At 35.1% G+C, this 66763-nt stretch overlaps 5 protein-coding genes and 1 long non-coding RNA gene across 6 annotated transcripts; 1 reads left to right on the top strand and 5 right to left on the bottom strand.

The window, feature by feature from the left end:
- Nucleotides 1-20026: 20026 nt before the first annotated feature.
- On the bottom strand, nucleotides 20027-21967 carry LOC123468199 (the record flags this gene model as incomplete). Its single annotated transcript, XM_045167831.1, has 3 exons — nucleotides 21635-21967; nucleotides 20919-21376; nucleotides 20027-20816 (listed from the first exon to the last, which is right to left on the bottom strand). Coding segments are annotated over exons 1-3 (1581 nt in total), but the record flags the coding sequence as incomplete, so codon positions are not given.
- Nucleotides 21968-25530: 3563 nt separating this feature from the next.
- Nucleotides 25531-27697, bottom strand: LOC116933574 (the record flags this gene model as incomplete). Its single annotated transcript, XM_045167832.1, is given in 4 exon segments — nucleotides 25531-26514; nucleotides 26809-26904; nucleotides 26965-27444; nucleotides 27446-27697. Coding segments are annotated over 4 exon segments (1812 nt in total), but the record flags the coding sequence as incomplete, so codon positions are not given.
- A 3493-nt stretch (nucleotides 27698-31190) lies between these two features.
- On the top strand, nucleotides 31191-32042 carry LOC123468200. The gene is made up of 3 exons (XM_045167833.1): nucleotides 31191-31230; nucleotides 31513-31750; nucleotides 31815-32042. Exons 1-3 carry the CDS (start codon nucleotides 31191-31193, stop codon nucleotides 32032-32034), a joined length of 498 nt encoding a protein of 165 aa, XP_045023768.1. The 3' UTR covers nucleotides 32035-32042.
- A 4193-nt stretch (nucleotides 32043-36235) lies between these two features.
- LOC123468201 lies at nucleotides 36236-38743 on the bottom strand. The gene is made up of 4 exons (XM_045167834.1): nucleotides 38601-38743; nucleotides 38088-38348; nucleotides 36817-37862; nucleotides 36236-36768 (listed from the first exon to the last, which is right to left on the bottom strand). The coding sequence occupies exons 1-4, from the start codon at nucleotides 38741-38743 to the stop codon at nucleotides 36236-36238; spliced, it is 1983 nt and encodes a 660-aa protein (XP_045023769.1).
- A 1893-nt stretch (nucleotides 38744-40636) lies between these two features.
- LOC123468198 lies at nucleotides 40637-40987 on the bottom strand. Its single transcript, XR_006642105.1, has 3 exons — nucleotides 40888-40987; nucleotides 40748-40826; nucleotides 40637-40683 (listed from the first exon to the last, which is right to left on the bottom strand). It is a non-coding gene; the product is annotated as an uncharacterized LOC123468198 (long non-coding RNA).
- A 134-nt stretch (nucleotides 40988-41121) lies between these two features.
- LOC116935293 lies at nucleotides 41122-47222 on the bottom strand. Its single transcript, XM_045167835.1, has 4 exons — nucleotides 47123-47222; nucleotides 46983-47061; nucleotides 44310-46918; nucleotides 41122-44258 (listed from the first exon to the last, which is right to left on the bottom strand). Exons 3-4 carry the CDS (start codon nucleotides 46810-46812, stop codon nucleotides 41122-41124), a joined length of 5640 nt encoding a protein of 1879 aa, XP_045023770.1. The 5' UTR covers nucleotides 46813-46918; nucleotides 46983-47061; nucleotides 47123-47222.
- Between the last annotated feature and the right edge of the window lie 19541 nt (nucleotides 47223-66763).

Consider the following 66763-nt stretch of genomic DNA (forward strand, 5'->3'; position numbering starts at 1 on the left):
AAGTATCAATCTACTTGTATTCAATGTGAATACACTGTTATACCATGAGTTTTTTACTTCTATACGTAAACTGCATGGAATATACTTGTATTCAATGTAAATACACTGTTATACCATGAGTTTTTACTTCTATATGTAAACTGCATGAAATATACTTGTATTCAATGTGAATACACTGTTATACCATGAGTTTTTACTTCTATATGTAAACAGCATCAAATATACTTGTATTCAATGTTAATACAATGTTATACCATGAGTTTTTACTTCTATACGTAAACTGCATGGAATATACTTGTATTCAATGTGAATACACTGTTATACCATGAGTTTTTACTTCTATATGTAAACTGCATGGAATATACTTGTATTCAATGTGAATACACTGTTATACCATGAGTTTTTACTTCTATATAAAAACAGCATCAAATATACTTGTATTCAATGTGAATACACTGTTATACCATGAGTTTTTACTTCTATACGTAAACTGCATGAAATATACTTGTATTCAATGTGAATACACTGTTATACCATGAGCTTTTACTTCTATATGTAAACTGCATGGAATATACTTGTATTCAATGTGAATACACTGTTATACCATGAGTTTTTACTTCTATATGTAAACTGCATGGAATAAACTTGTATTCAATGTGAATACACTGTTATACCATGAGTTTTTACTTCTATATGTATACTGCATGGAATATACTTGTATTCAATGTGAATACACTGTTATACCATGAGTTTTTACTTCTATATGTAAGCAGCATCAAATATACTTGTATTCAATGTGGATACACTGTTATACCATGAGTTTTTACTTCTATATGTAAACAGCATCAAATATACTTGTATTCAATGTTAATACAATGTTATACCATGAGTTTTTACTTCTATACGTAAACTGCATGGAATATACTTGTATTCAATGTGAATACACTGTTATACCATGATTTTTTTTTTCTATATGTATACTGCATGGAATATACTTGTATTCAATGTGAATACACTGTTATACCATGAGTTTTTACTTCTATATGTAAACAGCATCAAATATACTTGTATTCAATGTGAATACACTGTTATACCATGAGTTTTTACTTCTATATGCAAACAGCATCAAATCTACTTGTATTCAATGTGAATACACTGTTATACCATGAGTTTTTACTTCTATACGTAAACTGCATTGAATATACTTGTATTCAATGTGAATACACTGTTATACCATGAGTTTTTACTTCTATATGTAAACAGCATCACATATACTTGTATTCAATGTGAATACACTGTTATACCATGAGTTTTTACTTCTATATGTAAACAGCATCAAATATACTTGTATTCAATGTGAATACACTGTTATACCATGAGTTTTTACTTCTATATGTATAGTGCATGGAATATACTTGTATTCAATGTGAATACACTGTTATACCATGAGTTTTTACTTCTATATGTAAACTGCATGGAATATACTTGTATTCAATGGGAATACACTGTTATACCATGAGTTTTTACTTCTATATGTAAACAGCATCAAATATACTTGTATTCAATGTGAATACACTGTTATACAATGAGTTTTTACTTCTATATGCAAACAGCATCAAATCTACTTGTATTCAATGTGAATACACTGTTATACCATGAGTTTTTACTTCTATATGTAAACAGCATCAAATATACTTGTATTCAATGTTAATACAATGTTATACCATGAGTTTTTACTTCTATATGTAAACTGCATGGAATATACTTGTATTCAATGTGAATACACTGTTATACCATGAGTTTTTACTTCTATATGTAAACTGCATGGAATATACTTGTATTCAATGTGAATACACTGTTATACCATGAGTTTTTACTTCTATATGTGAACTGCATGGAATATACTTGTATTCAATGTGTATACTCTGTTATACCATGAGTTTTTACTTCTATATGTATACTGCATGGAATATACTTGTATTCAATGTGAATACACTGTTATACCATGAGTTTTTACTTCTATATGTAAACAGCATCAAATATACTTGTATTCAATGTTAATACAATGTTATACCATGAGTTTTTACATCTATACGTAAACTGCATGGAATATACTTGTATTCAATGTGAATACACTGTTATACCATGATTTTTTACTTCTATATGTATACTGCATGGAATATACTTGTATTCAATGTGAATACACTGTTATACCATGAGTTTTTACTTCTATATGTAAACAGCATCAAATATACTTGTATTCAATGTGAATACACTGTTATACCATGAGTTTTTACTTCTATATGCAAACAGCATCAAATCTACTTGTATTCAATGTGAATACACTGTTATACCATGAGTTTTTACTTCTATACGTAAACTGCATGGAATATACTTGTATTCAATGTAAATACACTGTTATACCATGAGTTTTTACTTCTATATGTAAACTGCATGAAATATACTTGTAATCAATGTAAATACACTGTTATACCATGAGTTTTTACTTCTATATGTAAACAGCATCAAATATACTTGTATTCAATGTTAATACAATGTTATACCATGAGTTTTTACTTCTATACGTAAACTGCATGGAATATACTTGTATTCAATGTGAATACACTGTTATATCATGAGTTTTTACTTCTATATGTAAACTGCATGGAATAAACTTGTATTCAATGTGAATACACTGTTATACCATGAGTTTTTACTTCTATATGTATACTGCATGGAATATACTTGTATTCAATGTGAATACACTGTTATACCATGAGTTTTTACTTCTATATGTAAACTGCATGGAATATACTTGTATTCAATGGGAATACACTGTTATACCATGAGTTTTTACTTCTATATGTACACTGAATGGAATATACTTGTATTCAATGTGAATACACTGTTATACCATGAGTTTTTACTCTTATATGTAAACTGCATGGAATATACTTGTATTCAATGTGAATACACTGTTAAACCATGAGTTTTTACTTCTACATGTAAACTGCATGGAATATACTTGTATTCAATGTGAATACACTGTTATACCATGAGTTTTTACTTCTATACGTAAACTGCATGGAATATACTTGTATTCAATGTGAATACACTGTTATACCATGAGGTTTTACTTCTATATGTATACTGCATGGAATATACTTGTATTCAATGTGAATACACTGTTATACCATGAGTTTTTACTCCTATATGTAAACAGCATGGAATATACTTGTATTCAATGTGAATACACTGTTATACCATGAGTTTTTACTTCTATATGAAAACAGCATCAAATATACTTGTATTCAATGTGAATACACTGTTATACCATGAGTTTTTACTTCTATACGTAAACTGCATGTAATATACTTGTATTCAATGTGAATACACTGTTATACCATGAGTTTTTACTTCTATATGTAAACTGCATGGAATATACTTGTATTCAATGTGAATACACTGTTATACCATGAGTTTTTACTTCTATATGTAAACTGCATGGAATATACTTGTATTCAATGTGAATACACTGTTATACCATGAGTTTTTACTTCTATATGTATAGTGCATGGAATATACTTGTATTCAATGTGAATACACTGTTATACCATGAGTTTTTACTTCTATATGTAAACAGCATCCAATATACTTGTATTCAATGTAAATACACTGTTATACCATGAGTTTTTACTTCTATATGTAAACAGCATCAAATATACTTGTATTCAATGTGAATACACTGTTATACCATGAGTTTTTACTTCTATATGTAAACAGCATCAAATATACTTGTATTCAATTTGAATACACTGTTATACCATGAGTTTTTACTTCTATACGTAAACTGCATGGAATATACTTGTATTCAATGTGAATACACTGTTATACCGTGAGTTTTTACTTCTATATGTAAACTGCATGGAATATACTTGTATTCAATGTGAATACACTGTTATACCATGAGTTTTTACTTCTATATGTAAACAGCATCAAATATACTTGTATTCAATGTGAATACACTGTGCTATACCATGAGTTTTTACTTCTATATGTAAACTGCATGGAATATACTTGTATTCAATATGAATACACTGTTATACCATGAGTTTTTACTTCTATATGTAAACTGCATGGAATATACTTGTATTCAATGTGAATACACTGCTATACCATGAGTTTTTACTTCTATATGTAAACTGCATGGAATATACTTGTATTCAATGTTAATACACTGTTATACCATGAGTTTTTACTTCTATATGTAAACAGCATCAAATATACTTTGTATTCAATGTGAATACACTGTTATACCATGAGTTTTTACTTCTATATGTAAACTGCATGGAATATACTTGTATTCAATGTGAATACACTGTTATACCATGAGTTTTTACTTCTATATGTATACTGCATGGAATATACTTGTATTCAATGTGAATACACTGTTATACCATGAGTTTTTACTTCTATATGTAAACAGCATAAAATATACTTGTATTCAATGTGAATACACTGTTATACCATGAGTTTTTACTTCTATATGTAAACAGCATCAAATATACTTGTATTCAATGTGAATACACTGTTATACCATGAGTTTTTTTACTTCTATACGTAAACTGCATGGAATATACTTGTATTCAATGTGAATACACTGTTATACCATGAGTTTTTACTTCTATATGTAAACAGCATCAAATATACTTGTATTCAATGTGAATACACTGTTTTACCATGAGTTTTTACTTCTAATGTATACTGCATCAAATATACTTGGATTCAATGTGAATACACTGTTATACCACGAGTTTTTACTTCTATATGTATACTGCATCAAATATACATGTATTCAATGTGAAAACACTGTGATACCATGAATTTTTACTTCTATATGTAAACAGCATCAAATATACTTGTATTCAAGGTGAATAAACTGTTATACCATGAGTTTTTACTTCTATATGTATACTGCATCAAATATACTTGAATTCAATGTGAATACACTGTTATACCATGAGTTTTTACTTCTATATGTATACTGCATCAAATATACTTGTTTTCAATGTGAATACACTGTTATACCATGAGTTTTTACTTCTATATGTATACTGAATCAAATATACTTGTATTCAATGTGAAAACACTGTGATACCATGAGTTTTTACTTCTATATGTAAACAGCATCAAATATACTTGTATTCGAGGTGAATACACTGTTATACCATGAGTTTTTACTTCTATATGTCTACTGCATAAAATATACTTGTATTCAATGTGAATACACTGTTATACCATGAGTTTTTACTTCTATATGTATACTGCATCAAATATACGTGTATTCAATGTGAATACACTGTTATATCATGAGTTTTTACTTCTATATGTAAACAGCATCAAATATACTTGTATTCAATTTGAATACACTGTTATACCATGAGTTTTTACTTCTATATGTATACTAAATCAAATATACTCATATTCAATGTGAATACACTGTTATACCATGAGTTTTTACTTCTAAATGTAAACAGCATCAAATATACTTGTATTCAATGTGAATACACTGTTATACCATGAGTTTTTACTTATATATGTAAACAGCATCAAATATACTTGTATTCAATGTGAATACACTGTTATACCATGAGTTTTTCCTTCTATATGTAAAAAGCATCAAATATACTTGTATTCAATGTGAATACACTGTTATACCATGAATTTTACTTCTATATGTAAACAGCATCAAATATACTTGTATTCAATGTGAATACACTGTTATACCATGAGTTTTTACTTCTATATGTATACTAAATCAAATATACTTGTATTCAATGTGAATACACTGTTATACCATGAGTTTTTACTTCTAAATATGTAAACAGCATCAAATATACTTGTATTCAATGTGAATACACTGTTATACCATGAGTTTTTTTTTACTTATATATGTAAACAGCATCAAATATACTTGTTTTCAATGTGAATACACTGTTATACCATGAGTTTTTACTTCTATATGTATACTAAATCAAATATACTTGTATTTAATGTGAATACACTGTTATACAATGAGTTTTTACTTCTATATGTAAACAGCATCAAATATACTTGTATTCAATGTGAATACACTGTTATACCATGAGTTTTTACTTCTATATGTAAGCAGCATCAAATATACTTGTATTCAATGTGAATACACTGTTATACCATGAGTTTTTACTTCTATATGTAAACAGCATCAAATATACTTGTATTCAATGTGAATACACTAATATACCATGAGTTTCTTACTTTTATAAAAAAACAGCATCAAATATACTTGTATTCAATGTGAATACAATGTTTATATACCATGAGTTTTTACTTCTATATGTAAACTGCTTCAAATATACTTGTATTCAATGTGAATAAACTGTTATACCCTAAGTTTTTACTTCTATATGTAAACAGCATCAAATATACTTGTATTCAATGTGAATACACTGTAATACCACGAGTTTTTACTTCTACAGTACCCGCAAAAAGTGTCCGAACGCGGGCCTTGTTTTGGACTTTTTTACATTGAGTCTTACGGCGGGTACCTAGCGGACCGGAAATCGGGCCAATATGTCAGCAAAGCAATTAACTTATACAGTTTTGCTGACAAAATAACAAGCTATAGGGTACTAATTTTTTAATTTTTTTCTAATAGGATTTTTGTTGTTAAAGCCTGCTGGTAGCACCATGCCCTATTTATAGATATTTATTTCGTATGTAAGGAATCATTATGTACATAATACAATTATTCCGTTACATAAAGAACTCTTTCGTTAATATTCTATGTTAATGGCTATAGTGTAATATCAATATTTAATTAAGGAGAATTTTTTTGAACAGGGAAGGTCATATCTTGTTACCCGACCAAACTAGTTTAATTTTTTTCCACCAGGGGCGCTGGTTTTACAAACGAAAAGGTGTTTTTGTTTACTATATACTATTTAAAATGAATACCTGAATCTGTTTGACAAAAGGAGAAACACTTTTCAAAAACTCGACAAGGATTTGTCTACAAAAAATAGCGACTGCTGTCACCACAGATAGTTAGCTGTCAAAAACTACTGGGCGAATACATCGCCCCTGGTGGAAAAAAATTAAACTAGTTTTGTCGGGTAACAAGATATGACCTTCCCTGTTTAAAAAAATTCTCCTTAATTAAATATTGATATTACTACTATAGCCATTAACATAGAATATTAACGAAAGAGTTCTTTATGTAACGGAATAATTGTATTATGTACATAATGATTCCCTTACATACGAAATAAATATCTATAAATAGGGCATGGTGCCATAAGACGTTATAGAAATTAGGGCAGTGTTCGTTTATTTGTTGACCAGCATGCTGGTCAACAAATCCTATTAGAAAAAAATTAAAAAATTAGTACCCTATAGCTTGTTATTTTGTCAGCAAAACTGTAAAATTTAATTGCTTTGCTGACATATTTGAGCCCGATTTCCCGGTCCGCGCTAGGTACCCGCCGCCGTAAGACTCAATGTAAAAAAGTCCAAAACAAGGCCCGCGTTCGGACACTTTTTGCGGGTACTGTATATTAAAACAGTATCAAATATACTTGTATTCAATGTGAATACACTGTGATACCATGAGTTTTTATTTCTATATGTAAACAGGATTAAATATATTTGTATTCAATGTGAATACGCCGTTATATTATCAGTTTATACGTCTACCTGTAAACAACATCAAATATACTTTTATTCAATGTGAATACACTGTTATACCATGAGTTTTTACTTCTATATGTAAACAGAATCAAATATACTTGTATTCAATGTGAATACACTGTTATATTATGAGTTTTTACTTCTATATGTATACTAAATCAAAAAAACTTGTATTCAATGTGAATAAACTGTTATACCATAAGTTTTTACTTCTATATGTAAACAGCATCAAATATACTTGTATTCAATGTGAATACACTGTTATACCATGAGTTTTTACTTCTATATGTAAACAGCATCAAATATACTTGTATTCAATGTGAATACACTGTTATACCATGAGTTTTTTGACTTCTATATGTAAACAGCATCAAATATACTTGTATTCAATGTGAATACACTGTAATACCACGAGTTTTTACTTCTATATTAAAACAGTATAAAATATACTTGTATTCAATGTGAATACACTGTTATACGATGAGTTTTTACTTCTATATGTCTACTAAATCAAATATACTTGTATTCAATGTGAATACACTGTTATACCATGAGTTTTTACTTCTATATGTAAACAGAATCAAATATACTTGTATTCAATGTGAATACACTTTTATACCATGAGTTTTTACTTCTATTTGTATACTAAATCAAATATACTTGTATTCAATGTGAATAAACTGTTATACCATAAGTTTTTACTTCTATATGTAAACAGCATCAAATATACTTGTATTCAATGTGAATACACTGTTATACCATGAGTTTTTACTTCTATATGTAAACAGCATCAAATATAATTGTATTCAATGTGAATACACTGTTATATTATGAGTTTATACTTCTACATGTAAACAGAATGAAATATACTTGTATTAAATGTGAATACAATGTTATATTATGAGTTTATACTTCTACATGTAAACAGAATCAAATATATTTGTATTCAATGTGAATACACTGTGATACCATGAATCTTAACTTCTATATGTAAACAGGATCAAATATACTTGTATTCAATGTGAATACACTGTGATACCATGAGTTTTTATTTCTATATGTAAACAGGATTAAATATACTTGTATTCAATGTGAATACACTGTTATATTATGAGTTTATACGTCTACCTGTAAACAACATTAGAATGAAGTTCGAAAGTGGCAAGATTTGAAGAGCTATGCGAGGTGTATTCGCTCGTCTGAAGTGTCGGGACCAACTGGCCCTATGAACTGAGGGAGGGGAGGGGGCGACGTTGCCGAGTCATAGCATGTCTTTTTCCCCGTACATAAACGGATAAAAAAATAAACAAAATTCTGAATTAGAGAGAGGAACACCCACGTTAAGTAAACAATCCCCGGTCCCAAAACGCGGGGAGCACATAGATAAGGGGACGATTAGCTGAATTAGGATAAGAGTGGGCAACAGAGCCGAAGTAAGAGGCGATGGACACACAGAGGAACGAACGAGAGAGAGAAAACAAACAAACGGAAAAAATAAATATATAATTAAGAAGCGGTCTTGGCGGCAAGGCGACGGTAACGACGGAGAGTGGATGAGGGCGCTGCCAGAGGGGGCGGAGCAGGAAGCTGGAATGTGACCGATGTCGTTGGGGCGATCGCTGGAGGATGCGGCTGCAAAATCTGAGGGGCAATGACACGAAGAAAACGTCTATTGCGGTGGAACAACCGCCCAGCTGGTGTTTTCACGAGGTAATCCCGGAACGGCCCCACCTCAACAATGACACCAGGGGTGGACCAACGCTTTGTCTTATGGTCTTGGATGACCACGTTGTCGCCGATCGCCATGGGTGGAAGGGGGCGCGCAGAACAGTTGAAGTGTTGAGCTTGAAGATCCTTTGCATGTCGGGCACGCTTCTCCAATAACTTAGCGGCCTGCTGCCATTCAGGAGCAAATGAGCGCCTGTGTACGGGAAGAAGATCGCGCGTCGGGCGGCTGAAGACGATTTGCGACGGGGATGCTCCACCCGACATAGGCGCGTTGCGGAAGAGAATCAAAGCCTTGCCGAACTTGTCCGGGTCGAACGACCCCGACGACCAAGAGCCCGCGATGAGCTTCTTCATCGATTTGACAGCTGATTCCGCGTAGCCATTGGACTGGGGATGGTGGGGCGACGAACGGCCGATGCTAATATCCCAGTCGCGAAGGAACGAGATAAATTCGTCAGACTTGAACTGCGGGCCCCCATCCGACCACAATTTCACCGGGGCTCCTGCTCCACATGTGAAAAACGAACGGAGGGCGTCAATGACCCGCCGCGTAGACGTGTTGACGTCCGGGAACGGGTAGACCTGAGGCCAACCGCTGAACTGATCTGCCACAATTAAAAAATCGCGATCGCGGTATGCGCCGAGATCGACGAATATAAACTCAAACGGGCGGGAAGCTGGAGCATGGGGAAGGAGAGGCTCCGCCGGATGAGATGGGAGACGCTCTGTACAAGATGGGCAGGATTTTGCGGCCACGACTATATCGTTGTCCATTGAGGGCCAGTAGACCGAGAGACGGGCGCGCTGACGGAGTTTAGTGGCTCCTTGGTGCATTTGAAGTAAGCGCCGTATGATCTCCTTACGCAAGGAAGACGGAATGACTACTCGGGGGCCTACGAGGATGAGGCCCTCCGCATCGTCGACTGACAGCTGGCCCCGCACCTGCCAGAATGGACGGAGCTCCATGGGGAGATTACACTTGTCGTTCGGGAATCCCTCAAGGATTGTTTGGCGGAGGGACAGCATAACCGGATCGGCCGAGGAAGCCGCTGCAACGGAGGCCAGCAAAATGTCGGGATTGGCATCACTGGATCCCTCCATCGTATCCAAAAAACTGATACGGGCAGCAAATGACTGCGGGCCCTCCGCGATCTCGTCGGAAGCGGAAGGATAATCCACAGGGGAGCGCGACAGGGCATCAGCCATCACGTTGTTCTTCCCAGGCACCCAGACAGCGACGAAAGAGTACCGCTGCATGGATAGGCGAAGACGTAAAATTTTTGGATTATCCAGCTTATCCAGGTGGTAATCGTTGAGGATTGGAATCAAAGGGCGATGATCGGTGACGAGCTGGAAGGAGGGCAGGCCTTCGAGAAACTGGCGGCATTTACGCATTGCCCAAGCCGCCGCCAGGCATTCCAGCTCGATCATTGCGTAACGGGATTCTGCATCAGACAGGAAGCGGGATCCTGCCTGCACGACATTCCAGCTTCCATTGGCGTTTTGTTGACGGAGGATGAAACCGAGGCCTCGGAGGCGGGACGCATCGACGTGAAGCGAGGTTGGGGAAGCCGGGTCGTAAAACGATAATTCGGAAAATGAAGATAGGGCCTCACGGGCTGCTTCGAAGTCCTTCTCGTGTTGCATCGTCCACTCCCATACAAAGTCCTTTCGGAGTAGAGGCGCCAAAGGGCGGAGAGAAGGGGGCCAAGGCGTCTGAAAAATTTCCCACCTGTTGGCAGAGTCCATGGAAAGCACGCATTTCCGACACACAAGAGGGAGCCGGGAATTCACGGATGGCCTTCAGTAGATCCGGGCTGGGACGGAAACCGTTTTCGCCTACTACATAACCCCCGAACAGCACTGAAGGTTTAGCAAAGACCACCTTGCGGACGTTGATGGCGATTTGGTGATCAGAGGCGAGGTGAAAAAGGCGACGGACGAGATCCACATGTTCCTCCCAAGTGGCGGAGAAGACCATGATATCCTCTACCACGCGGCGACAGTTCGGGAAATCGTCGAAAATGTTCGCGAGACGCCTACCGTAGTCATCGCCCGCTAACGAAACGCCAAAAGGGAGTCGGTTGTACTTGTAGCGGCCAAACGGAGTGGAGAACGTCGTAATGGCACTTGACTCCTCATCTAGCTCCACCTGGTGATAGCCCTTCAGGGCGTCAATCACGGTGAAGAATTTCATCCCCACTGGGATGGTCCGAACCGCCTGGAACGGAGTTGGGGAATCAAAAGTGGGCCGAACAATGCAGCGGTTGAGCGACGTAAAGTCTCCGCAAATGCGGATTCCGCCATCGTCCTTTGGGACAATCACGATCGGGTGGACCCACAACGTCGGCTCGGGCACTTTGCTGATGATGCCTTGGTCTTCCAGCGAGTCCAGCTCCTGTTTAACCCTTGGCATTAGAGGGACAGCAATGGGACGGGATCCACGAATAGCAGAAGGGACCGCGCCCTCCTTTAGTTGAAAGTGGCATGGGGGACCTCGCATTGGACGGCACACGCCATCGAAAATCAAAGGGCATTCAGTCATAAGATCGTCCAACGTGGGCTTCACGTCGTGCACTGGGAGTGGAGCTGTCAAATGCGGAGACGTAATTGCAGCTAGCCCGCAGAAATGCGGGTATTGAGCCGGTAGCATGCCAAATAGTTTTTGCGACGCCTTTGAGAGCACCGGCTGTTGAAGGTCCCGGAGGACATGGATAGAAGTGGTCACGGGGTGAATTGATCCGCTGGACCATGACAACGTGGCTGGGAAGTGGCCCAGTGAAGAGATCGCCACCCCAGTGGCCGTGACTGCGTTCGGTCCCCCATCGATCAGCGGAACGTGCTTGAAGTGGCTCCAGAACATGGCGGCCGGGATGGCGTCAATGGACGCACCGGAGTCAGGAAGCACACGGATGAAAATAGTAGAGTTGCTGGAAGCCGGAGAGACGCCAAGCTGGACCATGTCATCAGGAACGATGGAATGGATCGTGATGCTGCCCGCCATCTCAGGTTTCGTGGTTGAACTGCTGCCTTGGGTGCACACGGCCTGGAAGTGGCCCATTTTGTGGCAACCCTGACACTCTTTGCCAAAGGCAGGGCAATCCTCCTTAGCGTGACGATTGGTTGATCCACAGTTCCAACACCCATACGGCTTAGTTCCAGGCGGATGCCAACGAGCTGCTGGCCGACCGCGCTGCTCATCCCGGTGTTGAAAGACAGGCTTGCCCATGGGTAATTTTGCCGCAGGCGTTTTTAGCTGGTGGATGAGGGGCGCGCCGCCCTGTTTGATGGTGGACGCCTGAAGCCGGGAGGCCTCGGATGTACGGAGCGTTGTTAGCGCCATATCAAGGGTTAAAGTGGCGCCCTGTTCAAGGAGCTTACGGCGTACCTCGTCGTCGAAAACGCCAAAGACGACTTGGCCCAAAACGCGCGTGTTCTGGCAGGCTGCACAGCAATCTTTTTCGAATTCACACTTGCGTGCGAGATCACGCAAGTCACTGAGCCAAGAATCGGCCGATTCGGCGTCACGCTGAACGCGGGAAGAGAACTTCTGGCGCCACACATGGCAATTGCGACCAGCATTGCACCTCTCTTGCAGCTTCCCAATAATGATGTCTGCGTCTTTTAATTCAGCGGCCGCCAAACCCATGGTGAGCACCGCCTTCAGCGTGGCATTGGAGAGGCAGGACAGCAAGATGTTGGCAATATACTCCGGTCGCTCTCCTTGCGGAAGCGCAGTGTTGATAGTCGACAGAGCAAGAAATATTTGCCACTGCTGGTGCCAGATCTCGAAGGAGTTTTTGAATTCCTCGATGTCTAGGGGAGGTGGAACACCATACGGCTTGAATGGCTTAGGAGGCATGGCGGAACACCGATGGTTGCGAGGGGTGGACGGCACGAGAGAGACACTGATCACTGCACGAGGGACGGGACCGGCAAAGTATTATTACGACAGCAGAATGGATGGAGGAATGAATAAATGCTGTATGAGAGAATTGAAACACGCTGATACCAAATGATGAGCCAAGAAGAAGACCAAGAATGAATTGAATGGAGTAGCGTGTGAAAATGAATTGTCAATGAGTGGTCGACACAAGGGTGTGAATAAGAAAAAAACAAAAAAACAAACTATATCACACTAGACACAAAAAGGGGTGGCAAGGCGCGAACCTCTGATAATGGGGGGGCTAAACCGTAGGAAAGCGGTTAATGAAACTAACCCGTGGGACGAAATCCGCATGGAAAGCATCGAGGCGAACGAACAAAAGCAACAGCAAAAAACAAATGGCGGATGCGCAACATGTGGGTCCTCTGTAAGACAGAAATATGTGGAGTGAAGGATATAAGAAAGATGGCGGGCACGCAACATGTGGGCCCTCTTCAATATATACCAGCCAAAGGACCGCACGAAAAAAAAAAATAACACCAACTGAAACGGTGGGGACAGTTGAAGAAAAAAAAAACAAATAAATATGCGAACCAGTGGAAGAGTGTGTGCAAAATCCCAACTTGATCGATAGAATTGCTAACTCGCACACACAAAAGGGAGCGTACAACAAAAAAACAAAAAAAAACACGAGACGAAGCAATCCAATATGGCGGCCCCCACAAACAACGCTGGTTGCTGGGCTGGTTGCTTTAAGCGACAATGGCACACCACTAATCTGGGAAAATCCACACGAGACTAAAGAAAACAGTGTGAAATCACGGTGGGGAGAAGCAATGGGGGCAGGAATACGAAACGACACGAACGAAAAAAAATAAAACAAAAAACCAACTGCGCCATAGAATGAAGTTCGAAAGTGGCAAGATTTGAAGAGCTATACGAGGTGTATTCGCTCGTCTGAAGTGTCGGGACCAACTGGCCCTACGAACTGAGGGAGGGGAGGGGGCGACGTTGCCGAGTCATAGCAAACATCAAATATACTTTTATTCAATGTGAATACACTGTTATACCATGAGTTTTTACTTCTATATGTAAACAGAATCAAATATACTTGTATTCAATGTGAATACACTGTTATACCATGAGTTTTTACTTCTATATGTAAACAGCATCAAATATACTTGTATTCAATGTGAATACACTGTTATACCATGAGTTTTTGTTTCTATATGTAAACAGCATCAAATATACTTGTATTCAATGTGAATACACTGTTATACCATGAGTTTTTACTTCTATATTAAAACAGCATCAAATATACTTGTATTCAATGTGAATACACTGTTATACCATGAGTTTTTACTTCTATATGTAAACGCGCATCAAATATACTTGTATTCAATGTGAATACACTGTTATACCATGAGTTTTTACTTCTATATGTAAACTGCATCAAATATACTTGTATTCAATGTGAATACACTGTTATACCATGAGTTTTTACTTCTATATGTAAACAGCATCAAATATACTTGTATTCAATGTGAATACACTGTTATACCATGAGTTTTTACTTCTATATTTAAACAGCATCAAATATACTTGTATTCAATGTGAATACACTGTTATACCATGAGTTTTTACTTCTATATGTAAACTGCATCAAATATACTTGTATTCAATGTGAATACACTGTTATACCATGAGTTTTTACTTCTATATGTAAACAGCATCAAATATACTTGTATTCAATGTGAATACACTGTTATACCATGAGTTTTTACTTCTATATGTAAACAGCATCAAATATACTTGTATTCAATGTGAATACACTGTTATACCATGAGTTTTTACTTCTATATGTAAACTGCATCAAATATACTTGTATTCAATGTGAATACACTGTTATACCATGAGTTTTTACTTCTATATGTAAACAGCATCAAATATACTTGTATTCAATGTGAATACACTGTTATACCATGAGTTTTTACTTCTATATGTAAACAGCATCAAATATACTTGTATTCAATGTGAATACACTGTTATACCATGAGTTTTTACTTCTATATGTAAACTGCATCAAATATACTTGTATTCAATGTGAATACACTGTTATACCATGAGTTTTTACTTCTATATGTAAACAGCATCAAATATACTTGTATTCAATGTGAATACACTGTTATACCATGAGTTTTTACTTCTATATGTAAACAGCATCAAATATACTTGTATTCAATGTGAATACACTGTTATACCATGAGTTTTTACTTCTATATGTAAACAGCATCAAATATACTTGTATTCAATGTGAATACACTGTTATACCATGAGTTTTTACTTCTATATGTAAACAGCATCAAATATACTTGTATTCAATGTGAATACACTGTTATACCATGAGTTTTTACTTCTATATGTAAACAGCATGAAATATACTTGTATTCAATGTGAATACACTGTTATACCATGAGTTTTTCTTCTATATGTAAACAGCATCAAATATACTTGTATTCAATGTGAATACACTGTTATACCATGAGTTTTTACTTCTATATGTAAACAGCATCAAATATACTTGTATTCAATGTGAATACACTGTTATACCATGAGTTTTTACTTCTATATGTAAACAGCATCAAATATACTTGTATTCAATGTGAATACACTGTTATACCATGAGTTTTTACTTCTATATGTAAACTGCATCAAATATACTTGTATTCAATGTGAATACACTGTTATACCATGAGTTTTTACTTCTATATGTAAACTGCATCAAATATACTTGTATTCAATGTGAATACACTGTTATACCATGAGTTTTTACTTCTATATGTAAACAGCATCAAATATACTTGTATTCAATGTGAATACACTGTTATACCATGAGTTTTTACTTCTATATGTAAACTGCATCAAATATACTTGTATTCAATGTGAATACACTGTTATACCATGAGTTTTTACTTCTATATGTAAACAGCATCAAATATACTTGTATTCAATGTGAATACACTGTTATACCATGAGTTTTTACTTCTATATTTAAACAGCATCAAATATACTTGTATTCAATGTGAATACACTGTTATACCATGAGTTTTTACTTCTATATGTAAACTGCATCAAATATACTTGTATTCAATGTGAATACACTGTTATACCATGAGTTTTTACTTCTATATGTAAACAGCATCAAATATACTTGTATTCAATGTGAATACACTGTTATACCATGAGTTTTTACTTCTATATGTAAACAGCATCAAATATACTTGTATTCAATGTGAATACACTGTTATACCATGAGTTTTTACTTCTATATGTAAACTGCATCAAATATACTTGTATTCAATGTGAATACACTGTTATACCATGAGTTTTTACTTCTATATGTAAACAGCATCAAATATACTTGTATTCAATGTGAATACACTGTTATACCATGAGTTTTTACTTCTATATGTAAACAGCATCAAATATACTTGTATTCAATGTGAATACACTGTTATACCATGAGTTTTTACTTCTATATGTAAACAGCATCGAATATACTTGTATTCAATGTGAATACACTGTTATACCATGAGTTTTTACTTCTATATGTAAACAGCATCAAATATACTTGTATTCAATGTGAATACACTGTTATACCATGAGTTTTTACTTCTATATGTAAACTGCATCAAATATACTTGTATTCAATGTGAATACACTGTTATACCATGAGTTTTTACTTCTATATGTAAACAGCATCAAATATACTTGTATTCAATGTGAATACACTGTTATACCATGAGTTTTTACTTCTATATGTAAACAGCATCAAATATACTTGTATTCAATGTGAATACACTGTTATACCATGAGTTTTTACTTCTATATGTAAACAGCATCAAATATACTTGTATTCAATGTGAATACACTGTTATACCATGAGTTTTTACTTCTATATGTAAACAGCATCAAATATACTTGTATTCAATGTGAATACACTGTTATACCATGAGTTTTTACTTCTATATGTAAACTGCATGAAATATACTTGTATTCAATGTGAATACACTGTTATACCATGAGTTTTTTTTTCTATATGTAAACAGCATCAAATATACTTGTATTCAATGTGAATACACTGTTATACCATGAGTTTTTACTTCTATATGTAAACAGCATCAAATATACTTGTATTCAATGTGAATACACTGTTATACCATGAGTTTTTACTTCTATATGTAAACAGCATCAAATATACTTGTATTCAATGTGAATACACTGTTATACCATGAGTTTTTACTTCTATATGTAAACTGCATCAAATATACTTGTATTCAATGTGAATACACTGTTATACCATGAGTTTTTACTTCTATATGTAAACAGCATCAAATATACTTGTATTCAATGTGAATACACTGTTATACCATGAGTTTTTACTTCTATATGTAAACAGCATCAAATATACTTGTATTCAATGTGAATACACTGTTATACCATGAGTTTTTACTTCTATATGTAAACTGCATCGAATATACTTGTATTCAATGTGAATACACTGTTATACCATGAGTTTTTACTTCTATATGTAAACAGCATCAAATATACTTGTATTCAATGTGAATACACTGTTATACCATGAGTTTTTACTTCTATATGTAAACTGCATGGAATATACTTGTATTCAATGTGAATACACTGTTATACCATGAGTTTTTACTTCTATATGTAAACTGCATGGAATATACTTGTATTCAATGTGAATACACTGTTATACCATGAGTTTTTACTTCTATATGTAAACTGCATCGAATATACTTGTATTCAATGTGAATACACTGTTATACCATGAGTTTTTACTTCTATATGTAAACAGCATCAAATATACTTGTATTCAATGTGAATACACTGTTATACCATGAGTTTTTACTTCTATATGTAAACTGCATCAAATATACTTGTATTCAATGTGAATACACTGTTATACCATGAGTTTTTACTTCTATATGTAAACTGCATGGAATATACTTGTATTCAATGTGAATACACTGTTATACCATGAGTTTTTACTTCTATATGTAAACAGCATCAAATATACTTGTATTCAATGTGAATACACTGTTATACCATGAGTTTTTACTTCTATATGTAAACTGCATGCAATTATACTTGTATTCAATGTGAATACACTGTTATACCATGAGTTTTTACTTCTATATGTAAACAGCATCAAATATACTTGTATTCAATGTGAATACACTGTTATACCATGAGTTTTTACTTCTATATGTAAACAGCATCAAATATACTTGTATTCAATGTGAATACACTGTTATACCATGAGTTTTTACTTCTATATGTAAACAGCATCAAATATACTTGTATTCAATGTGAATACACTGTTATACCATGAGTTTTTACTTCTATATGTAAACAGCATCAAATATACTTGTATTCAATGTGAATACACTGTTATACCATGAGTTTTTACTTCTATATGTAAACAGCATCAAATATACTTGTATTCAATGTGAATACACTGTTATACCATGAGTTTTTACTTCTATATGTAAACTGCATGGAATATACTTGTATTCAATGTGAATACACTGTTATACCATGAGTTTTTACTTCTATATGTAAACTGCATGGAATATACTTGTATTCAATGTGAATACACTGTTATACCATGAGTTTTTACTTCTATATGTAAACAGCATCAAATATACTTGTATTCAATGTGAATACACTGTTATACCATGAGTTTTTACTTCTATATTGTAAGTTATTTATATTTTAACTTACTTTTTCATTGTCGTTTCTAGTAAAGTTTATTTCAGTAGCACAAAAAATTGGGGAACAACTCTTTTAGGAACTGATTTGTGAAAAGTGACTCTCGCTATTTTCTATAGAACAAAAGTTTTTATACGGGTTTCATGAAGGTCGAACTACAAGAAAATTAAGTTGAAACGTTTGAAGGGTAAATCAGTCTGTAAAACGTCTAAGGAAGAAATTACATAGAAAAGAGGGGCGTATAGAAAATTAATGTTACGTAAGAATAAAGGGTAGGAAAAATAATGAAAATAATAAAGAATAAATTGTTTTGGTTCTTTACATAGCTATCCGGTTCCAAAAGATTGCGTCTCGCAATCAATCAAGGTCAAATTTGGAACGGAATAGAAAGTGAGACAAAACAAAACAAGAAAACAACATTAATTAATTCAACAGAACAGCTGCTTCTCGATGCGCTTGTCTTAGTGCGTCCCGGTGGAATTTGTTCCGTGGAGGCTCTCTTTGTAGAAAAGGGGCTGATGGGGCAAAAAGTTCCGGGGCGGGTTGTTGAACAGAGGCGGGTAAGTTTACAATAGTAATGGGCGGGGATGGATTTGAGGGGTTTAATAACGCGGGGTGGCCTACTTCTATATCATTATCAGATGTTTTGGTGAAGCAAGTGAAAGGGTTACAAGTACTTAGAAAAGAACAACAAGGTATGTATCTTGCAATAAGGGAACCTACTCCACAAAAATGAAAGAAAAAGAATCCGATAAATCCCATCCCTAGAAGACTACAAATGCTACTTGACCAACTAAGAATCTTAGACGACAGGGAAACGTTCTTTTCTTTTTGGAGTGAGGAAAGAAGAGTGCTCATGTGAAAAGGATTTCCAAGGTCGATGCTATGTTCTTCTTTAGCAGCAGCAATTATCTCGGCGATTGCAGCTGCGGTGCTCATCGGGTGGGGGGTTAGCGCGGGGTGTAAACTTAGTGCGAGTAGCTTATCAACTTCATACGGCAAAGTGTTGATCAAACTATGTCCTTGGATTATTACACCGGGGACGATTGGATGCCAAGAACTGTTTTTGTAGAAATGTGCTCGACCGTTGATGTTGACGAAATTTTTGTGCCAGTAACAGGGGGTGTAAGGCGTCAGTTCCCATCCTTCAGTGTCTAAAGTGTAGTCGCCGAGTTTAGGTTGAGGACCACAGCTTGTGATTTCAGTGGTGATCGTTGAATTTTTCGGGGAGCATTGATAGACGCTGATCGATTCACCAGTGGCTATCAATTTGCTACATGTGGGTAAATTAAGGTAACTGGCAGCAAGCCATCCACTGTGTTGTGCGGTGGCGATAGCAGTTTTGTGTGCCAGCACTCGATTTTCACATTGCAGAGCTCGAATTTCTCGAGCCACTCCATTTATTCCATCGGTAGTTCGGTCTCGTGCGTATTGAGAATGTGCTGCTCCGCTGATCTCAGCCCGGATAATGTCAGCAATTTTTTCGATGTCTTCTTCCAGTGGTTTACTCGGATGAGCGTTGGTATCAGTTAAAGAATGTAAACGTAAAATAACTTTGTCCATTCCGATTACTTGTTTGTAACTTTTTTCGGATGAATTACAATATTCTTTGTTAGTTGTATTGTAAACAAAGTCAAGTTGTTGTTCGACGTCACGAATTCTTTCTATTTCACTGTTGTTAGTCAGGTAACGTTGAGCGATACCTGTTTCCACAAGCCTTAGTTTGCACTGTTGAACTTCTCTTAACGATTCTTTCCAGACAATGGTCACTAGGTTGTGAGAAACGGATCCGTTGATCCCTCCCGGTATATCGCCAATGGGTGAACTTATCGTACAGTTAGCGCACTCAGTTTCTAAAGTAACTTCTTCTAATCGACAGTTGATCAGCTGATCACCTGTGACTTGAAGCCAGCTACCCTGCACGTTTGGAATACGTTCGAACGACCACTTATTGTTTCCTAAGTAGTCCATGCTTTTGCCATGGCACAATCGGGAATCACGCATTTTTTCACATTCATGTGCATTGACTTCTATTGGCACTCTTGATTGACTTGGAGTTTGCCAACCCCAGAAGTCAGTATAGATGTGTTTCTTTTCCAGCCATATGGTACACGAATGGCCAACAAAACGGGTAATTTGGGGAAGAGTAGAATAGACATCATAATATACTGGAATAGCGGGAAGGGGGCTTATTTGATAATCACAGTCATCGCTAGTGAATTTTAGGAACCCTTTTGGCTGAGCAGCCGTACAATTACAAATAGTGATGTTAAGAGCATGGAGGCGACAGAAAAACGGTATGATGAGGAGGGGTAGAAGACATAATCTATGAGAAAAGTAATTTAAAAATCAATTTCAGGGATCCATTCTATGAATTATTAAGATAACTAATACAAAGTTTTTAGAATTTAAACACGGTTTTAAAGCTAGTTAAAGTGATTCGAACGTAATTAACAAAAAAAAAATTACAGCAATACAATTTCATAATTTGACAACTGGTTTTAAAAGATTTCGAGGACGTAACCCGAGGCGACGCTCTGGTTGTATGAGTAAGGTTGACGTCTCTGGAATCGGTTTGGAAGGTAAGGAAATTGTTGGTGAACTTATCATTACATTTGGAGTAGGAGGAATTGTGGGTGGGGGTCTTATCAAATTTTGAGTAGGAGTTTCTTTTTCACAAGGAATTTGTTCTAACTCAGATTGAAGGTTTGTTTCTAGGGGTAGAGGAAAAGTTTCGAGTTCATCTACGGTTTCTTGTACGAATTTTTCGGCTTGTTTCTCAATTCTTACATCAAAAAAGTCGACACCTGGTTCGTCTTTCCAGATCATTGACTCAAATAGGGGTTTTATTCGATTCACATGTACAAGCTGAGTTTGTTTTCCTACGTCTTGTTGTATTTCCACAGTACTATTGTTGCTTACTTTCAAAATTCTAAAAGGGCCTATAAAACGTGGAATGAGTTTTTTACTAATTCCCGCCAAGGGCGTTCGCATATCTAGTAAAACTTTATCTCCTACGTTAAATTTTTGCTCTTTTACGCGTTTATCGTACTGGGCTTTTTGTTGTTCACGAGCTTGGGAAAGATTGATTTTTACAAGCTGAAAGGCTTCGTGTAAGCGTTTCATAATTTGACTTTTATAGTCTGAGGGAGTAACTATTACTGGGGGAAGAGGACGGAGGAATTGATCAATCGGCATGACTGGATCACGACCGTGATTTAGAAAATATGGAGTCTCAAGTGTTGACGAGTGGACAGAATTATTATAAGCGAAAACAACGGGGCCTAAAATATCCTCCCACCGCTCGAATCCATTCTCCAAATATTTCCTTATCATTTCAACAACAGTTTTGTTGAATCGCTCTGTTTGCCCATTAGTTTGAGGGTGATACGCAGTTGTTTTCATGCGTTTAATGTTTAAAGCTCTACAAAGCGCAGAAAATAATTCAGAAGTAAAATTACTGCCTCGATCTGTAATTATTGCTTTCGGGGGACCATGATGTAAAATAATTCGTTCTACTAAGGCTTTACTAGTACTGAGGGCGGTACAGTTGGTAAGAGGAATGACTTCTATCCATTTAGAAAAGTAATCCGTGATTACTAATATATAATTGTTTCCTTGAAGTGAATGCGGTTTGATTGGACCTAGGAAATCTAAGCCCAATACTTCAAAAGGTCTTGTAGCGAGGTCTAACGGGTTGAGATAGGCTTTCGTACTGTGCACTCGACGTCCCAGCGCACAAGGTTCACAAGAAGTGCAATATTCCTTAACATCCCGTAACATGGTAGGCCAATAGTATTTGTCCCTTAGACGAAAGAATGTTCGCCTAGTTGCCATATGTCCTGACAATGGGGAATCATGATATTCTTGTAAAAGTTGCTTTCTCAGAGAAAGTGGAACAACCACTTGACACTGTTCAAAGTTTCTTCTTTTCACTGACGTAGGTTCGTAGTGTTTACATAAAAGACCATTTTCTACAAAGAAATAATCTATTTCACCGACCCAAGAAGGCATCGGGCCATCTTCTTTTTCCAAGGTTCATTTTGTTCCAAAAACGTAACGATTGCTTTGCACAGAGAATCTTTCTGCTGTTCTTGACACATTACGTTGTTGTCTGCAGGAATGGCAGATATTAGATTCATCGGTATTCTAGAAAGAAAATCAGCATTTTCGTGTACTCGACCTGGTCGGTACTTAACACTGAACTTCATATTAGATAACAAGATCGCCCATCTACCTAGTCGCCCTGTTTCGTCTTTAAAAGTCTGCAACCACTGAAGAGGCCTGTGATCACTTACAATAACAAAAGGTTGATCTTGTAAGTAATGTCGGAAACGTTTTATCCCAAACACTACTGCTGCAGCCTCTTTTTCTATTGTCGAATACTTGATTTCCCCTTTATTAAGATGTTTGCTTGCATAGGCTATAGGTTGGTCCTTTCCGTCTTTCATCTGAGAAAGGACGGCTCCTAAGCCATAGTTACTTGCGTCCGTGTAAATCAGAAATTCCTTTGAAAAATCCGGATATATCAAGATAGGTTCTGATATTAAACATTGTCGCAAGTACTCAAAAGCTGCAATTTCATCTGTTTTCCAAGTTACACTATCAGTAGGTTTTCCTTTGGTCTGTGATAACAAGGGGTGGGCGACGGTAGAGAAATTTTTTACAAATCGTCTGTAGTAACTGGCTAGTCCCAAAAAGATTGTAATTCTTTTACTGTACCAGGTCTTTTGTAATTAACAAGGATTTCAATTTTAGCAGGGTCTGGTTTTATTCCTTCAGCCGTGATTACGTGTCCAAGATAGGAAACGGATTGCGCTAAAAATTCACATTTTGACAATTTCATTTTTAGGTGCGCGTTTTCTAAGAGGAAAAAACAGTCTTCAAATTGCTAAAATGCTCTTCAATTGTTCTTGAAAAAATTATTATGTCGTCAAGATAAACGAGACAAATTTTTCCAATAACTCTTCGTAAAACTGAATTCATCAGTCTTTGAAACGTTCCCGGGGCGTTGGTTAAACCAAACGCCAAACGATTCCATTCGTACAAATTGTCATCGACTATGAAGGCTGTTTTTTCTTTGGATTCCTCCTCGAGCTCAATTTGCCAATATCCGGAGGCAAGATCTAATGTGGAAAAATACCTCTGTCCCACAAGTAAATCTAAAACGTCGTCAATACGAGGTAAAGGGAAAGAATCTTTTTTTGTAATTGCATTTAATTTTCTAAAATCTATACACAAACGGACATCTCCTGTTTTCTTACTTACTAATACTATCGGGGCTGCCCACGGAGACATCGAATAACGAATTATTTTATTTTTCATCAGTTCATCAATGATATTTTTAGCTATCTCTTTTTGTTTTGGAGACGTGCGATATGCCCTTTGACGAATAGGACCTTGTCCTTGTGTGTCAATGACATGTTTTACTAAAGTAGTATGGCCTAACTCACTTGTTTTAAAAGCAAAACTGTTATAATTATTTATTATTAATCTACGCAAATTCTCTTTGTTTTCCTCATCTATGTCTGGAAGAGCCGACTCAACGGCTGCTGTGTTGATTGGACCTGAAGCTACGCTAATTGAAGCCATTGTTTCAACTGGCTTTCTTGAAGGTCTGGAAATATGAAGGGTTCCTAACACTGTAAGGCGAGGTAGAAATATGGTTTTATCTGTTCCATTAACAGCCACCACACGGAGCGAACGATTTGGTGTCGTAGAGATGTAGGGTTCCAAGCTAAGCCCGGAGGGAATATTACAGCATCTAACAAAATGACAAGTATTGAGAGGGTTGAAAGGGTGAGTTTCCTCTTCTCTAGTCTCTAGGAGACTAGTGGAATTTGGAGGAATTCTCAAAGATTTGCTAATCACAAAGGGATTTTCTGTTTCCTGGAAGTGATCAATTTCCGGAACTCGGTAGATGGACTGTTGTTTTCCGTTATAGATAAACTGATGTTTCCAAAGTGCATCGCGCCCTAGAACGCAATCTTCAACAATTCCATTTACGACTATGAATTTCTGCCTAAGTGCTTGGCGTGGCGTTTCTTCTGCCACAAAAAAGTTAACGGTAATTGTGCCTTCCGTGACGAGGCGCCTGTCATTTATGCTGAAAAGATCCACATCTACCTCTTTAGTGAAATTAATTAATTCCTTTCCTTCTTTAAGCTTATGAAAAAATGTGCTGCTAATAACGCTTCTCTCGGCTCCAGTGTCAAACAGCGCTTTTACAACAGAATTTCCTATTTTTATTCTTATCCTAGGAACTGTAGATTTTACTGCTAAACTATTTATATGATGTCGGGGCTTTTTCTTAGTTCCACCGAGGGGCCCAACGCTTACATCGGTAGTTTTTAGTTTCCCCTTTCTTCAAACAAAGGAAGTTTTTTTCCATTTCCGTCATAACCCTCTGGAGGAGTGGGTTTCAAATTTTTTATCTGGGGACAAAAGTTTGCTCGGTGTCCAATTTCTTTACAACGAAAACATTTATCATTAGCTTGACTCTCCCTTGTTTTACAATTGTTTATTGAGTGATAGCCCCAATCGTTGTGAAAATCACAAAAATATAAATCCCCTGTTTTATTGATTGGAGGGTTTAACTGTGGTGAGCGCTGTGAAAAACTCACGTTTCTCCTGGTGGATAATTGTCTTTGCATTTTCTCCATGTTTTCTTCTAAATGTTTTTGGTGAGTGTTTGATTCCACCTGGGAACTAAGGCGATCTAAAGCTTCCTTTACTTTAGTAAATTCTCTATTAGGTTCGACGTATTTGGCCTGAAAAGCATTTAGTCTGGATCTAACTTGGGCTTCTTCTACTGCCATGGCCGTCATTTCAGCTTTTTCTATGAGTTTTTCAAAAGTTGCGAATTCTTTATACTTAAGTCTGGTCTGGACGTCGAAAGACAGCCCTTCCAGAAATCTGTCCATCATAATTTGTTCTCTGGAAAAAGCTGTTGCTTTATCTATCGTGGATTTTATAGGATACGCTAAGTGGAAGGCCTTGCGTATACGATTCGCATAACGTCTCATATTCTCTTCGGGTTCCCGTTGCATATTATGAAATTCAACGCTTTGTTTAGATCTGGTCTCTGTAGAGTGGAAAAGTTTAATTAAACGCTCCTTTACTCTGTCGTAAATTTGCGCGCTAATTGGGTTTTCAAGTTTAAAGTTATCAAACTCATCAGCCGCTTCACCATACAATTTGGAGCGTAGTAAGATAATTTTTCTTGACTCCTCAAAATCGCCTAAAACCAGTACTGATTCTAGATGTGCAAGCCAGTCATCAAAGCGACCGGAGCGTTCACGGTCTACGTAAATTCCGACGTTACTAAATAACGTCATTGCTTGGCTTTGTTGTAACTTTTTATTTTTATCGATGGCGTTAGAAATAAAATTGTTTGTGTTTCCTATACTGTTTACTTTTGACGGACACATTACTAAGGGATTCATTTTAGGAATGGAGCTGGTAACTGAGTACTTTGGAGTTGCTCCGTTATTACTTTGCTTATTGTACATGCTTGGGATTTTTACACTTTGTCCACTTAACGCAAGTGGTTGTGTATGCAAAGGGGTTGAGGTAAGATATGAAGGCTGAGAGCTAGTTCTAAAAACAGGCTGTCCATTAGGCTTCGTTTTCTGAGAGGAATTAATGCAACGTTTAGTATTCGTTAGAACGTGTTGCACAATACAATCAGCTGCTTTAGAAGCATCCTCATAATCCATTCCGGATTCCATCAAACGGCTCAATTCTTTTACGTATATTTTAATGGGCATGTCTTGGTTTGTTTCTTCTGAAGGTTTATTTTGCGTGATTTTGTTTGACTGCTCAACGATCGACGCTGGAGTAAAGGAGACTTTCCGACTTTGTAGTCCTTGATACGGTAAATAGTTACACGGAGTGGACGCTAACTGTGATTGAGGAATTTGAGTATTCATACTTGACTGTGAATGAGTAACCGTCGGACAAGTGATTGTTGTGGTACTAGGGGTCGATTTAGGACAATCTAAAGGAATCTGATCGCCTTGCGTGTGGATTTCCGCTCTTACAATTTTGATAGGTACGCTGTTTTTAGAACTTTCTTCCTCAGTTTCGAGTGTTACTAAAGATTGGGGCACTAAGTCTGATTCTGACCTATTTTGTTGTTCTCCTGAATGCACTGATTCATACTCTGAATCAGTACTTTCGTAGTATGTTTTTAGACCACAGTGCTTAAAGAGTTCTATTGGTGTCAAAATTGTGGGTTCGGTTAAGAGTAATGCTCTTAAGGCTGTTCCTACTTCTTTGTTTGTTAACTCTATTTTTTTTTTCACTTCGAAGTAAATACTGCAATTCAAAAATAAGATCGTCAACAGGAATTTCCGTTATTCTCGTATTTCCGTATTGCTGATAAAACCATGCCCGATCTTGGTTCTCTTCATTTACTAGTTCTAGGTTTTGGAAATCTATAGAGATATCTTCTGTGTTTTCTACCCTATCTGTTGTTTTTTCAAGGTCCGTAATTGCCCGAGCCTGTTCTAGAAGTTGATTATATGATAACAATTCTCTTGTCTCCTCGCCTATCAGGGGTTCGACTACGGTTTCGTCTTGTGATGATACTTGCATATTAAGTACTTCGTTCCACTGATCATCATTTCTCAATTCTTTAATTTCATTGGAATCAAGAAGATCAATATCGGATTGATGTGGGCTATCACTATCTAGTTCGACACCTAGATTTTCGTTATTTCTCAAAATTGACGTCGACCCGCCTCCTGATCGTAAGGGAGTGAACCTTTCACGTACTGATCGAACAAATCTTTGTATTAGTGGCCCTTTTCTTACAGATCTTCTTTCTAAAGTGGTTTCTAAACCGCTATCCTCATTTGCCCTCATCTTTTATAACGAACTAATTCCTAACAAAGCATGTTCTTTTATAACTATGAAAAGTTATCCAGAAATTCAACCAAATAGGAAGCCAAAAAACGGAGAGAAGGTAATAAGTAACACTTATTACCATAAAAATTTAAAACAAACAAAAAAAAACACACGCTATTCAGCTTAACACTAAAGCCGAGTTCGACTCCGCTGCCACCAAATGTAAGTTATTTATATTTTAACTTACTTTTTCATTGTCGTTTCTAGTAAAGTTTATTTCAGTAGCACAAAAAATTGGGGAACAACTCTTTTAGGAACTGATTTGTGAAAAGTGACTCTCGCTATTTTCTATAGAACAAAAGTTTTTATACGGGTTTCATGAAGGTCGAACTACAAGAAAATTAAGTTGAAACGTTTGAAGGGTAAATCAGTCTGTAAAACGTCTAAGGAAGAAATTACATAGAAAAGAGGGGCGTATAGAAAATTAATGTTACGTAAGAATAAAGGGTAGGAAAAATAATGAAAATAATAAAGAATAAATTGTTTTGGTTCTTTACAATATGTAAACAGCATCAAATATACTTGTATTCAATGTGAATACACTGTTATACCATGAGTTTTTACTTCTATATGTAAACAGCATCAAATATACTTGTATTCAATGTGAATACACTGTTATACCATGAGTTTTTACTTCTATATGTAAACTGCATCGAATATACTTGTATTCAATGTGAATACACTGTTATACCATGAGTTTTTACTTCTATATGTAAACAGCATCAAATATACTTGTATTCAATGTGAATACACTGTTATACCATGAGTTTTTACTTCTATATGTAAACTGCATGGAATATACTTGTATTCAATGTGAATACACTGTTATACCATGAGTTTTTACTTCTATATGTAAACTGCATCGAATATACTTGTATTCAATGTGAATACACTGTTATACCATGAGTTTTTACTTCTATATGTAAACTGCATCGAATATACTTGTATTCAATGTGAATACACTGTTATACCATGAGTTTTTACTTCTATATGTAAACTGCATGGAATATACTTGTATTCAATGTGAATACACTGTTATACCATGAGTTTTTACTTCTATATGTAAACTGCATGGAATATACTTGTATTCAATGTGAATACACTGTTATACCATGAGTTTTTACTTCTATATGTAAACAGCATCAAATATACTTGTATTCAATGTGAATACACTGTTATACCATGAGTTTTTACTTCTATATGTAAACAGCATCAAATATACTTGTATTCAATGTGAATACACTGTTATACCATGAGTTTTTACTTCTATATGTAAACTGCATCGAATATACTTGTATTCAATGTGAATACACTGTTATACCATGAGTTTTACTTCTACATGTAAGTTTTTTCTATATGTAAACAGCATCAAATATACTTGTATTCAATGTGAATACACTGTTATACCATGAGTTTTTACTTCTATATGTAAACAGCATCAAATATACTTGTATTCAATGTGAATACACTGTTATACCATGAGTTTTTACTTCTATATGTAAACAGCATCAAATATACTTGTATTCAATGTGAATACACTGTTATACCATGAGTTTTTACTTCTATATGTAAACAGCATCAAATATACTTGTATTCAATGTGAATACACTGTTATACCATGAGTTTTTACTTCTATATGTAAACTGCATCGAATATACTTGTATTCAATGTGAATACACTGTTATACCATGAGTTTTTACTTCTATATGTAAACAGCATGGAATATACTTGTATTCAATGTGAATACACTGTTATACCATGAGTTTTTACTTCTATATGTAAACTGCATGGAATATACTTGTATTCAATGTGAATACACTGTTATACCATGAGTTTTTACTTCTATATGTAAACAGCATCAAATATACTTGTATTCAATGTGAATACACTGTTATACCATGAGTTTTTACTTCTATATGTAAACAGCATCAAATATACTTGTATTCAATGTGAATACACTGTTATACCATGAGTTTTTACTTCTATATGTAAACAGCATCGAATATACTTGTATTCAATGTGAATACACTGTTATACCATGAGTTTTTACTTCTATATGTAAACAGCATCAAATATACTTGTATTCAATGTGAATACACTGTTATACCATGAGTTTTTACTTCTATATGTAAACTGCATGGAATATACTTGTATTCAATGTGAATACACTGTTATACCATGAGTTTTTACTTCTATATGTAAACAGCATCAAATATACTTGTATTCAATGTGAATACACTGTTATACCATGAGTTTTTACTTCTATATGTAAACAGCATCAAATATACTTGTATTCAATGTGAATACACTGTTATACCATGAGTTTTTACTTCTATATGTAAACAGCATGAAATATACTTGTATTCAATGTGAATACACTGTTATACCATGAGTTTTTACTTCTATATGTAAACTGCATGGAATATACTTGTATTCAATGTGAATACACTGTTATACCATGAGTTTTTACTTCTATATGTAAACTGCATGGAATATACTTGTATTCAATGTGAATACACTGTTATACCATGAGTTTTTACTTCTATATGTAAACTGCATGGAATATACTTGTATTCAATGTGAATACACTGTTATACCATGAGTTTTTACTTCTATATGTAAACTGCATGGAATATACTTGTATTCAATGTGAATACACTGTTATACCATGAGTTTTTACTTCTATATGTAAACTGCATCGAATATACTTGTATTCAATGTGAATACACTGTTATACCATGAGTTTTTACTTCTATATGTAAACTGCATGGAATATACTTGTATTCAATGTGAATACACTGTTATACCATGAGTTTTTACTTCTATATGTAAACTGCATGGAATATACTTGTATTCAATGTGAATACACTGTTATACCATGAGTTTTAACTTCTATATTGTCGCACGAGTTGTATTTGGACAGGAATAAACGAATACAACAAGTGATGACTTAAATTCTAGACAATTATTCACTTTTAACTAATAACAATAAGGGATGACCATACCAAACTCGGAGAGCGTCTGAAGACTCCAGGGAACTACACTTTAACTGAATTTTACGCTGGTATTTATACCGAAATACAATATACGCCCTTTTCCGGAGCGCATGTCTCCGTATCTTCTTTAGTACAGATAACTGAAGATGAATCATTCCCACGCTCGCAACATAGTCCAACGAGCGGGTGAATCATCTGTGTTAGGAGATAATGTTTACCCCTTTTCACCCGCGACAGGTCCCCCTTCTTCAAGACAGGCGACCCGACTGTACTAATCTACCCGTGATAACGGCTGGAAGGTCACTCTTGTTAACGCTAACTATAACCCCGATAAAAATTGAAAGGGAAAAAAAAAAATTTTTGGAACTGATAGGTAATAATTTGATCCGTGAAGGTTATTGAAACTGAATAAAACTCGGGTGCATCCTTCTGCCGGCACAGTAGTTTTTTGGTCTTTGCTGAATACAGGTCCTCCAAGATGTTCACCTTTTCTGAAATTCTGGAGAACCGGAGGTATTTCGACGTTGCCGTTGTGCGGTTCGCCGAAATTGTTGTTTTGCGACCCTGTGAGCCGTCACTGCCGACTGGATGTGTTAGACCAGAAGCTTTTCGAGGCGCTTCTAATCGATGCCAAGGAAACGGATGCCTGTTTGGACTTCATTCCCTTTGCTGGAGAAGTTTGGGAGCTAGGTGACTTTTACTACAGGTAAGTTTGTTATTTGCTTTGGACACATTTTTTTTCTTTTTATTTTCTTTTTCTCCCCATCTAGCACGTATCCTGGCTACGCCCGTTATCGTGATCTCTATTCCCACAACTACGCGCGGCTTCTGTGGTGGATGGAGTCGGGTGAGGATGTTTACCATCCTCATCCGCGACGTTCGGATTTTTACCCCGAGATCCTGTACTCTAGCGTGGAATCCCGACTGGAGGCTCGCTTGGGGGCGCTGGAGGCGCTGAATTCCTTGCGGTCGGAAGACGCCACTAACTAATTCTGTGTATCCTGGTATTTTACATGAACTCTTTAATACATTTTGTTTTTTGAAAGAACTTTTTCTACTTTTGTTTTTTCTACTAGGCAATAAGCTAATTATACCCTAGACAATTAATAGGTTGAAAGGACGAGTTTTTTATAGGTTTTGCATCTCTAGTTCTTCCCTCCCGCGGTCTCCGGGTGGTAGACTGACCACATCGAGCTGTTCGTGAGCGGCTAAGCGTTCACTCAGTAAGTGATATTTATAACTCAAAAATACTATTCCTATACTTAGTACTAACATTACTATTATCATTTCATAGGGATATCGGGCAAAAGATGCATCAGTGTGTTTGTCCACTTCAGCCACGAGGTTATGGATCTGTTCTCCCGTCATTTCCGCTGCCAACCTGGCGCGGTCGTTACGTTGGAGTAATTCGCTTATCATGTCGATGGAGCTTGTATTCCCCCGCGGAATCTCGATGACGATGTGCCGCCTACTGCTGTTGCTCGTCGGATCCTGGGAGAAGACATTGACCGATGGTAGAACCGCAGCTTGTAAATTTGGCGCTTCGATATTTCCCTCCATGCTGGCTGGAAATACCCAGTCCTCCGTTCTCGCTGTACATCCCAAAGGTACCTCAAAGATTCCAACTGCTGGTAATTTAACTGTTCGTAGGGGCGGTTGTCCGACATTGGCTGGGCATGAGAAGACGATGTCGTGTGATTTCGTCGCCGAGAATGCCCATTGGTTCGCTCCAATGTACACCGCTTCGGGTCCTCGCCAGTCTGCAAATTTCTTCCGGCACTGCGTCTTGATTCGTGGGACGTCGTTCATGAAGACCGCTATGGCGCAAGACTTGCGGGCGTTCCTTTTGCTGATGCCCGTATGGAATTTACACAACGGCCGGCCGATCTTGCTGCACTCCCGGACATCATCTTTGGACAGCTCCAGAAATGTCTCGAGGTCGGCGGCCACTGCAAGAAAGCCGGGTAAGTTGCTGAAGCTCACGCTATGCGTTCCATTATCTGCAGCTCCTGGCAGGCTTATAACTTGAAATAGTTTGTATTGTTGAGCGTGATCGAAGATAGGAACTTGGATAAATATTCTGAATTGATGTTCCAGTGCTGCTACCGTGACTGTGGCTTCTCGATAAGCGACCCAAAACTCATCGCTGGAAATGGACCATCCTCTAGGTAACTGTCTGTTAACATTTTTTATAACTGCATTGAATCTTGCTGGAGCGATGATTTGTGGTGCTAAATGTCCATTTGCTAATAGGCTGAATCCAATATTGAGGCTGTCAGCGAGTTGGTGTAACCATTGTAGGATCTGGTACATTGCCTCAAAGGTGTCATCTAGCTGGAAGAAGTACTCAAAATGGTCTAAGTCAAGTTCTTCCAATTTTGAATTCCATTCTAAAATTTGCGCCGTAACCGTTTGCAGGTTTGCGAACTGTCCTCGGAGTTCCTTGATCAACTGAGCATTGGCTCTGGATTCCCACAGTGATTCATTCAGCACAGTAGCTTGTTTTTCATAATGTGTATCATTTCCTTTTGGTTTAGTTTAACCCGTTGCACTTGACCATTTAATTCTTCTAGGTCTTGCTGCGTTGAAACACCAAAAAGCCACTTTAGAGCTGACCCGCCTCCGTCGATGAGACTACGTCGGTTTCTCGGGTTGGTGTTTAGGGCTTCTTTCACGGTCGTTAATTGTTCAGTCACGCTTTCCAGGTCCTTTGTGAAGCTTCTTAACTTGCTGAACATCCTTTTGCTGCTATTTTCTGAGGTCGAGATCCAGTCAGCCTCCATTTTTCTGCCACTGCTTGCTGTTGGAGAATTTTCTGCTGCAAATAAGCCATTGCTGCTCCGGCCGGTCCTAAATCGAGGTCCGTAACAATTGTCCATGCTGATTCACTGAAAGCGACATCTACATGTTCCTTGAAGTTGTATTTTCCGCAGGATAAGGGCCATGGCCATTGGCGGGCTAGTAATTGTTACCAGGAGCATCAGGAATGGGACCAAGCAAGTTAGGTACCTAGCCGGTGGTCTTCTATTACGGATGGGTCTTGTGCCGGCGTTTCTCCGGCCGGGACAGGAGGTACTACCGTAACGCCGTCTGCTGTGGGATGTGCGGGAAGTGTTCCTCGTCGTCTGCTATTGTTTGGGGATTGGCCACAACAGGTACATCTTCTGATTCGGCTCTTTATCTTTTTGTTCTTTTCAGCGTTTTCTCTGATTGCTGGGAGGAATCTCTTGTGGTCGTTGCCACTCTATGGGAATTTCGAAAATGGCTTCATACGGATGACGTGCACAATATCCGTTTTTCCTCGTCCCGTTGCTGATATTACTTCATAATTCACCGGTGTGGTTTTCCTTAACACTTTAAAGGTCCTAACCATCGATGGAGAAGTTTTTCGGATTTTCCACTTTTCTGAATGGCTTGTAGACTAGCACTAAATCTCCTGCTCGGAAGGATAACTCCCGGTGAAAGAGTCATACCTTTCTTTCTGCTTATTTTTTACTTCTTCCATTCTAATTTTCACTATTTTCTTGCTGTCGATAATTCAACCAATAGGCGATCAGCGTAGTCTAGAGTGGCGTCATCTTCGGACGGTAATGGATTTGCATCAGCACCCAGCTCCAAGTCGATTGGCAATTTCGGCTCGCGTCCATACAGGAGAAAGAATGGGAGTATCCGGTTGATTCCTGCCTAGCTGTGTTGTACGCGAAGCACACGTACTGCAGGGTCTCGTCCCAATCACGCTGGTCTGTACTAACATACATAGAAATCATCGCTGCTAACGTATGATTCATTCTTTCCACAGCCCCATTCGCTTGAGGATGATAACTGGATGTCGTTTTGTGGTTGGTGTGTAACTTCTTGACCACCGCTTGGGTTAATTCAGCCACGAAGCATTTTCCTCGGTCGGTGATGATTTGTTCTGGGCTCCATGGCGTAGGAAAATTTGGTTAACGAAGAATTCAGCGACGTCATCTGCTTTGCCGGTTGGCATAGCCTTTAATTCGACCCACTTAGTAAGGTAATCCACTGCAACAATTATCATTTTGTTACCCTTATGAGACAAAGGGAATGGACCTAGCAGATCCATACCCAATTTCTCAAAAGGTCTTTCTACTTTTATGCATTGCAGGAATCCTGGAGGTCGGTCTGGAACTCCTTTTCTTCCTTGACAGCTCACGCAACTCTGAACGTAGCGGGTTATGTCAAGATTCATTTTGGGCCAAAAGATCTATTGCCAATTTTCTGGAGAGTTCGTTTGATGCCTAAATGGCCGGAAACAATGTCATCGTGAAAAGCTTGCAAAATTTTTTCGCGAAAATCCGCGGGTACACATAATCTTCTGTAATTTTTTCCACCCTTAAACGTTTCTTTGTAAAGTTTTCCGTTGCACAGCACAAAGTTTTTCCTCTTTTCTTGCCTTCCTGGAGATTCAAGATTTTTTCGTTCCACTCACGATTTGCTCTCTGTTTGCTGACGACTGAATCATCGTCTTCGGAGAAAGGATGTCCGATGCCTCCGATCCGACAGCTGCCACGATAAAGCAACGGTCATCTTCCATTTCTTCCACCTGCTGAAGTGGGTTTCGTGATAGGCAGTCGGCGTTGTCGTGAACCTTTCCACTACGATATACGATAGTTATATCGTACTCCTGCGTGAAAGACTCCAACGTGCTAGACGTCCAGCGAGGTCCCGTTTGCTCATTAGCCAACACAATGCTTGATGATCAGTGATCACTTTCCTTGGCAGCCCCACACAAAACATCTGAACTTGGTAAGACACACACTAATGCAAGACACTTTTTCCGTGATTGAATAATTCGTTTCTGATTTAGATAGCAATCGGCTTGCGTATGCCACTGGTCTTTCGACTCCATCGATGCGTTGGGCTAACACACCTCCTATTCCAAAACCACAGGCATCTGGTAGAATTTCCATTGGCAACTCGTAGTTTGGATGAGCGAGCACTGGAGCCGATGTAAGTGCTATTTTTAGAGCGTTGAAACTTTTAACTTGATCTACTCCCCAAATGAATGGAATGTCTTTCTTTGTTAGCGATGTGAGCGGGCGTGCAATGGCTGCAAAATCTTGGATGTGACGTCGATAATAGGAGCACAATCCTAGAAAACTTTGCACTCGTTTGATTTTGTTTGCTGTCGAGTGACCGTCTGCCGGGCATGGGAACTTTTCCACTGCCTTTAATTTTTCAGGGTCCGGGGCTCCGGGCCAACACCTTCCTGGGTAACGACGTGTCCTAATACTTTTAGGTTATTCTCGGCAAATGAACATTTTGACCATTTCAGTTTCAGATTGGCTTTTGCAAGGCAATTCATCACTGATTGAAGTCGTTCCAAATGTTGTTCAAACGTTGCTGAGTAGACGATGACGTCATCTAGGTACACCAAACACGTCGTCCATCGAAGTCCAGCCAAAATAATATCCATTGCCCGCTGAAAGGTGCCCGGGGCATTGGTCAATCCAAATGGAAGAGCGCGGAACTGATACAATCCATCCGCCGTTATGAACGCTGTCTTCTGTCTATCTCTGCTGGTAACCGGAACCTGATGATATCCGGCTTGAAGATCCATGCTGGAGAAAATTGTAGCGCCCTCCAGGCGGCTCAATGTATCAGCTATCCGAGGCAGTGGATAGGAATCTTTTACGGTAACCGCATTAAGTTTGCGGTAATCCACACAAAAACGCCAAGTTCCATCTTTCTTCTTTACTAGGACTACAGGCGAAGACCAAGGGCTGTCCTAGTGTTCAATTATTCCCTGACGTAGCATTCCCTCCACCTGTGTCTGGATCACTGCTCGTTCTTTCCAGGCACTCTTATAAGGGAGCTGGTGAATTGGAGGGTTAACTCCAGTGTTAATGTCATGCTCCACCAACGTACAGTGTCCCAAATCATCTTCATCAAAGGCAAAACAACTGATGGAATTTCTAAGGATTTTCAACACCTCACTTTTCTGGTTTTCATCCAGGTTTTTTCCGATTTTGCTTTTCAAATTATCCAATAATTTTTCTTCTTTTTGACTTACTTTCTCCACCGTAACTTCTCCTGAAGCTTCATTAGATTCTTCGGCGTTTTCCCCCTCTTGGAATTCTTCTAATGTACCAAGCGTTACACCTTTTTCCAGCCATACTGATTTGGGGGACAGGTTTGCTACGGGAATATTTTCCAGGTCATTCTGCACGATGGCGTGTCCCGTAGACAGACTTGTTGTGGCCATAAGCGAATTCGAAGGTTTCAAGACACAAGCACCTTCCATTTTGCTCGACACTTTTGCTGGAACTGGTTTAATTGAATACGCAGGAATTTCCTGACGTTCATTAGACACTAACACGGTGGCTTCAGATTCTTCCTCGGCTGGAAGAGAGATAGCCGCAAGCGGAAAATCACCCATGGTGAGAAGAGGTTTCTCTGCCTGGTAATTAATCCGTATCGATCCAAATTGTGCGAGGAAATCATTTCCCATTAACAGTTCCATTCCTGACATTGCCATAACTATTGCTTTTCCTTTCACAGATCTGTTTTTGTGCGTCACGAGAATTTCGGCTGCTCCAAGGGGCATTACTCGTGATCCATTTGCGAGGATAATTCCAGAACCATCCCATGGCTGCTGAATGAATTGTGTTTTCTTCAATAAATCGGGAGAGATCACTGTCACAGCAGCACCAGTGTCAATTACTGCCGTTGCCTTTACCTCACCACAAAACACAGGTTCTTTAATCAAGTTTGTTCCATCGAAATTTAATAGGTGCTTTTCTTCCTGCTCGTTAGGATCTTGAGTCGCCAGGTTAACTGCTGCGTTCGCCGTTGGCGTCGCTGCCGATGCTCCATCCAGTTTCGGAGCTTTGTAATTTGGAGATTCCGGATTTTTAAAACAGTGCCGGGCGATATGTCCGGACTTCTTGCAATAGAAGCAGTTCGGTTTACCATCAATGGTACGTCCCTTAGTGTTAAAGGATACTTTTGCTTTTCCTTGCTCGTTTTTCTCCTTTGCCATTAATTTCTCACAGGTTTCTTGGATTAATTCGCGCATTGATTTCATAAATTCTGCCTGCTGGTCTGGATAGACGACGGAAAGGTTCGGTAACTGCTCAGGGGGTCTCTGTGATTCCATTGCTGCGTCTTTCCATCCTCTTGCTTCGGACATGAGCGATGCTTCTGTATATGATTTTGCCAGTGTCAAAAATTCTTCACATGTTTTTGGTTTCATCGGATAGATTTTTCTAAGAAGAGCCGGTCGAAGTCCTCGAAAAAGATGTTCCAATCGGTGTGCTTCCGTCATATTTGGATCGACCATTCTGCAAAGGTTGAGGATTTCGTAATAGTACCTAACGGCTGGTTCGTCCATTCCTTGTGTTCTGCTCCTTAGCCTTGTCTCTTGAAAAAGACCGTAGTTATCAGGTTGAAACTCTTTTAAAAACATCGAACGAAGACCGGTAACTGCAGGCGTGGCAGGGTTTCCTCCTGCCGCAGGTTGAGCCGCAACGTCGTTCCAGTCGTTCGGGACTCTTGCGCACAGGAACCAGTTCCTTGCCGTGTCATCCAAGTACATGCTGAAATTGTTACGTTTTTCAGCATCGCCCCATCCGTTGTGGGAAGAAATCGTCTCATAACGCTCCATCCATTGGCGCGCATCTTCATCGGGACCACCTCGAAATATAGGCGGGCTGATGAATTTCCTGACAGCTGTCATAGCTTGTCTTTGCTGCTGTATAATATGCCCTGTTGGCAGTATAACTTGTTGTCCGCCTACTGGAACAACTGGATTTGCGGCTCTCAACACGACCTCGGTTTCTGGATCCGAGTTTAAATCTTCAGCCTCGGTTGATTCGCCCTGGCTGTCAGCTTCTTCAATTAGGGGCTCTCTTGAAATGGTCCCTTCAAGAGTTTGGGCTTCACCAACAACGGAAGTTCCACTCTCCGATGATGAGTCTGGGGTGAGTAAAGCCTCTTCGGGAGCGCTTGACAGTTCTTGAAGTGGGTGTAATCGTCGGCTGGGGTCTCTTGGGCAACTGGGTAGTCGTGGGTTTTTCTTCGTCGGCATCAGCTAACCACAACTGCCGCACGACTTCGTCACTTACTGGTAACGAGCTGCGTTCTTAACAATTGCCACTTAAAGCACGATTTTGTTACTCACGGGTAACGGACTGTATCTCCACCAATTGTCGCACGAGTTGTATTTGGACAGGAATAAACGAATACAACAAGTGATGACTTAAATTCTAGACAATTATTCACTTTTAACTAATAACAATAAGGGATGACCATACCAAACTCGGAGAGCGTCTGAAGACTCCAGGGAACTACACTTTAACTGAATTTTACGCTGGTATTTATACCGAAATACAATATACGCCCTTTTCCGGAGCGCATGTCTCCGTATCTTCTTTAGTACAGATAACTGAAGATGAATCATTCCCACGCTCGCAACATAGTCCAACGAGCGGGTGAATCATCTGTGTTAGGAGATAATGTTTACCCCTTTTCACCCGCGACAATATGTAAACTGCATGGAATATACTTGTATTCAATGTTAATACAATGTTATACCATGAGTTTTTACTTCTATATGTATACTGCATCAAATATACTTGTATTCAATGTGAATACACTGTTATAACATGAATTTTTACTTCTATACGTAAATTGCATGGAATATTCTTGTATTCAATGTGAATACACTGTTATACCATGAGTTTTTACTTCTATATGTAAACTGCATTGAATATACTTGTATTCAATGTGAATACACTGTTATACCATGAGTATAATGTGAATACACTGTTATACCATGAGTTTTTACTTCTATATGTAAACTGTATGGAATATACTTGTATTCAATGTGAATACACTGTTATACTATGAGTTTTTATTTCTATATGTAAACTGCATGGAATATACTTGTATTCAATGTGAATACACTGTTATACCATGAGTTTTTACTTCTATTTGTAAACTGCATGGAATATACTTGTATTCAATTTGAATACACTGTTATACCATGAGTTTTTACTTCTATATGTAAACAGCATCAAATATACTTGTATTCAATGTGAATACACTGTTATACCATGAGTTTTTACTTCTATATAAAAACAGCATCAAATATACTTGTATTCAATGTGAATACACTGTTATACCATGAGTTTTTACTTCTATATGTAAACAGCATCAAATATACTTGTATTCAATGTGAATACACTGTTATACCATGAGTTTTTACTTCTATACGTAAACTGCATGGAATATACTTGTATTCAATGTGAATACACTGTTATACCATGAGTTTTCACTTCTATATGTAAACAGCATCAAATATACTTGTATTCAATGTGAATACACTGTTTTACCATGAGTTTTTACTTCTATATTTAAACTGCATGGAATATACTTGTATTCAATGTGAATACACTGTTATACCATGAGTTTTTACTTCTATATGTATACTGCATCAAATATACTTGTATTCAATGTAAATACACTGTTATACCATGAGTTTTTACTTCTATATGTAAACAGCATCAAATATACTTGTATTCAATATGAATACACTTTTATACCATGAGTGAAACCAAGAAATACAATGCTAGGGCCAACGAGTAATACAATTATATTACACCTTTCAACTGGTGCCTAAATAGATATACATAATAATTACATTCAAGCAAGACACATCAGCAATAATATAATAAATTACCCAGGGTCCACAATTAGGAGTGGGCTATGACCAGAAATACCAGGGGTGACTCAATAGAGATCACGCATTAATTAACACACTCTAAACACAAATACACAATACATTAATTTACGTCATAAAATAACATTTCAATCAAGTACCTGAATGCAGAGCAGAATCAAGTGGACACACACAATAAACGACACCAATAGCGTACCAGATTAAGAGCTTTCAGAATAAGAAACTTACTAGGCAAAAAATGGCCTCTTACGACTCGAAACGAAATCAGACAGAAGCAAACAACTGATCAGCTGATAGCTACGCCCTCTGATTATTCGACGTGACATCTACCGTTACAATTACAAACATAATCAGATAAACAGCAGCCGAATAAATTAAGCGTCGATTTTCGCTGGAACATTCTCCCCCGAGGTCAGCGGAACGCTGGCCGAACCTTGTTCCAATAATACTAGTCGATGGATTGCTCGTAAATAATCACCGCTACCAGTCTTCACTTTGACTACTCGGACGAGACCGTCGGATCCAGGGAAGACTTCGATCACGCGCCCCATTTTCCATTGGCTGGGCGGTAGATTGCTCTCTGACACCATCACGGCGTCTCCGACGACAAAATTCCTTTCCTCCGTCGTCCATTTTCGTCGAGGAATTAAAGTGGGAAGATAAAATTTTGTCCACAAATCCCAAACGAGATTAGCCATCTTCTTGACATATCTCACATGGTCCCGAGGGAGAGCATTTTTGACGATTCCAGCAGGTAAATCGGAAGTTGGCGGCAAATTTAAGAAATCTCTTGGGGTAATTGGTCGAAAATCTTCCGGGTCGTTACTCGCGAGCGTCAAGGGACGGCTGTTTAGCTGGCCTGATACCTCCTTCAGCAGAGTTCTCAGCATCTCATCCGTCGGATATCTTAAGCTGGCCTTTTCCGTATCCAATGCTCGGTAGAGCGCTCTTTTCACGGATTTCACCAACGATTCATGAGATCCGCCGAAATGTGGAGCACTGGGCGGCTGGAATTTCCAAACAATCGACTTCGTTTGAACGAATTCTTGAAATTTGTCGTCCATCTGTAGCTCACGAACGGCTGCCACCATTTCCTTTTCTGCGCCGACGAAATTCGTGCCATTATCACTGAAGACTTCAGATGGTTTTGCATACTCCCCGACGAAGCGACGAAAACAATAAAGAAAATCCGGCGTCGAAAATGATTGGGCCAGGTCTAGATAAACATAGCGCGTTACACAACAGGATAAAAGTAAGCCATATCGCTTGGTAATCCTCCCCCTGTACGCCGAAGTTTCTATCGGCCCAAAATAATCAAGCGTGACATGGGTAAATGGGGCGGAGTATGAATCCAAACGGGCAGCTGGAAGATCTCCCATCTTCTGAGTTGCTAACTTGGCTCTTGTCTTAATACAAGTTGAACATTTGAAGCGAATTTTCTTTGCCAGCTCCTTCCCTTGTAGAATCCAGAAGTGTTGCCGAGCCTTTGAATGTAGAAAATCCGTGCCGACGTGATGCTCCTCGTTATGGATCGCTATGATGATCGCCTCTGCAAGAACATGCTTTCCTGGCAGGATTGGAGGATGCAGGATGTCATAGGGTAAACGGGCTCGACGGATGCGGCCTCCAAGTCGTAGAATTCCGTCGCTATCTAAAAACGGACTTAATTGTTGAAGTCTCGATGTTCGGCTGAGCGGTCTATTTCGGCGGAGCTGCTGGATCTCTTCATTAAATTCTTCTTCTTGACACCGACGCACCAACTCTTGGTAGGGGCCTTCCATCTTGAGACAGCTGGAAAGATTAGATGAATCAATTTTCAATTTTGACCAATCATGCTCGAACCGTGTTTTCGTCAAATGTTGAGAATGGGCAGCACTTCGCTCGGCGGAAACAGCCATCCAGGGTAAATCTTTTGGCCACAGGTCAACCGGTTGTTTCAAGAAATCAGGACCTTCTAGCCAGCCAGGTGGAATTGGTTCTTCATCGACGAGAAGCGACCGCGTAGCGACATCTGCGATATTTTGTTTTCCAGGCACAAATCTCCATTCGCTCGGATCGGTGACAGATTGAATTTCTCCAATTCTATGGCTGACAAATGGCGTATAGTGAGCGGCAACAGCTCGTAGCCAATTCCGTGTGGTACTTGAATCCGTCCAGAACAGTCGGGTGAGACCAGGAAGGTTTAGCGCCTCTTCCACGTACCTGGAAAGTCTTGCGCCAAGCAGAGCGGCATTAAGTTCCAATTTAGGAATTGAAATAGTTTTACGAGGAGCCAATTTTGTTTTCGCCATCACCAATCGGCAACTAGAGGAACCGTCTTCGTAGGAGGTATTCAAATACACTGCATCTGCAACGGCCTCTTCGGATGCATCACAAAACGTTAAGAGTTGACTGCTCTTGATATTTCTTTTGTTCGGCTGAAGATTCCTTGGCATCCGGATGCTGTTTAATTGTTTCAGCGTGCTGAACCAGCGTTGCCACCATGCCTTATCTTCTCCGGTCACGACGTCCTTCCAATTCAGGCCCTTGATGCCTAATTCGCGTAGTTTAATCTTCGCTTTGACAATCAGAGGAGCTGCACGACCTAATGGATCATAAACGGCGGCCACTTTGCTGAGTAATCCAGCACGTGTCCACTCCACCTCATCCGCACCGGTTACTCGGAAGGTTAGATCGTCGGTACTAGGCTCGTAAAATATTCCCAGCAACTTTTCGGCTTCATCAGAAGCTAAACTGCATGTTGAATCAACGGTAGAGCTTTCAATTGGTTGAAGAGCTGCGACAAGTTTTGGTGAGTTTGAGATCCAATTGGTAAGATGAAAATCTCCTTCTGCCAATCCGTCCCGAATATTCTTCGCGTTGTCAATGGCTAATTCTTCACTATCGGCAGCTTTTAATAAATCGTCCATGTACATGTTATTCTCGACCGCTTCAATGCAATCCTTCTTCCCCGTCTTTGCATCGGCAGCAGCTCGCTGCACTGTCTTGAGAGCAATAAACGAAGAACAATTTAGTCCGAAGGGCAGACGGTCCATCTGATACGTTAAAATCTTTTCTGATCCAGGTTCCTGCCATAGGAATCGATGAAATCGGGCATCACTTGGCTTCAGTCGAATTCGGCTGTACATGGCTGTGATATCTGCTGAAAAGGCGATTTCTCCCTGTTGAAATCGAATAAGAACTTTAGCTAAATCATTTTGAAGTTTCGGACCAGGCCGCATTCCATCGTTCAAACTCTTCCGTTTCCAGCAAGAAGCTCCATCAAACACGACTCGCAATTTTCGCTCTTTCTTCCCGTAGACCTTTTTGTAGACTCCGTGATGGGGAAGATAAAACTGGTCGTTGGAGTAGAGATTTTCATCTTCAACTAGCGACGCATATTCTTCGTCGATATATTTCTTTATGGCTTTTCGGTAATCTTCTTCAAGCTTAGGGTCCTTCTTGAAGCGTTGTCGTACATCTTGAAGACGATGTTGTGCGAGCTTTCGATAATTTTCAAATGCTGGTTCACCTTCAATCCAAGTCAGCGGAGCTTCATAGCCAACTTATAATTTTCGCAAACCTTCATTGACGATTTTCTCGGCCTTCTGCTCTGACTCCGACAAACCTTCGCCTCGAAACTCCGTTCCAAAGTTTTCTGTTTCGCAAAAGGCTCTAAATTCGGCATCTAAGGAGTCTTGAACAGCCGGACCTTCTTCTCTTGACGTTGCAGTGAGATGATAAGAGCGTGCAGTCATCGGACCAATGTCTCCTCCAAGCAAGCCACGAACAATCCATCCCAATCGGGTTCGAGAGGCAAAAGGTTCATCATCTCCACCTACTCTCGATTCTAACACTGCAATCAAATGAGAATGATCAAGACCCAACAATACGTCGATCTTTCCTCCACTCTTCATAACGGGCACGTCGGCAAGATGGGGCCAACGTTGCTTCAGTTCATCCCAATTAACAATTGGAGTAGGGCGAGCGACTTGCGGTATCGTCAGTCCGGCGATAATCGTTTCTTCGCCGTCAGGTAGTCGAAATCGCACGTCAGCACGTTGGGAATCGTAACGTTCGGCACCTGTTACACCAACAAGATCCAGCTTTTGTTTCTTCCCTATTATCTTCAGACGCCGGAGGAAATCTTCTCGAAACAGTGTAGTGTCGCTGCCTTCATCGATCATCATCGACACCGGAATAACTGTACCATCCATAGCGTAGGCTTCGGTCCGAATTACTCCCAGCGCCACCTTCATTTGATCCGCTCGGGCTGAAAGAGAAGTGTGATGACTGTCGCCTTTTACAGTCGGAATATTCCCTGCATCATGGAGTAAGCTGTGATGTTCATAAGGGCAATCCTTCACTCCACATCCTTTTCCAAACGTACAATCTTTGGCTGAATGCTTCGCCCCAAAACATTTGAGACACAACCGCCTTCTAATGCAGAATCGGATCTTCTCCTTGGTCGGCATTGCCTTGAACGTTGGGCAAGATAAAACACGGTGCTCTTCATTGCAACAATAACAGCGACTTTTGTAGGGCTTGTCGGAACGATCTGGTTCGAAGCTAGTGTGATGAGCACGAGCGGTGGTCGGACGATGTCGTGAACTGCCAAACCCATTTCCAGATGATTGTTCTGCTGCAATATTGTACGCGTTTTGATAAGCCGAAGCTCTTACACAGAGCCACTCCCCAAATTCGTTGAGACTTCTACGCTCCAATCCAGTTCCTCTTCTGGAATTCCACTCGAGTCGATCTGCTGGAGGAAGTTTCCGGCATAAACGTTCAATGATGTCAGAGCTTGAAGTTTCTCCAATCCGCGTCAAATCGAAGAAATGAGTCCGCGCCTTTTCTGCAAACCGACGTAATGCCGTTGGATCACGTCCGAGATCCATTCGATCGAGTTCACTGAGATGGGCAACTCGCATGACATCCCGGCGTCCAGCTGCCTGCTTGAGACGAGAAAGCGCTGACTTGTACGCGGGTTCTCCTCCTCCTAAACCTTGAACAATGTCCAGTTGCTCACCGCTTAAACGACTCTTCAAAATTGCTAACTTCTCGCCAGCTGAAATTCTTTGATCATGCACCATTGAACGATACAGATCAATCCACCAGAACCAGTCTAAAGCTTTACCAGAAAATACCGGAAGTTCGCTTTTCAATGACGGGGCCTTGTGAGAATAAAACCAGGTCGGATCTTCCAAACCGGAGCAATGTCGGTCAATCCAGCAATCAGGCTCGCCTTCCTCTTCGGTTTCTCGAGACCTTGGTTCAATGAGGGGTTTCCGACGCCAATCGTTGATAGCAGCTTCTTTGTCTCCCCAGTCGTGTTGTCCATTACTGATGACTGTATTTGCAGATTTTCTTTTCTCCATAGCACCTGTTAAATTTTCCACCTCTTTGTTTGCTTCTTCCGCTTTCCTATTCGCGTTGACTGACTCCTTCTGCAACTTTTCTGCGTTTCGTTGAGCTTCTTCAGCTTTCTGTTTCGCATCAGCTAGGGCTTGAGAAGTCGTTTGAGTCCAGTTTCTCAATACCTCGCTTCGAATAGAAAGAGGCTGAAAGGAAGCAATGGAAGAAGCTTCGTCTGCACGAGAATTGATGAATTCATCTACGTCTTCCTTTGCTGTCTCAATTTGGGTGAACAGTGCAATTTGGATGGCTGCTTGTCTTCCAAACTCTTCTGTATGATTCGGCATGACAGCCAACAAGTTAAGACGTTCGGTGTCTGCATACATGGAGTCGAGCTTGTCAACTAATCCGCGACATGCTCGGCGGGAACCATTTTCTGCTATCAGCTTGTTGATCATCTGGCATGCTAAATCAATTTTGGAACGCACAGCATCACGTTCAACAGCATCTTGAGCTCTACTGTGTTGAGATGTGGTTTCACTTTTTGCATTTGGGGTCTGAAGGTTGAGTCCTTGTCCATCATCGTTGACTGACTGTGCTGGAGACTTGCCCAGATCTTCTGCTTGTCTTTGATAAATGGACTGGACGTTTCGATTCTTCCTTCTTCCTGCAATTGTGTCTTCGTCAGGTTCAGGATGAGCTTGAGCAGCCTTCTTCTTGCCCTTTGTCATTGTCTTTCTTCTTGCAGCGTGTCCTGCTACGATCACCAATGAAACCAAGAAATACAATGCTAGGGCCAACGAGTAATACAATTATATTACACTTTTCAACTGGTGCCTAAATAGATATACATAATAATTACATTCAAGCAAGACACATCAGCAATAATATAATAAATTACCCAGGGTCCACAATTAGGAGTGGGCTATGACCAGAAATACCAGGGGTGACTCAATAGAGATCACGCATTAATTAACACACTCTAAACACAAATACACAATACATTAATTTACGTCATAAAATAACATTTCAATCAAGTACCTGAATGCAGAGCAGAATCAAGTGGACACACACAATAAACGACACCAATAGCGTACCAGATAAAGAGCTTTCAGAATCAGAAACTTACTAGGCAAAAAATGGCCTCTTACGACTCGAAACGACCGTTACAATTACAAACATAATCATATAAACAGCAGCCGAATAAATTAAGCGTCGATTTTTGCTGGAACAATGAGTTTTTACTTCTATATGTAAACTGCATGGAATAAACTTGTATTCAATGTGAATACACTGTTATACCATGAGTTTTTACTTCTATATGTAAACTGCATGGAATAAACTTGTATTCAATGTGAATACACTGTTATACCATGAGTTTTTACTTCTTTATGTATACAGCATCAAATATACTTGTATTCAATGTGGATACACTGTTATACCATGAGTTTTTACTTCTATATGTAAACAGCATCAAATATACTTGTATTCAATGTGAATACACTGTTATACCATGAGTTTTTACTTCTATATGTAAACAGCATCAAATATACTTGTATTCAATGTGGATACACTGTTATACCATGAGTTTTTACTTCTATATGTAAACTGCATGGAATATACTTGTATTCAATGTGAATACACTGTTATACCATGAGTTTTTACTTCTATATGTAAACAGCATCAAATATACTTGTATTCAATGTGAATACACTGTTATACCATGAGTTTTTAATTCTATATGTAAACAGCATCAAATATACTTGTATTCAATGTGAATACACTGTTATAGCATGAGTTTTTACTTCTATACGTAAACTGCATGGAATATACTTGTATTCAATGTGAATACACTGTTATACCATGAGTTTTTACTTCTATATGTAAACTGCATGGAATATACTTGTATTCAATGTGAATACACTGTTATACCATGAGTTTTTACTTCTATATGTAAACTGCATGGAATATACTTGTATTCAATTTGAATACACTGTTATACCATGAGTTTTTACTTCTATATGTAAACTGCATGGAATATACTTGTATTCAATGTGAATACACTGTTATACCATGAGTTTTTACTTCTATATGTAAACTGCATGGAATATACTTGTATTCAATGTGAATACACTGTTATACCATGAGTTTTTACTTCTATATGTAAACTGCATGGAATATACTTGTATTCAATGTGAATACACTGTTATACCATGAGTTTTTACTTCTATATGTAAACTGCATGGAATATACTTGTATTCAATGTGAATACACTGTTATACCATGAGTTTTTACTTCTATACGTAAACTGCATGTAATATACTTGTATTAAATGTGAATACACTGTTATACCATGAGTTTTTACTTCTATATGTAAACTGCATGGAATATACTTGTATTCAATGTGAATACACTGTTATACCATGAGTTTTTACTTCTATATGTAAACAGCATCAAATATACTTGTATTCAATGTGAATACACTGTTATATCATGAGTTTTTACTTCTATATGTAAACAGCATTAAATATACTTGTATTCAATGTGAATACACTGTTATACCATGAGTTTTTACTTCTATATGTAAACAGCATCAAATATACTCGTATTCAATGTGAATACACTGTTATACCATGAGTTTTTACTTCTATATGTAAACAGCATCAAATATACTTGTATTCAATGTGTATACACTGTTATACCATGAGTTTTTACTTCTATATGTAAACTGCATCAAATATACTTGTATTCAATGTGAATACAATGTTTTACCATGAGTTTTTACTTCTATATGTAAACTGCATGGAATATACTTGTATTCAATGTGAATACACTGTTATACCATGAGTTTTTATTTCTATATGTAAACTGCATGGAATATACTTGTATTCAATGTGAATACACTGTTATACCATGAGTTTTTATTTCTATATGTAAACAGCATCAAATATACTTGTATTCAATGTGAATACACTGTTATACCATGAGTTTTTACTTCTATATGTAAACAGCATCAAATATACTTGTATTCAATGTGAATACACTGTTATACCATGAGTTTTTACTTCTATTTAAAAACAGCATCAAATATACTTGTATTCAATGTAAATACACTGTTATACCATGAGTTTTTACTTCTATATGTAAACTGCATGGAATATACTTGTATTCAATGTGAATACACTGTTATACCATGATTTTTTACTTCTATATGTAAACCGCATCAAATATACTTGTATTCAATGTATATACACTGTTATACCATGAGTTTTTACTTCTATATGTAAACAGCATCAAATATACTTGTATTCAATGTGAATACACTGTTATATCATGAGTTTTTATTTCTATATGTAAACAGCATCAAATATACTTGTATTCAATGTGAATACACTGTTATACCATGAGATTTTACTTCTATATGTAAACTGCATGGAATATACTTGTATTCAATGTGAATACACTGTTATACCATGAGTTTTTACTTCTATATGTAAACAGCATCAAATATACTTGTATTCAATGTGAATACACTGTTATACCATGAGTTTTTACTTCTATATGTAAACTGCATGGAATATACTTGTATTCAATGTGAATACACTGTTATACCATGAGTTTTTACTTCTATATGTAAACTGCATGGAATATACTTGTATTCAATGTGAATACACTGTTATACCATGAGTTTTTACTTCTATATGTAAACTGCATGGAATATACTTGTATTCAATGTGAATACACTGTTATACCATGAGTTTTTACTTCTATATGTAAACAGCATCAAATATACTTGTATTCAATGTGAATACACTGTTATACCATTAGTTTTTACTTCTATATGTAAACAGCATCAAATATACTTGTATTCGATGTAAATACACTATTATACAATGAGTTTTTACTTCTATATGTAAACAGCATCAAATATACTTGTATTCAATGTGAATACACTGTTATACCATGAGTTTTTACTTCTATATGTATACAGCATCAAATATACTTGTATTCAATGTGAATACACTGTTATACCATGAGTTTTTACTTCTATATGTAAACAGCATCAAATATACTTGTATTCAATGTGAATACACTGTTATACCATGAGTTTTTACTTCTATATGTCAACAGCATCAAATATACTTGTATTCGATGTAAATACACTGTTATACCATGAGTTTTTACTTCTATATGTAAACAGCATCAAATATACTTGTATTAAATGTGAATACACTGTTATACCATAAGTTTTTACTTCTATATGTAAACAGCATCAAATATACTTGTATTCAATGTGAATACACTAATATACCACGAATTTTTACTTCTTTATAAAAACAGCATCAAATATACTTGTATTCAATGTGAATACAATGTTATACCATGAGTTTTTACTTCTATATGTAAACTGCTTCAAATATACTTGTATTCAATGTGAATACACTGTTATACCACGAGTTTTTACTTCTATATGTAAACAGCATCAAATATACTTGTATTCAATGTGAATACACTGTTATACCATGAGTTTTTACTTCTATATGTAAACAGCATCAAATATACTTGTATTCAATGTGAATACACTGTTATACCATGACTTTTTACTTCTATATGTCAACTGCATCAAATATACTTGTATTCAATGTGAATACACTGTTATACAATGAGTTTTTACTTCTATATGTAAACAGCATCAAATATACTTGTATTCAATGTGAATACACTGTTATACCATGAGTTTTTACTTCTATATGTAAACAGCATCAAATATACTTGTATTCAATGTGAATACACTGTTATACCATACGTTTTTACTTCTACATGTAAACAGCATCAAATATACTTGTATTCAATGTGAATACACTGTTATACCATGAGTTTTTACATCTATATGTAAACAGCATCAATTATACTTGTATTCAATGTGAATACTCTATTATACCATGAGTTTTTACTTCTATATGTATACTGCTTCAAATATACTTGTATTCAATGTGAATACACTGTTATACCATGAGTTTTTACTTCGATATGTAAACAGCATCAAATATACTTGTATTCAATGTGAATACACTGTTATACAATGAGTTTTTACTTCTATATGTATACTAAATCAAATATACTTGTATTCAATGTGAATACACTGTTATACCATGAGTTTTTACTTCTAAATGTAAACAGCATCAAATATACTTGTATTCAATGTGAATACACTGTTATACCATGAGTTTTTACTTCTATATGTAAACTGCATGGAATATACTTGTATTCAATGTGAATACACTGTTATACCATGAGTTTTTACTTCTATATGTAAACAGCATCAAATATACTTGTATTCAATGTGAATACACTGTTATACCATGAGTTTTTACATCTATACGTAAACTGCATGGAATATAATTGTATTCAATGGGAATACACTGTTATACCATGAGTTTTTACTTCTATATGTAAACAGCATCAAATATACTTGTATTCAATGTGAATACACTGTTATACAATGAGTTTTTACTTCTATATGTATACTAAATCAAATATACTTGTATTCAATGTGAATACACTGTTATACCATGAGTTTTTACTTCTAAATGTAAACAGCATCAAATATACTTGTATTCAATGTGAATACACTGTTATACCATGAGTTTTTACTTCTATATGTATACTAAATCAAATATACTTGTATTCAATGTGAATACACTGTTATACCATGAGTTTTTACTTCTATATGTATACTAAATCAAATATACTTGTATTCAATGTGAATACACTGTTATACCATGAGTTTTTACGTCTCTATGTAAACAGCATCAAATATACTTGTATTCAAAGTGAATACACTGTTATACCATGAGTTTTTACTTCTATAAGTAAACAGCATCAAACATACTTGTATTCAATGTGAATACACTGTTATACCACGAGTTTTTACTTCTATATGAAAACAGTATCAAATATACTTGTATTCAATGTGAATACACTGTTATACCATGAGTTTTTACTTCTATATGTAAACAGAATCAAATATACTTGTATTCAATGTAAATACACTGTTATATCATGAGTTTTTACTTCTATATGTAAACAGCATCAAATATACTTGTATTCAATGTGAATACACTGTTATACCATGAGTTTTTACTTCTATATGTAAACAGCATCAAATATACTTGTATTCAATGTGAATACACTGTTATACCATGAGTTTTTACTTCTATATGTAAACAGCATCAAATATACTTGTATTCAATGTGAATACACTGTAATACCACGAGTTTTTACTTCTATATTAAAACAGTATCAAATATACTTGTATTCAATGTGAATACACTGTTATACCATGAGTTTTTACTTCTATATGTAAACTGCATCAAATATACTTGTATTCAATGTGAATACACTGTTATACCATGAGTTTTTACTTCTATATGTAAACAGCATCAAATATACTTGTATTCAATGTGAATAAACTGTTATACCATAAGTTTTTACTTCTATATGTAAACTAAATCAAATATACTTGTATTCAATGTGAATACACTGTTATACCATGAGTTTTTACTTCTATATGTAAACAGCATCAAATATACTTGTATTCAATGTGAATACACTGTTATACCATGAGTTTTTACTTCTATATGTAAACAGCATCAAATATACTTGTATTCAATGTGAATACACTGTTATACCATGAGTTTTTACTTCTATATGTAAACAGCATCAAATATACTTGTATTCATTGTGAATACACTGTTATACCATGAGTTTTTACTTCTATATGTAAACAACATCAAATATACTTGTATTCAATGTGAATAAACTGTTATACCATGATTTTTTACTTCTATATGAATACTAAATCAAATATACTTGTATTCAATGTGAATACACTGTTATACCATGAGTTTTTACTTCTATATGTAAACAGCATCAAATATACTTGTATTCAATGTGAATACACTGTTATACCATGAGTTTTTACTTCTATATGTATACTAAATCAAATATACTTGTATTCAATGTGAATACACTGTTATACCATGAGTTTTTACTTCTATATGTAAACAGCATCAAATATACTTGTATTCGATGTGAATACACTGTTATACCATGAGTTTTTACTTCTATATGTAAACAGCATCAAATATACTTGTATTCAATGTGAATACACTGTTATACCATGAGTTTTTACTTCTATATGTAAACAGCATCAAATATACTTGTATTCATTGTGAATACACTGTTATTCCATGAGTTTTTACTTCTATATGTTAACAACATCAAATATACTTGAATTCAATGTGAATAAACTGTTATACCATAATTTTTTACTTCTATATGAATACTAAATCAAATATACTTGTATTCAATGTGAATACACTGTTATACCATGAGTTTTTACTTCTATATGTAAACAGCATCAAATATACTTGTATTCAATGTAAATACACTGTTATACAATGGTTTTTTTTTCTATATGTAAACAGCATCAAATATACTTGTATTCAATGTGAATACACTGTTATACCATGATTTTTTACTTCTATATGCATACTAAATCAAATATACTTGTATTCAATGTGAATAGACTGTTATACCATAAGTTTTTACTTCTATATGTAAACAGCATCAAATATACTTGTATTCAATGTTAATACACTGTTATACCATGAGTTTTTATTTCTATATGTAAACAGCATCAAATATACTTGTATTCAATGTGAATACACTGTTATACCATGAGTTTTTACTTCTATATGTAAACAGCATCAAATATACTTGTATTCAATGTGAATACACTGTTATACCATAAGTTTTTACTTCTATATGTAAACAGCATCAAATATACTTGTATTCAATGTAAATACACTGTTAAACCATTAGTTTTTTTTCTATATGTATACTGCATCTAATATAGTTTTATTCAATGTGAATACACTGTTATACCATGATTTTTTACTTCTATATGTAAACAGCATCAAATATACTTGTATTAGATGTGAATAAACTGTTATACAATAAGTTTTTACTTCTATATGTATACTAAATCAAATATACTTGTATTCATTGTGAATACACTGTTATACCATGAGTTTTTACTTCTATATGTAAACAACATCAAATATACTTGTATTCAATGTGAATAAACTGTTATACCATAATTTTTTACTTCTATATGAATACTAAATCAAATATACTTGTATTCAATGTGAATACACTGTTATACCATGAGTTTTTACTTCTTTATGTAAACAGCGTCAAATATACTTGTATTCATTGTGAATACACTGTTATACCATGAGTTTTTACTTCTATATGTAAACAACATCAAATATACTTGTATTCAATGTGAATAAACTGTTATACCATAATTTTTTTTTCTATATGAATACTAAATCAAACATACTTGTATTCAATGTGAATACACTGTTATACCATGAGTTTTTACTTCTATATGTAAACAGCATCAAATATACTTGTATTCAATGTAAATACACTGTTACACAATGAGTTTTTTTTATATGTAAACAGCATCAAATATACTTGTATTCAATGTGAATACACTGTTATACCATGAGTTTTTATTTCTATATGTAAACAGCATCAAATATACTTGTATTCAATGTGAATACACTGTTATACCATGAGTTTTTACTTCTATATGTAAAACAAATATTTTGGCATCAAATATACTTGTATTCAATGTGAATACACTGTTATACCATGAGTTTTTACTTCTATATGTAAACAGCATCAAATATACTTGTATTCAATGTGAATACACTGTTATACCATGAGTTTTTACTTCTATATTTAAACAGCATCAAATATACTTGTATTCAATGTGAATACACTGTTATACCATGAGTTTTTACTTCTATATGTATACTGCATCAAATATACTTGTATTCAATGTGAATACACTGTTATACCATGAGTTTTTATTTCTATATGTAAACAGCATCAAATATACTTGTATTCAATGTGAATACACTGTTATATCATGAGTTTTTACTTCTATATGTAAACAGCATCAAATATACTTGTATTCAATGTGAATACACTGTTATACCATGAGTTTTTACTTCTATATGTAAACAGCATCAAATATACTTGTATTCAATGTGAATACACTGTAATACCACGAGTTTTTACTTCTATATTAAAACAGTATCAAATATACTTGTATTCAATGTGAATACACTGTTATACCATGAGTTTTTACTTCTATATGTATACTGCATCAAATATACTTGTATTCAATGTGAATACACTGTTATACCATGAGTTTTTATTTCTATATGTATACTGCATCAAATATACTTGTATTCAATGTGAATACACTGTTATACCATGATTTTTTACTTCTATATGTAAACAGCATCAAATATACTTGTATTCAATGTAAATACACTGTTATACCATGAGTTTTTACTTCTATATGAATACTTAATCAAATATACTTGTATTTAATGTGAATACACTGTTATAATATGAGTTTTTACTTCTATATATAAACAGCATCAAATATACTTGTATTCAATGTGAATACACTGTTATACCATGAGTTTTTACTTCTATATGTAAACAGCATCAAATATACTTGTATTCAATGTGAATACACTGTTATATCATGACTTTTTACTTCAATATGTAAACAGCATCAAATATACTTGTATTCAATGTGAATACACTGTTATACCATGAGTTTTTACTTGTATATGTATACTAAATCAAATATACTTGTATTCAATGTGAATACACTGTTATACCATAATTTTTACTTCTATATGTATACAGCATCAAACATACTTGTATTCAATGTGAATACACTGTTATACCATGAGTTTTTACTTCTATATGTAAACAGCATCAAATATACTTGTATTCAATGTGAATACACTGTTATACCATGAGTTTTTTTCTATATGTAAACAGCATCAAATATACTTGTATTCAATGTGAATACACTGTTATACCATGAGTTTTTATTTCTATATGTAAACAGCATCAAATATACTTGTATTCAATGTGAATACACTGTTATACCATGAGTTTTTACTTCTATATGTAAACAGCATCAAATATACTTGTATTCAATGTGAATACACTGTAATACCATGGAGTTTTTACTTCTTATTAAAACAGCATCAAATATACTTGTATTCAATGTGAATACACTGTTATACCATGAGTTTTTACTTCTATATGTATACTGCATCAAATATACTTGTATTCAATGTGAATACACTGTTATACCATGATTTTTTACTTCTATATGTAAACAGCATCAAATATACTTGTATTCAATGTGAATACACTGTTATACCATAAGTTTTTACTTCTATATGTATACGCAAATCAAATATACTTGTATTCAATGTGAATACACTGTTATACCATGAGTTTTTACTTCTATATGTAAACAGCATCAAATATACTTGTATTCAATGTGAATACACTGTTATACCATGAGTTTTTACTTCTATATATAAACAGCATCAAATATACTTGTATTCAATGTGAATACACTGTTATACCATGAGTTTTTACTTCTATATGTAAACAGCATCAAATATACTTGTATTCAATGTGAATACACTGTTATACCATGAGTTTTTACTTCTATATGTAAACAGCATCAAATATACTTGTATTCAATGTGAATACACTGTTATACCATGAGTTTTTACTTCTATATGTAAACTGCATCAAATATACTTGTATTCAATGTGAATACACTGTTATACCATGAGTTTTTTATCTTCTATATGTAAACAGCATCAAATATACTTGTATTCAATGTGAATACACTGTTATACCATGAGTTTTTACTTCTATATGTAAACAGCATCAAATATACTTGTATTCAATGTGAATACACTGTTATACCATGATGTTTTTACTTCTATATGAATACTGCATCAAATATACTTGTATTCAATGTGAATACACTGTTATACCATGAGTTTTTACTTCTATATATAAACAGCATCAAATATACTTGTATTCAATGTGAATACACTGTTATACCATGAGTTTTTACTTCTATATGTAAACAGCATCAAATATACTTGTATTCAATGTGAATACACTGTTATACCATGAGTTTTTACTTCTATATGTAAACAGCATCAAATATACTTGTATTCAATGTGAATACACTGTTATACCATGAGTTTTTACTTCTATATGTAAACTGCATCAAATATACTTGTATTCAATGTGAATACACTGTTATACCATGAGTTTTTACTTCTATATGTAAACAGCATCAAATATACTTGTATTCAATGTGAATACACTGTTATACCATGGAGTTTTTACTTCTATATGTAAACAGCATCAAATATACTTGTATTCAATGTGAATACACTGTTATACCATGAGTTTTTACTTCTATATGTAAACAGCATCAAATATACTTGTATTCAATGTGAATACACTGTTATACCATGAGTTTTTACTTTTATATGTAAACAGCATCAAATATACTTGTATTCAATGTGAATACACTGTTATACCATGAGTTTTTACTTCTATATATAAACAGCATCAAATATACTTGTATTCAATGTGAATACACTGTTATACCATGAGTTTTTACTTCTATATTAAAACAGCATCAAATATACTTGTATTCAATGTGAATACACTGTTATACCATGAGTTTTTACTTCTATATGTAAACTGCATCAAATATACTTGTATTCAATGTGAATACACTGTTATACCATGAGTTTTTACTTCTATATGTAAACAGCATCAAATATACTTGTATTCAATGTGAATACACTGTTATACCATGAGTTTTTACTTCTATATGTAAACAGCATCAAATATACTTGTATTCAATGTGAATACACTGTTATACCATGAGTTTTTACTTCTATATGTAAACAGCATCAAATATACTTGTATTCAATGTGAATACACTGTTATACCATGAGTTTTTACTTCTACATGTAAACAGCATCAAATATACTTGTATTCAATGTGAATACACTGTTATACTATGAGTTTTTACTTTTATATGTAAACAGCATCAAATATACTTGTATTCAATGTGAATACACTGTTATACCATGAGTTTATACTTCTATATGTAAACAGCATCAAATATACTTGTATTCAATGTGAATACACTGTTATACCATGAGTTTTTACTTCTATATGTAAACAGCATCAAATATACTTGTATTCAATGTGAATACACTGTTATACCATGAGTTTTTTACTTCTATATGTAAACAGCATCAAATATACTTGTATTCAATGTGAATACACTGTTATACCATAGTTTATGAGCTTCTACTTCTATGTAAACAGCATCAAATATACTTGTATTCAATGTGAATACACTGTTATACCATGAGTTTTTACTTCTATATGTAAACAGCATCAAATATACTTGTATTCAATGTGAATACACTGTTATACCATGAGTTTTTACTTCTATATGTAAACAGCATCAAATATACTTGTATTCAATGTGAATACACTGTTATACCATGAGTTTTTACTTCTATATGTAAACAGCATCAAATATACTTGTATTCAATGTGAATACACTGTTATACCATGAGTTTTTACTTCTATATGTAAACAGCATCAAATATACTTGTATTCAATGTGAATACACTGTTATACTATGAGTTTTTACTTCTACATGTAAACAGCATCAAATATACTTGTATTCAATGTGAATACACTGTTATACCATGAGTTTTTACTTCTATATGTAAACAGCATCAAATATACTTGTATTCAATGTGAATACACTGTTATACCATGAGTTTTTACTTCTATATGTAAACAGCATCAAATATACTTGTATTCAATGTGAATACACTGTTATACCATGGAGTTTTTACTTCTATATGTAAACAGCATCAAATATACTTGTATTCAATGTGAATACACTGTTATACCATAAGTTTTACTTCTATATGTAAACTGCATCAAATATACTTGTATTCAATGTGAATACACTGTTATACCATGAGTTTTTACTTCTATATGTAAACTGCATCAAATATACTTGTATTCAATGTGAATACACTGTTATACCATGAGTTTTTACTTCTATATGTAAACAGCATCAAATATACTTGTATTCAATGTGAATACACTGTTATACCATGAGTTTTTACTTCTATATGTAAACAGCATCAAATATACTTGTATTCAATGTGAATACACTGTTATACCATGAGTTTTTACTTCTATATGTAAACAGCATCAAATATACTTGTATTCAATGTGAATACACTGTTATACCATGAGTTTTTACTTCTATATGTAAACAGCATCAAATATACTTGTATTCAATGTGAATACACTGTTATACCATGAGTTTTTACTTCTATATGTAAACTGCATCAAATATACTTGTATTCAATGTGAATACACTGTTATACCATGAGTTTTTACTTCTATATGTAAACAGCATCAAATATACTTGTATTCAATGTGAATACACTGTTATACCATGAGTTTTTACTTCTATATGTAAACAGCATCAAATATACTTGTATTCAATGTGAATACACTGTTATACCATGAGTTTTTACTTCTATATGTAAACAGCATCAAATATACTTGTATTCAATTTGAATACACTGTTATACCATGAGTTTTTACTTCTATATGTAAACAGCATCAAATATACTTGTATTCAATGTGAATACACTGTTATACCATGAGTTTTTACTTCTATATTATACTAAATCAAAATATACTTGTATTCAATGTGAATACACTGTTATACCATAAGTTTTTACTTCTATATGTAAACAGCATCAAATATACTTGTATTCAATGTGAATACACTGTTATACCATGAGTTTTTACTTCTATATGTAAACAGCATCAAATATACTTGTATTCAATGTGAATACACTGTTATACCATGAGTTTTTACTTCTATATGTAAACAGCATCAAATATACTTGTATTCAATGTGAATACACTGTTATACCATGAGTTTTTACTTCTATATGTAAATAGCATCAAATATACTTGTATTCAATGTGAATACACTGTTATACCATGAGTTTTTACTTCTATATGTAAACAGCATCAAATATACTTGTATTCAATGTGAATACACTGTTATACCATGAGTTTTTACTTCTATATGTAAACAGCATCAAATATACTTGTATTCAATGTGAATACACTGTTATACCATGAGTTTTTACTTCTATATGTAAACAACATCAAATATACTTGTATTCAATGTGAATACACTGTTATACCATGAGTTTTTACTTCTATATGTATACTGCATCAAATATACTTGTATTCAATGTGAATACACTGTTATACCATGAGTTTTTACTTCTATATGTAAACAGCATCAAATATACTTGTATTCAATGTGAATACACTGTTATACCATGAGTTTTTACTTCTATATGTAAACAGCATCAAATATACTTGTATTCAATGTGAATACACTGTTATACCATGAGTTTTTACTTCTATATGTAAACTGCATCAAATATACTTGTATTCAATGTGAATACACTGTTATACCATGAGTTTTTACTTCTATATGTAAACAACATCAAATATACTTGTATTCAATGTGAATACACTGTTATACCATGAGTTTTTACTTCTATATGTAAACAGCATCAAATATACTTGTATTCAATGTGAATACACTGTTATACCATGGAGTTTTTACTTCTATATTTAAACAGCATCAAATATACTTGTATTCAATGTGAATACACTGTTATTACTATGAGTTTATACTTCTACATGTAAACAGCATCAAATATACTTGTATTCAATGTGAATACACTGTTATACCATAAGTTTTTACTTCTATATGTAAACAGCATCAAATATACTTGTATTCAATGTGAATACACTGTTATACCATGAGTTTTTACTTCTATATGTAAACAGCATCAAATATACTTGTATTCAATGTGAATACACTGTAATACCACGAGTTTTTACTTCTATATTAAAACAGTATCAAATATACTTGTATTCAATGTGAATACACTGTTATACCATGAGTTTTTACTTCTATATGTAAACAGCATCAAATATACTTGTATTCAATGTGAATACACTGTTATACCATGAGTTTTTACTTGTATATGTATACTAAATCAAATATACTTGTATTCAATGTGAATAAACTGTTATACCATAAGTTTTTACTTCTATATGTAAACAGCATCAAATATACTTGTATTCAATGTGAATACACTGTAATACCACGAGTTTTTACTTCTATATTAAAACAGCATCAAATATACTTGTATTCAATGTGAATACACTGTTATACCATGAGTTTTTACTTCTATATGTATACTGCATCAAATATACTTGTATTCAATGTGAATACACTGTTATACCATGAGTTTTTACTTCTATATGTAAACAGCATCAAATATACTTGTATTCAATGTGAATACACTGTTATACCATGAGTTTTTACTTCTATATGTAAACAGCATCAAATATACTTGTATTCAATGTGAATACACTGTTATACCATGAGTTTTTACTTCTATATGTAAACAGCATCAAATATACTTGTATTCAATGTGAATACACTGTTATACCATGAGTTTTTACTTCTATATGTAAACAGCATCAAATATACTTGTATTCAATGTGAATACACTGTTATACCATGAGTTTTTACTTCTATATGTAAACTACATCAAATATACTTGTATTCAATGTGAATACACTGTTATACCATAAGTTTTTACTTCTATATGTAAACAGCATCAAATATACTTGTATTCAATGTGAATACACTGTTATACCATGAGTTTTTACTTCTATATGTAAACAGCATCAAATATACTTGTATTCAATGTGAATACACTGTTATACCATGAGTTTTTACTTCTATATGTAAACAGCATCAAATATACTTGTATTCAATGTGAATACACTGTTATACCATGAGTTTTTACTTCTATATGTAAACAGCATCAAATATACTTGTATTCAATGTGAATACACTGTTATACCATGAGTTTTTACTTCTATATGTAAACAGCATCAAATATACTTGTATTCAATGTGAATACACTGTGTCTACCATGAGTTTTTACTTCTTATATGTTAAACAGCATCAAATATACTTGTATTCAATGTGAATACACTGTTATACCATGAGTTTTTACTTCTATATGTAAACAACATCAAATATACTTGTATTCAATGTGAATACACTGTTATACCATGAGTTTTTACTTCTATATGTAAACTACATCAAATATACTTGTATTCAATGTGAATACACTGTTATACCATAAGTTTTTACTTCTATATGTAAACAGCATCAAATATACTTGTATTCAATGTGAATACACTGTAATACTACCATGAGTTTTTACTTCTATATGTAAAACAGCATCAAATATACTTGTATTCAATGTGAATACACTGTTATACCATGAGTTTTTACTTCTATATGTAAACAGCATCAAATATACTTGTATTCAATGTGAATACACTGTTATACCATGAGTTTTTACTTCTATATGTAAACAGCATCAAATATACTTGTATTCAATGTGAATACACTGTTATACTATGAGTTTTTACTTCTATGTTAAACAGCATCAAATATACTTGTATTCAATGTGAATACACTGTTATACCATGAGTTTTTACTTCTATATGTAAACAGCATCAAATATACTTGTATTCAATGTGAATACACTGTTATACTATGAGTTTTTACTTCTATATGTAAACTACATCAAATATACTTGTATTCAATGTGAATACACTGTTATACCATGAGTTTTTACTTCTATATGTAAACAGCATCAAATATACTTGTATTCAATGTGAATACACTGTTATACCATGAGTTTTTACTTCTATATGTAAACAGCATCAAATATACTTGTATTCAATGTGAATACACTGTTATACCATGAGTTTTTACTTCTATATGTAAACAGCATCAAATATACTTGTATTCAATGTGAATACACTGTAATACCATGAGAGTTTTTACTTCTATATTAAAACAGTATCAAATATACTTGTTTTCAATGTGAATACACTTTTATACTGCATCAAATACTTGTATTCAATGTGAATACACTGTTATACCATGAGTTTTTACTTCTATATGTAAACAGCATCATAATATACTTGTATTCAATGTGAATACACTGTTATACCATAAGTTTTTACTTCTATATGTACTAACAGCATCAAATATACTTGTATTCAATGTGAATACACTGTTATACCATGAGTTTTTACTTCTATATGTATACTAAATCAAATATACTTGTATTCAATGTGAATACACTGTTATACCATGAGTTTTTACTTCTATATGTAAACAGCATCAAATATACTTGTATTCAATGTGAATACACTGTTATACCATGAGTTTTTACTTCTATATGTAAACAGCATCAAATATACTTGTATTCAATGTGAATACACTGTTATACCATGAGTTTTTACTTTTATATGTAAACAGCATCAAATATACTTGTATTCAATGTGAATACACTGTTATACCATGAGTTTTTTACTTCTATATGTAAACAGCATCAAATATACTTGTATTCAATGTGAATACACTGTTATACTATGAGTTTTTACTTCTATATGTAAACAGCATCAAATATACTTGTATTCAATGTGAATACACTGTTATACTATGAGTTTTTACTTCTACATGTAAACAGCATCAAATATACTTGTATTCAATGTGAATACACTGTTATACCATGAATTTTTACTTCTATTATGTAAACTGCATCAAATATACTTGTATTCAATGTGAATACACTGTTATACCATGAGTTTTTACTTCTATATGTAAACAGCATCAAATATACTTGTATTCAATGTGAATACACTGTTATACCATGAGTTTTTACTTCTATATGTAAAACAGCATCAAATATACTTGTATTCAATGTGAATACACTGTTATACCATGAGTTTTTACTTCTATATGTAAACAGCATCAAATATACTTGTATTCAATGTGAATACACTGTTATACCATGAGTTTTTACTTCTATATGTAAACTGCATCAAATATACTTGTATTCAATGTGAATACACTGTTATACCATAAGTTTTTACTTCTATATGTAAACAGCATCAAATATACTTGTATTCAATGTGAATACACTGTTATACCATGAGTTTTTACTTCTATATGTAAAAAGCATCAAATATACTTGTATTCAATGTGAATACACTGTTATACCATGAGTTTTTACTTCTATATGTAAACAGCATCAAATATACTTGTATTCAATGTGAATACACTGTTATACCATGAGTTTTTACTTCTATATGTAAACAGCATCAAATATACTTGTATTCAATGTGAATACACTGTTATACCATGAGTTTTTACTTCTATATGTAAACAGCATCAAATATACTTGTATTCAATGTGAATACACTGTTATACCATCGAGTTTTTACTTCTATATTAAAACAGCATCAAATATACTTGTATTCAATGTGAATACACTGTTATACCATAAGTTTTTACTTCTATATGTATACTACATCAAATATACTTGTATTCAATGTGAATACACTGTTATACCATGAGTTTTCACTTCTATATGTAAACTACATCAAATATACTTGTATTCAATGTGAATACACTGTTATACCATAAGTTTTTACTTCTATATGTAAACAGCATCAAATATACTTGTATTCAATGTGAATACACTGTATAATACCATGAGTTTTTACTTCTATATGTAAACAGCATCAAATATACTTGTATTCAATGTGAATACACTGTTATACCATGAGTTTTTACTTCTATATGTAAACAGCATCAAATATACTTGTATTCAATGTGAATACACTGTTATACCATGAGTTTTTACTTCTATATGTAAACAGCATCAAATATACTTGTATTCAATGTGAATACACTGTTATATTACCATGAGTTTTTACTTCTATGTTAAACAGCATCAAATATACTTGTATTCAATGTGAATACACTGTTATACCATGAGTTTTTACTTCTATATGTAAACAGCATCAAATATACTTGTATTCAATGTGAATACACTGTTATACCATGAGTTTTTACTTCTATATGTAAACTACATCAAATATACTTGTATTCAATGTGAATACACTGTTATACCATGAGTTTTTACTTCTATATGTAAACAGCATCAAATATACTTGTATTCAATGTGAATACACTGTTATACCATGAGTTTTTACTTCTATATGTAAACAGCATCAAATATACTTGTATTCAATGTGAATACACTGTTATACCATGAGTTTTTACTTCTATATGTAAACAGCATCAAATATACTTGTATTTCAATGTGAATACACTGTTATACCATGAGTTTTTACTTCTATATTTAAACAGCATCAAATATACTTGTATTCAATGTGAATACACTGTTATACCATGAGTTTTTACTTCTATATGTAAACTGCATCAAATATACTTGTATTCAATGTGAATACACTGTTATACCATGAGTTTTTACTTCTATATGTAAACAGCATCAAATATACTTGTATTCAATGTGAATACACTGTTATACCATGAGTTTTTACTTCTATATGTAAACTACATCAAATATACTTGTATTCAATGTGAATACACTGTTATACTATGAGTTTTTACTTCTATATGTAAACTACATCAAATATACTTGTATTCAATGTGAATACACTGTTATACCATGAGTTTTTAACTTCTATATGTAAACAGCATCAAATATACTTGTATTCAATGTGAATACACTGTTATACCATGAGTTTTTACTTCTATATGTAAACAGCATCAAATATACTTGTATTCAATGTGAATACACTGTTATACCATGAGTTTTTACTTTTATATGTAAACAGCATCAAATATACTTGTATTCAATGTGAATACACTGTTATACCATGAGGTTTTACTTCTATATGTAAACAGCATCAAATATACTTGTATTCAATGTGAATACACTGTTATACCATGAGTTTATACTTCTACATGTAAACAGCATCAAATATACTTGTATTCAATGTGAATACACTGTTATACTATGAGTTTTTACTTCTACATGTAAACAGCATCAAATATACTTGTATTCAATGTGAATACACTGTGATACCATGAATTTTTACTTCTATATGTATACTGCATCAAATATACTTGTATTCAATGTGAATACACTGTTATACCATGAGTTTTTACTTCTATATGTAAACAGCATCAAATATACTTGTATTCAATGTGAATACACTGTTATACCATGAGTTTTTACTTCTATATTTAAACAGCATCAAATATACTTGTATTCAATGTGAATACACTGTTATACCATGAGTTTTTACTTCTATATGTAAACAGCATCAAATATACTTGTATTCAATGTGAATACACTGTTATACCATGAGTTTTTACTTCTATATGTAAACAGCATCAAATATACTTGTATTCAATGTGAATACACTGTTATACCATGAGTTTTTACTTCTATTTGTATACTAAATCAAATATACTTGTATTCAATGTGAATACACTGTTATACCATAAGTTTTTACTTCTATATGTAAACAGCATCAAATATACTTGTATTCAATGTGAATACACTGTTATACCATGAGTTTTTACTTCTATATGTAAACAGCATCAAATATACTTGTATTCAATTG

This window comes from Daphnia magna, unplaced genomic scaffold (assembly GCF_020631705.1).
Source record: "Daphnia magna isolate NIES unplaced genomic scaffold, ASM2063170v1.1 Dm_contigs332, whole genome shotgun sequence".
NCBI lineage: Eukaryota > Metazoa > Arthropoda > Branchiopoda > Diplostraca > Daphniidae > Daphnia > Daphnia magna.

Coding starts and splice junctions, on each gene's coding strand:
- LOC116935293 (XM_045167835.1), bottom strand. CDS start 46,812: ATGACAAAGGGCAAGAAGAAGGCTGCTCAAGCTCATCCTGAACCTGAC. Junction 44,259..44,309: donor CGAGAAAATCGTCAATGAAG/GTTTGCGAAAAT, acceptor CTTGGATTGAAG/GTGAACCAGCATTTGAAAAT.
- LOC123468200 (XM_045167833.1), top strand. CDS start 31,191: ATGAATCATTCCCACGCTCGCAACATAGTCCAACGAGCGG. Junction 31,231..31,512: donor CAACATAGTCCAACGAGCGG/GTGAATCATCTG, acceptor TGCTGAATACAG/GTCCTCCAAGATGTTCACCT. Junction 31,751..31,814: donor CTAGGTGACTTTTACTACAG/GTAAGTTTGTTA, acceptor CTCCCCATCTAG/CACGTATCCTGGCTACGCCC.
- LOC123468201 (XM_045167834.1), bottom strand. CDS start 38,743: ATGACAGCTGTCAGGAAATTCATCAGCCCGCCTATATTTCGAGGTGGT. Junction 38,349..38,600: donor AAACGTAACAATTTCAGCAT/GTACTTGGATGA, acceptor CAACCTTTGCAG/AATGGTCGATCCAAATATGA. Junction 37,863..38,087: donor CAGCAGGCAGAATTTATGAA/ATCAATGCGCGA, acceptor ATCGGCAGCGAC/GCCAACGGCGAACGCAGCAG.